Below are 72,089 nucleotides of genomic sequence, written 5' to 3'. Positions count from 1 at the left end.
AATCATGTTTTTAAAGAATGCTATTTAAAAACATGCACTGGATTTGTTAAAGCATGGCATACTGAAGTTACATGGCATAAACACTGAAACATGGCATGCATAATAAAATCTAAGCATGGAGCTATCTCATGGTATCAACTAGGAGAACTAAACTGAAACTGAAACTGAAACTAAAACTAAGCTAAAACTATATTCACATAACTAGATTACGAGTTTGAAAGCTATTATCATAATAAGTGAAAATAGTAATCATGCTGCTGTTTGGGGCCGACTACTATACTTGCTGTGCGCGCATCCCTAGCTAGACCCGGGTTTGCAAGTCCCGCATTTAGTAGGGTTTACTAGGTTATCTAAACCTAGGGACGACTGTGGGAGCCCAACCCAATGGATATCTAATCCTGTACAGTGCCACTAAAAATAAAATACTGAATATAGATACTAATGGTTTATTTTGCTGTTTCTAGGTTATCTGAACCTAGAGCTAGGTTATCCAAACCTAGAGGCGACTGTGGGAGCCCACCCATTGGACCGTAATCCCATGTAAGATGAAACTAGACTAATATACTGATTTAAATGCTACTAATGCATTTAACTGAGCTGTTAAAAATATCTGAGGTAGTATTTAGCTACAATAATCATTTTGTCGAACACTTGGTGTGCTCCAACTCTCCCCTCTAATAGGGAGACCACCTCTAGGCACCCGACAACGTCTAGAGCCTCCAACTGAAGGAGAACAACATGTCTGGCCCATCTAGAGGTGCTCAACTAGGTCCCTAATTTGCGAGGAGGGTTTAAACACACCCTGAGTGCCGAAAAAATCTGCATATAGCTAAACTAAAGGCATGCACTCAAACGAAAGCTACTTATACTGCAGGTGAGGGGTTTATTACCTCGTTCGCTAGTTTTCTTACGAATCTAGTCGCAAGTTTTCCTGTGGGGACGATCTTCTCGACGATCCTCTCGCGTCTACGTGTTCTTCTCGCAGAGGGGAACGTCCTCGTGTCGGAGTCGTCGCTGGAAAGTGCTCCTAGAGCCCTTAGGGAAGGAACCCTAGGTTTGCTTGGCTTGGGCGCCGAGAGGTGAGGAAGGGAGAGGGTCGGCGGGTGAGGGTTTGAGAGGAGGAAAAGTCACGATCAAAAATATAATCTCCTCACTTAATAATTTTCCTATTTATATTTAGGAATTAGTTTTCCCAACTTCAATATAAATTTAATTGAATCCCTTTCCTTTTAGCACGGCCCTGCTGGGTTCATCTGGTTATTAAGGCTAACTAAAAGTTATCGGATCCGAGAGGTCCCGGGTTCGATTCCCGCCTAAGCTATTTTGCGGTTCTAATTATTTTTGCTACTTCCGCTATTCTAAAAATTCCGGAAAAATATCTACAAATTTCAGAAAAATCATAGAATATTTCTAATGCAGTTTTGAGAATTTTCGGGCGTTACAGATTAATATCTGAGTTGTATTTAACGTCCAGACTTATGCTGATGCACTGAAATAAGCATCTTAAGTCCAGACAGTTGGCCTATGCCTCTCACCCCTTTCTATGTTTGTCAAACACAAGCAAGGTAAACCTAAAGTGTTGGTGAGATGCTCAAAAACTAGTCCTATGGGTACATGCTTTCTAAGGATTCAAAACTAGTCTAAGGCCAAAACTGTTTTTGAAAATCTAAAAATGGAAAGTTTTGAAAACAAACAAGTTTAACTTATAATTTGAAAGAATTATTTTTGTAAACAATTTTGAAATTTAAAATTCCTAGTCTATTGAGCACATCCCTAATTTTTGACGTAAGTTGCTAAACTCACTTTCAGGGAGTGGTTTTGTGAAAATGTCTGCTAAATTTGATTTGGACTCAATGTATTTGAGTTCAATATCACCTTTAGTAACATGATCCCTGATAAAGTGGTGCCTAATTTCAATATGTTTGGTTCTTGAATGATGCACAGGGTTCTTGGTTAAGTTAATTGAACTTATATTGTCAATTAATACTTTTACATTTGTGATATTTAAGTTGAAATCTTTTAGAGTATGCATCATCCATAATAATTGTGCAACACATTCGCCTATAGCTATGTATTCTGACTCAGTTGTAGATAGAGCAACACAATATTGCTTTCTACTAAACCAGCTAACAAGTGATGAACCTAGTAATTGGCATCCACCACTTGTGCTTTTGCGGTCTAATTTACATCCAACATAATCTGAGTCAGAATACCCTATTAGTTCAAAATTATTTGTCCTAGGATACCAGATTCCTACATTTGTTGTTCCTTTAAGATATCTAAAAATTCTTTTAACTTGTATCAAATGGGATTCCTTAGCACAAGTTTGGTATCTAGCACACATACTAACTGCAAATAAAATATCAGGTCGGCTTGCAGTAGGCTACCTATTGCACTCCTATAATGTTTTAAGTCAATTGGTTTTCCATTTGGGTCACTGTCTAAGATTGTGTTTACTACCATAGGTGTTTTTATTTCTTTTGTATTTTCCATTCCAAATTTTTTAAGTAAGTCTTTAGTGTATTTATGTTGATAAATATAATTTCCTTCATTTTTTTGTTTGATTTGTAATCCTAAGAAATAAGTTAATTTTCCTACTAAGCTCATTTCAAATTCTTTTTCCATTAGATTAATAAATTCTTCTAAAAATTCTAAATTTGTTGAACCAAATATTATATCATCTACGTATATTTGTGCAATAAATATGTCTGTATTTAAAGATTTAACAAACAAGGTTGGGCCAATTTGACCTTGGTTGAATCCTTTAGATGTTAAGTACGATGTTAGTCTTTCATACCATGCCCTGGGTGCTTGTTTAAGTCCATATAAAGCTTTCTTTAACTTAAAAACATAATCAGGGTGTTCTAGACTTTCAAACCCAGGAGGCTGACCTACATAAACTTCTTCTTTAATTAGTCCATTAAGAAAGGCAGACTTAACATCTATTTGGTATAGTTTAAATCCCTTGTGGGCTGCATAACTTAGTAACATTCTAATGGATTCTAATCTGGCTACTGGGGCATAGGTTTCATCATAGTCAAGTCCTTCAACCTGACTAAACCCTTTGGCAACTAGCCTAGCTTTATTTCTAGTAATTTCCCCAGTTTCACTTAATTTATTTCTGAATACCCATTTTGTTTCTATTATTTTCTTATTCTTAGGTGGTGGTACTAGGTCCCAAACTTCATTATGCTCAAATTGGGCTAGTTCCTCTTGCATAGCTATAATCCAGTCTGGGTCTAGTAAGGATTCATCCACAGTTTTGGGTTCAATTTTTGAAATTAAAGAAATTTGACTTAGGTTTCTAAAAGATGATCTGGTTTGAACTCTCAAGTCTGGGTCACCAATTATTTGATCAGTTGGGTGATTTGGGTTAACCCTTATTGTTCTAGTGGGTTGACTCTCTTGATGTTGTTCCTCTTCTTCATGACTTAGAGTCTGGTTGGTTTCTGGAACAAATTCAGGTGGTTGTGTAAGTTCTAAGTCTTGTTTAGTTTCTTCAAATTTTACATTAGTTGTTTCTTCAATTTTTAAGGTAACCTTATTGTAAATTCTATAGCCTCTACTATTTAGGGAATATCCTACAAAAATTCTATTTCCAATTTTAGAGGAGAATTTTCCTAAGTGTTCTCTTGTATTTAAGATAAAAACTGGGCACCCAAATACTTTAAAATATTTTATATTTGGTTGTTTATTATAAAACATTTCGAAGAATGTTTTGTTATGGGTTTTATTTATTGTTGTTCTGTTCTGTACATAGCAGGCTGTACTAAGGGCTTCTGCCCAAAAGTATTTAGGTAGGTTATACTCATTTAACATTGTTCTAGAAGCTTCAAGTAAGGTTCTATTTTTTCTTTCTACAATCCCATTTTGTTGGGGGGTTTTAGGGCATGAGAACTCATGATGGTAACCGTTTTCAAGACAAAAACTGTTAAAGTTGTGATTTTTAAATTCTCCCCCGTTGTCACTCCTAATTCTTTTAATTTTAATATCTTTTTGGTTTTCAATTTGTTTGCAAAAATTTGTAAAAATTTCAAAAGTTTCATCTTTATGTTTTAAGAATTTTACCCAAGTAAACCTAGAATAATCATCTATAATTACTAAACAATATAAGTTTCCATTTATAGATTTGACTCCATGGGAGTCAAAAAGGTCTAAATGTAGAAGTTCTAATATTGAGTTAGTTTGTGGCTGATTTGTTTGTTTGTGAGTGGATTTAGTTTGTTTGCCTTGTTGACAAGCATTACATATGGTTGAATCTAAGTTAGGTAATTTTGGTAAGCCTCTCACAAGTCCATTTAGTTTACTTATATTTCTGAAGTTGGTGTGAGACATCCGCCTATGCCATAACCAAGTTTCTTCTTTTTGTGTTAAATAACATTTAATGGAAGAAATGGTTAAGTTGATGGCATAGATGTTGTCTTTTCTAAAACCTTTTAGGCTTATGGTAGGATTATCTAGATGTTTGATTAAACACTCTGTGGATAGAAATTTAACCTTATACCTAGTATCACACAATTGACTTATACTCAGAAGATTATATTTAAAATTTTCAACAAGTAAAACATTTGTAATTATAAAGTCTAATTTTAATTCAATATTACCTATACCAATTACCTTGAGTTTGCCGTTGTTTCCAAAGGCAACTGTTCCTAAGCTTTTGTAAGTGAGTTGAGTGAACTTGGTGTGATCTCCAGTCATATGTTTGGAGCAACCACTGTCCAAAATCCACTTGGTTTCCTACAGTAAGTAGGATTTAAAGTTAGTCTTTTTGAGCAGACATTATTTAAGTTAAGTTTTAAAGATTTGAAATTAATTTTTAAGTTTAAAATTAAAATTTTGAAATTAATTTTTAAGTTTAAAATTAAAATTTTGAAATTAATTTTTAAGTTTAAAATTAAAATTTTGAAATTAATTTTTAATTTTAAAATTAAAATTAATTTTTAAGTTTAAAATTAAAATTTTGAAATTAATTTTTAAGTTTAAAATTAAAATTTTGAAATTAATTTTTAATTTTAAAATTAAAATTTTGAAACCTTATTCATCTCACCCGATCTATATTATCAATCAGGGAATCCTATGATTTTGTGAGATGAAATTAGATTTTTACTTATGGAGTTTTGGTTTAACTTGTGTTAGATTCAGATTTAGCTTTGGTCTCCACAAATAGGCATTATTCGGATAAACTTCTAAGCTTGGTGAGTCACATGGACGTCATTAGAATTAACCAACCTTTCGAGATTTTCCGAATAGTCCTATCCACAGAGCTTAGTACTAAATCTTGGTCTAACTGATTAGGATCCATTTAAGGGTAGCTTCGGTTAGTTCCACTTGGCCAAATGCACCAGATCGAAGCCATATCTTTCTAGACATGCGATGCCCAAGCTTCCCTAACGTACTATCATCCAAAAATTTCACCAGTACCATGATTCAAGTTTAAACTTGGTCTCTAATCCTAATTACCCTGCCGGGTTAATTTGTTTTGGGTTACCCTGTCGGGTAAGTTAGTTTTGGAGGTGCCAGCTATTCTGGAGCCTCCCCCTGAATTATTGGCCATTTTAAATTTTGGTTTTAGGTTTGTGTTGATTCTTTTTATAGTTATGGTTAACTTGGTGATAATTTTGTTGATTTTTAAAGTGTTTAGATTTTGAATTTGATTTAGGTTTGTATTTTGGATTTTGGTTTGGTTTATTCGATTTTATATAATGTATTTTTTCTTTAGGTATATAATATTGATTAAGTCCTACTTGCGTGGTCAGACACGCTTTTGGAACCCAAGCTTGATTAGTTGATTTGTATTGAGTTATTAATGACTTAAAAGTTTTATTTGAGTTTGACTTGTATCCGAGTCCGGTTTTATTATAACATGCTTTTTGATTGTTCAGGATTAAGTCAAGATTTTTTGATCTTGTTGTGAATTTTTCTAACATTTCTTTTAAATTGTTAATCTCATTTTTTAGTGATAAATTCTCCTCCTCAAGTGTTAGATCTTGAGTTGGATTTGAATTTTTGATTTGTTCTTTGAGGTTTTGATTTTCCTCAATAAGTGACTTGTTTTCATTTTCTATTTTAATTAATTTACTATTTAAACAGGAAATAATTTTAAAATTTTTTTTGTTTAAATTAAAATATACCTTATTCGGGCCTTCGGAAACGAGTACGGACTCGTGGCTTGTTTCGGGTTCAGACCTGTCTTCATCTTTCGACTCGTCTTCTGTTTCATCTTCGCGGGCCATCAGTGCGAGGTGGCTCTGATGTTTCTGCTCTTCTTCCTCCGATTCGTCCGAGGAGTCGTCCCACGTTGCTTTGAGTGCCTTCTTTTTGGTTGGCTTTGGTTTGTTGAACTTCAGTTTTGGGCATTCGTTCTTCTAGTGTCCCTTTTTATTGCAGCCGTAGCAAGTCACGTTCTTTTGTTCTGAGGGAGAACTGATCTTTTGAAGGTCCTTTTTGCTGAAGCTCCTTTTTCTCCTGGTGAACATTTTTCTTACCAAGTTCACCAGGTGTTCTTCGTCTTCAGAATCTTGGTCGAAATCTTCTTCAAATTCAGGCTTGCTTTTCTTTTCTTTGGTGGAACCTGCAAATAAAGCTATACCTTTCTCGGCTCAGCATTAGTTTGTTCATGTAATTCTAATTCACAGAAAAGCTCATCTAACTTTAACTTAGAAAGATTTTTAGAAATTTTGTAGGCATCCACTATTGATGCCCACAAACTATTACGTGGAAAAGCATTTAATGCGTACCTTATTAAGTCTCTATTTTCCATCTGGTGGCCTATCGCATGAAGCCCGTTGAGGATGTCCTTGATCCTCGCGTGGAGCTGATTCGCCGTTTCACCTTCCTGCATTTTTATATTAAAAATTTTATTTAAGAGCAAGTCTCGTTTGGTTACCTTGGCGTCGCTCGTTCCCTCGTGCAGCTCGATCAATTTGTCCCACAGCTCTTTAGCGTTTTTGTGTGGACCGACTCTGTTTAGTTCTTCTTGATTGCTTTATTTTCTGTTGACGCCTTCTTCTTCAAATCAGCTGTCCAGTCTTCAGGATCCAGTATATTCCCGGAAGTGTCTGCTGGAATTTTATAGGGTCTCTAACGCTCATCCACTGGTCAAAGTCTGTTTTGAGGTAAACCTCCATGCGCTTCTTCCAGTACGGAAAATCATCCCCGTTGAAGAGTGGAGGTCGTACTATGCTGAAGCCTTCTTGTTGGGACATCCTGTACACAGGTAAATAACTGAAAAAATATCCCAAGACTTGGTCTTGGATTAGTAGTGCGGGAAGAGAAAATAGTAGAAAAATCTAGATTGGTGTTGCACCAATTTAGATTTAATTGTAAAAAAAATATTAAAAAAATGATAAACCAGTTTGGAGTTTAAGTGTAAAACTGAAGATCGGAAAAAAAAGGAAAAAAAAATTTCACCCCCAGTCTGATTGGTGGTTGCACCAAATCAGAGTGGTACCTGCTCTGATACCACTTGTAGGACCGTTAGATTCGATAGAGGGGGGGTGAATATCGATTCGAAAAATAACGAGTATAAACACAGCGGAATAAAAATTGGACACAATGAATTTTACTTCGTTCGGAGCCTGTGACGACTCCTACTCGAAGGCCCGTGGTCCTTGACCACTTTCGTTGGGCAATCACTAACAATTCGAATATAATTACAAAATGAATACAGGGAATGCTAGTGAAACAAAGTAATACCGACAAAGAAATTAACTAAAAACCGAAGGAGCACTTTGTCGGAGCTTTGTTGGCGTCGCAGCAGAGTAGCAGGACCATCAGTAGAAGAGTTCTCAGATTGATGATTGATTATCTGAAGCTCCTGCCTGGGGCTTCTTTTATATGTTGCTCCGGGCGCCTGGATTCCTTCCGGGCGCCTGGAATGTGACGTAGCTGCTCAAACCGTGATGCTCCACGTGGCGACGACTTGGCTGGATATAATTTGCTTTCCGGGCGCCCGGATCCCTTCCGGGCGCCCGGACCACCTTGTTCCAGAAAACTCCCTTTTCCTGCAAAACAAAGTTAGTCCGAGGCAATATATATCCTGCAAGATAGATTGTTAGCACATTTTATAATAGTATGAATTAGCACAAATAGTATGACTTAGATTCCGTCTTTCCGATACCGGAATCTAGTCACGATCTCGACTTAGATATCCGAAGTGGATCTAAGCCGGATCGACGCCTAATGTTCCCTTCCCGGGAACGCGTCCTCGCAGTCACTCCCCTCCAGTGACTTACCTCACTTACCTGCCAGACGTCCGGTCAGCCCATCGACCCGTCTGGACTTCTCGCCAAGCGTCCGGTCAGCCCGTCGACCCGCTTGGACTTCTCGCCAAGCGTCCGGTCAGCCCGTCGACCCGCTTGGACTTCTCGTCAGCTATTCGGTCAGCCCGTCGACCTAGCTGGACTTCATGCAAGACATCCGGTCAGCCCATCGACCTGTCTGGACTTCTCCTGCACACTCGATCAAAGTGTCAGACAACAACAAAACTAACTTAACCTATTTGTCATTCATCAAAACCTAGGTTAGACCGTTAGTGCTACCCGCACCAACAGTCTTCAGGGGGAGCAGACCTAAAATATCCTTGTTCATATAGTTATCGCATGACCCCTGCCGCACCATAAGCTATGGAGGTCATGAGGCGGTCCCCAACCTGGACCCCAAATTCCCGGGAATGGAGGTAGGCTTTTCGACTCAGCCTGCAGCGTTCACTTTCACCCGCCCTATATATTTCAAGAGATATGGTGACTCTAGATGCAGTAGAGTGGGCTTGAGCTAGTTCAGTCTGTGTCGCACGCAATTCGGCTGCTTGAGATTCCAAAATTTTACTCTGCTCTTGTAATAGGGCTTCCTTGGATTGGAACTCCTTATTCAATTGATCCATGGTCTGTTTATGGAGACTCTCGGCTTGACTTTTCTCCTCACGAAGGTCTTGGAGTTCTTGGTCGGTTGCCCGCAGAGATTGGTGATGTTGAGCGTTGGCCCTCTTCAAGGCCCCTATTTCAGCCATTTGTGCGCAGTCGGAAGCTGCAGGATCATTTAGTTGCAATTCCAGCTCAGCTAACTTATCTGATAACACCTTATTACGGTGGCAATAGAGATGAAGCATTTGATTCATCATCATAGATTCAGCATGAGCCTGAGCCAAAAAAGTAAAGTGTTTGAGAAGAGCGGAAGGAGTTTTGTTGCACTAATGGGTGAAGTTCACCTGAACATATAACTTAGAGAACCGATCCATCTGAGCAGGTACAGATAGACTCTCCATCTGCTGAATGCTTTCCTCCCAACAGGTAGCTAGTTGACCCCTTAGTATAAGGCGGCTAGTGGGAGCATCCTGTTGGTGCCTTAGCCCTTGCTCAGAAGGTTTGGTGGAACAATACTGGTGATAAGAGGGGTCCTGCGACTGTGAAGCTTCTACCACTGGTTCGGGAGGATTAAGAGGGGTCGAATGAGATGGCCCCGGTTGTGATTCATCAAGCCGGGGATTAGCGGATAGACCCGCTGTATCGCCTTGTAATCTTGGAGGGGCATTGACAGGCAAAGAGGAAGAAGCATGTCGGGAGGAAGCTCTGAGAGGCACATCGGGAGTAGAAGTTGGGTTGGCAACGGTGGAAAGGTGGGAGGATCCCCGTCGCATAGTTGGAGCTTGCCCTCGTGAACAGTGGAAGGTGGAGGTGGAATGGAAGACCTGATGACTGGTTCTACGGACGGACCGTCAACACTTAGGTCTGGTCCAGTATACCTTCGGCGAAATCTGTGAACCAAGGGTTGGTCATCCGAGTCCGAATCTTCAAGGGAAGGTCAGGATCGCTGAGCCGAAGGAGATGCAACAGTTCTACTGGTAGGATCGACAGCGAGACGCGCCTGCCAGGATGCCCGGGAAGTCGCTCGGAAAGAAGGGCTTGCAGGGGGAATGGCCACTGACCCTGAAGGAGGTCGGGGGCCCGGTCGGACAGAGGGTTCAGAAACTGTTTGGGGGACGGACAGGGGAGTTGGTTGAGGAGCTGACCGAGGAATTGAAGCAGGAGGCGCTCCTAGCCGGGTAGGGACAGAATGTGGGAGAGGTCTTCTTTCCAATATGATTCTACCTCTCCGCATTATTTCCTGGTCGCTAAAGGGGAGAGGTTGGACGTCTGATGCACGGAGCAGGGTGTTGATTGCACGGGGAAAGCAATGTTGTAGTAACAACATCAAAAAACAGAGCGATGTAATTCAAGGGCAGACAAGACTCACCCAAGGAGCGAGGCAGCTCAGCAGAGGAGATGCGGCTCAGCCTGAAGAAGGGCAACACGTGCTCCGATAGCAGTCTCGTTAAGTCCAGCCGCCAACATTTCAGTTGAGCCAGAGCTTCCGTGAAGAGGGGGATCAGTGCTGAAATCCCCCATGTAGGGTGACATAGGGAGGATTCGCTGCCAGCGAGTAGGCCACTCCATAGCGGAAGGAAACTTAAGGAAAAAGTATTTATTTTTCCAAGTAGGTTCGGATGAGGGAATAGGACAAAAGAAGGTGGTCCAGGTACGGGCCTGGAAGCGAAACAAGCCCTCACTGTGTTGGCGAGGAGTGAAGAAATAATGGAATAGGCGGGCAGACCAGGAGAGTTCGCAAACTTCACACAGGACCACAAACCCACATAGGATTCTTATGGAATTGGGGGTTAATTGGCCCAGTGAGATTCGAAAATATCGACTTACGTCTGAGAATAAAGGGTGAATGGGAAAGCGTAGGCCAGCGACAAACTGCTCCTTGTAAAAGGTGACATATCCCGCTGGAGGAGAGGAAGCCTGGTAGAGAATGTTAGGCATTATGATGTGAAAGTCATCTGAGATTTCGTAAGTGAAACGAAGATCATCCAGATCCATGCCAGTGAAAGTAGAAATACCGGGAGGGGGCGTAAACGATGTTAGGAAAAGCCATAGGAGCGAGTCAGGTGCGAGGCAGAGGACAAGAAGGTGAAGCAGGAGGCAAGAGGATGCGAGAGGCTAGGAACAACACGGAGCGAATAGAAAGCAAGATTATAAGGAAAAAGCAGGCAAAAAAGTTCCATGGGGCAGAGGAGGTGGCCCATTTATAGCCGATATTCTCGAGGGTATCATGGTCAAACCATCATCCAACGGCTCACAATAAAAGCGTTTACCACAGAAAATGAAGCTACTATAGATGGCTCGATGTACGAGGGTCATTATAGAGTTGCCTCGGGAAAGCGCGCTTTTGTAGTACGAAGCGTTTGAGACCCTCGCACGTTTTCTCTATCGCTCCTTCCTTCGCTTGGGTTTGCCAAAGTTTGGGGAGCGAACCCTGTTAGGGAGCCAGCCCGGGATACTAAGTAATTAGAAGCCCGAAGCAGGGGCACCAGTCGGAATGGCATCATGGGCAAAACAGATATGGAATCGGGGAATAAAAAACATAAAGAATTCTCAAGATAGAGATAATGGCCGAGAGATTTCCTACGCTCAAGTAGTGTTAGATAACAGCAGACCGAAGGATTTCCTAAAGTTAAATAACTTCGAACGAAAGTAGATCTGGAATATATACACATTAAAAGTTTTACATCATGGCTGAGGGTGTGAAGGAGGTACATCACTCGGGGGATGTACAGGAAGAGCCAGAAAGTCATCATCAGCAAGGAAGGACGGGAAGACTTCATTAGGAATTTCTTCCATCAGGCGGGCCCTATCTAGAAAATCATCTGCTGGGGTAGAGCGAAGAAGGCCTTGTTCAAACAACTGGCATACAACACCCACACCCCCAGAGCAGAGCATCAAATCGATTAGATCGTCTATCTTCTTCCGGAAGGATGAAGACTTAACGTAGGAAATTCTATAGGCTCTGAGGCGATCATTTTCGCCTAACCTGTATTCCACCAGCTCTACCTTTACTTTGTCTGTAGCTGCCAGAGCCAACACATTCTCCTGCTTAAGGGTAGAAACCTCCGCCTAGACTTTGAGAAGATCCACCTAGAGAGACTTGATAGTAGCCTAGTCCAGATCCCGTTGAGCCTTGAGAGTCTTTTCCCGATCAATATTTGTAGCCAGATCTGTTCGGGCAACTCCCAGGTCTTTCTGTAAGGCTTTATTAGACTCCCGGAGCACCTTTAGATCCATAGAAAGAGTGGCCAGCTTTGACTCTTTTTCCTCCAGCTCGGTCGCCAATTGTCGACGACGCTGCCCCTCTGAGTTTAGTTTTGAATCCCTGGTCTTCAGGGCCGCTTGTAGCTCCTTTATCTTTTTAGAAGACGTCTGAGCTAGATTCCTCGTAGATTGAGCAGACGCTCCTACCGTGTGAAGACAGGAATCCAGAGGGTTGTCCGCAGTCAGAGGGTCGAGCGGATCGCGGGGAGTTAGGGGCAACTCAAATTCTTGAATCTGAGCCTTTAGTGACTCGCTTATCTGGAGGCGGAGAAAGAGGCCGCTCCTCCTCGATGGGCTCTAGAGCTACAGAGCCAGCTTCCGGGAGGATAACTTCCATAAGAAGTTGGCCGGAGGACTCTGCTGGCTCCTCTACTGTTTCCTGTGAGGGAGTGGTTGAGGGAAGGGCGAGGCCTCTTGAGATTTCTGCGCCCACGACCTTCAAAATGTTGCTGGACAACCTGGCTGATTCGGCCGAGTAAGCCCGAAACATAGCAGCTTCTGCAAATCAAGAAGGAAATACCTCAGTTAGCGAAGACTAGCAAAAGGAAAAGCAAAATCTTACCGAATAGAGCTCCTATATCTGAGGGGATCGGGCTGAGTCTAAAAAATTGCAAAAAACCTTCCCACAATATTACTGATAGGAGAAGGCGGACTCCCTTTATTTTCTCTAAAGCTGTATGGCAGACAGGTTGATGCCTATGTTCAGGCAATTCAAAAGGTGAGGGAAGGCTGGAAAACCAGTTGGTCGGCCAAGTCACCTCCTCGGGAAGACTGATGAAGAAGAAGCGGGACTTCTAACCCTTATTGGAGGAGGGCATATCAGGGAAGAATTTACACCCGACCCGAGATTGCACCATGAACACACCGGGCTCGGATCGCTTGAGAGAATAGAAATGATGGAAAAGTTGTGCAGTCAGAGGAATCTGGTATATCCTATAGAGGATGACCATGCCACAGATAGCACGAATAGCATTGGGAGCAAACTGCGAAAGTGGGATACCAAAGTATTGACTCAAGAAAGAGAAAAGTGGGTGAAGAGGAAAGCGAAGACCTCCCAAGAGTTGATCTTTGAAGAAAGTTACAAACCCTTGGGGAGGGGAAGAAGGATGCTCATTTAGCCTGGCAGCTCGTAGTTGGTAATCATCAGTAAGATGCAGATTAGCGCGGATTTGGGATAGGTCGCTGTTATCTAAATCCGAGATATAATACGAATACCAGGACATCTCATTACCTTCAGCCATAAGGAGGTCGGGGGGAAGGAAGAGGAAGAGAAGAAAAGCCTGCAAGCAATAGGAAGCCTTAGCAGAAAGAGCAAGAAGAAGTGGAAGAGTTGAAAGCAGCACAAATTGTGAGAAGATGATGACGGACAACATTTAGGGTTTATAAAGCCAAACCCCTAGGACACATTGAAAAGTGGAGGGAAGGTATAATAATTTGAGTCGTCGGATCTAGGGTCGCGTGCCAAAAGGCGCTGATAAGCTATAGTAGCGAGAAAGGTTCGTGGGACACGCATCACCCCCCTATGAAGGGTATTAAAATGTATTAATGATGGACGTGACAAGAAAATCATGAAAGAGATTTTCGTACAACATCATTCTGGCGCAGGAAGGCCATACATCAGAAGGAAAGACAATCATGCAGTTACCTCGGGAAAAACAAAAAAAGGCCATACGTTAGGGTTATGTGACCGCCTCGGGAAAGAGGGAGGAAAATAAAGAAAAGCACGAATTTGAATTTGGCACTCCATGAGATTTAAAATAAACAAATAACTGAGCTGATTAAAGTTTGTATGAGATATTTGCAGGAAATATCCCAAGTCGCGTACAATTGGCGAGACACCCAAGTTGAGGTACCCGGGCGGGAATTTTGGGGATAATCCCTAGGCCAGTCCTCAAATATCAAAGCAGATTCCTGGATCAGCCCCCAAATAACTTATTACCGACCTTCTAGGTCGGTGTCCCAGATTCTCGCCCCAGTGCGAGTTATGAGTATTCTCTCACGCCCAACGACCTTTACAGGTCGGTGTTCCAGACTCTCATCCCAATGCGAGTTATAAGTGAGCATGCTCTCACGCCCAACGACGTTTCCAGGTCGGTGGCCCAGAATCTCGCCCCAGTGCGAGTTATAAGTATGCATGCTCTCACGCCCAACGACCTTTCCAGGTCAGTATCCCAGACTCTCGCTCCAGTGCGAGTTATAAGTGAACACGCTTTCAGTCCCAACAACACATCCAGGTCGGTGTCCTAGACTCTCACCAAAGTATGAGTTATAAGTGAGTATGCTCTCACGCCCAACGACCTTTCAAGATCGGTGTCCCAGACTCTCTCCCCTGTGTGAGTTATAAATGAGCATGCTCTCACGCCCAACGACCTTCTAGGTCGGTGTCCCAGACCCTCGCCCCAGCATGAGTTATAAGTGAACATGCTCTCACACCCAACTACCTTCCAGGTCGGTGTCCCAGACTCTCGCCCCAGTGCGAGTTATAAGTGAGCATGCTCTCACGCCCAACGACCCTTCCAGGTCTGTGCCCTAAACCCTCGCCCCAGTGCGAGTTATAAGTGAGCATGCTCTCACGCCCAACGACCATTCCAAGTCGGTGTCCCAGACTCTCGCCCTAGTACGAGTTATAAGGGAGCATGCTCTCACGCCCTATGACCTTTCAGGTCGGTGTCCTAGACTCTCCCCCTAGTGCAAGTTATAAATGAGCATACTCTCACGCCCAACGACCTTCTAGGTCGGTGTCCTAGATTCTCGCCCCAGTGCGAGTTATAAGTGAGCATGCTCTCACGCCCAACGACCTTTCCAGGTCGGTGTCCCAAACTCTCACCCCAGTGCCAGTTATAAGTGAGCATGCTCTCACGTTCAACGACCTTTCTAGGTCAGTGTTCCAGACTCTCGCCCTAGTGCGAATTATAAGTGAGCATGCTCTCACGCCCAACGACCCTTCCAGGTCGGTGTCCCAAGCTCTCGTCCCAGTGCGAGTTATAAGTGAGAATGCTCTCACGCCCAACCACCTTTCCAGGTCGGTGTACCAGACTCTCGCCCCAGTGTGAGTTATAAATGAGCATGCTCTTATGCCCAACGACCCTTCCAGGTCGGTGTCCCAGACACTCACCCCAGTGCGAGTTATAAGTGAGCATGCTCTCACGCCCAATGACCTTTCCAGGTTAGTGTCCCAGACTCTCGCCCCAGTGTGAGTTATAAATGAGCATGCTCTAACGCACAACGACCTTCCAGGTCGGTGTCCCAGACTATCGCCCCAGTGCGAATTATAAGTGAACATTCTCTCACGCCCAACTACCTTCGAGGTCGGTGTCCCAGACTCTCGACCCAGTGCGAGTTATAAGTGAGCAAGTTCTCACGCCCAACGACCTTTCCAGGTCGGTGTCCCAGTCTCTCGCCCAGTGCAAGTTATAAGTGAGCATGCTCTCGCGCCCAACGGCCTTTCAGGTCGGTGTCCCAGACTCTCGCCCCAGTGCGAGTTATAAGTGAGGATTCTCTCACGCCCAACGACCTTTCCAGGTTGGTGTTCCAGACTCTCGCCCCAATGCGAGTTATAAGTGAGTATGCTCTCACGTCCAATGACCTTTCCAGGTTGGTGTCCCAGACTCTCGCCCCAGTGTGAGTTATAAGTGTGCATGCTCTCAAGCCCAACAACCTTTCCAGGTCGGTGTCCCAGACTCTCGCTCTAGTGCGAGTTATAAGTGAGTATGCTCTCACGCCCAACGACCCTTCTAGGTCGGTGTCCCAGACTCTCGCCAAAGTGCGAGTTATAAGTGAGCATGCTATCACGCCCAACGAACTTTCCAGGTCGGTGTCCCAGTCTCTTGCCCCAGTGTGAGTTATAAATGAGCATGCTCTCATGTCCAACGACTTTCCAGGTCGGTGTCCCAGACTCTCGCCCCAGTGCGAGTTATAAGTGAACATGCTCTCACGCCCAACTACCTTCCAGGTCGGTGTCCCAGAATCTCGCCCCAGTGCGAGTTATATGTGAGCATGCGCTCACACCCAACGACCTTTCCAGGTCTGTGTCTCAAACTCTCGCCCGGTGCAAGTCATAAGTGAGCATGCTCTCACGCCCAACGACCTTCCAGGTCAGTGTCCCAGACTCTCGTCCCAGTGCGAGTTATAAGTGAGCATGCTCTCACGCCCAACGACCCTTCCAGGCCGATGCCCCAAACTCTCATCCCAGTGCGAGTTATAAGTGGGCATGCTCTCACGCCCAACGACCCTTTCAGGTCGGTGCCCCAAACTCTCGCCCCTGTGCGAGTTATAAGTGAGCATGCTCTCACGCCCAACGACCTTTCCAGGTCAGTGTCCCAGACTCTCGCCCTAGTGCGAGTTATAAGTGAGCATGCTCTCACGCCTAATGACCTTCCAGGTCGGTGTCCTAGACTCTCGCCTTAGTGCGAGTTATAAATAAGCATGCTCTCACGCACAACGACCTTTCCAGGTCGGTGTCCCAGACTCTAGCCCAGTGCGAGTTATAAGTAAGCATACTCTCACGCCCAACGACCTTTCTAGGTCAGTGTCCCAGACTCTCGTCCTAGTGCGAGTTATAAGTGAACATGCTCTAACGCCCAATGACCCTTCCAGGTTGGTGTTCCAGACTCTCGCCTCAGTGCGAGTTATAAGTGAGCATGCTCTCACACCCAACGACCTTTCCAGGTCGGTGTCCCAGACTCTCGCCCCAGTGTGAGATATAAATGAGCATGTTCTCACGCCCAACGACCTTTACAGGTCGGCGACCCAGACTCTCGCCCAAGTGTGAGTTATAAATAAGCATGATCTCACGCCCAACGACCTTTCCAGGTCGGTGTCCCAGACACTCGCCCCAGTGTGAGTTATAAATGAGCATGCTCTCACGCCCTACGACCTTCCTGATCGGTGTCCCAGACTCTCGCCCCGGTGCGAGTTATAAGTGAACATGCTCTCACGCCCAACTACCTTCTAGGTCGGTGTCCCAGACTCTCGCCCCAGTGCGAGTTATAAGTGAGCATACTCTCACGCCCAACACCTTTCTAGGTCAGTGTCCCAGACTCTCGTCCAGTTCAAGTTATAATTGAGCATGCTCTCACGCACAACAACCTTCCAGGTCAGTGTCCCAGACTCTCGCCCCTGTGCGAGTTATAAGTGACCATACTATTACGCCCAACGACCTTTCTAGGTCGGTGTCCCAGACTCTAGATCCAGTACGAGTTATAAGTGAGCATGCTCTCAGGCCCAACGATCATTCCAAGTCGGTGTCCTAGACTCTCGCCAAAGTGCGAGTTATAAGTGAGCATGCTATCACGTCCAACGAAGTTTCCAAATCGGTGTCTGAAACTCTCGCCCCAGTGTGAGTTATAAATGAGCATGCTCTCACGCCCAACGACCTTCCAGGTCGGTGTCTTAGACTCTCGCCCCAGTGTGAGTTATAAGTAAACATGCTCTCACGCCCAACTACCTTCGAGGTCGGTATCCCCGACTATCGACCCAGTGCGAGTTATAAGTGAGCATGCTGTCACGCCCAACGACCTTTCCAGGTCGGTGTCCCAGTCTCTCGCCCAGTGCAAGTTATAAGTGAGCATGCTCTCGCGCCCAACGACCTTCCAGGTCAGTGTCCCAGACTCTCGCCCCAGTGTGAGTTATAAGTGAGCATTCTCTCACGCCCAACAACCTTTCCAGGTCGGTATTCCAGACTCTCACCCCAATGCGAGTTATAAGTGAGTATGCTCTCACGTCCAACGACCTTTCCAGGTCGGTGTCCCAGACTCTCGCCCAGTGCGAGTTATAAGTGTGCATGCTCTCACGCCCAATGACCTTTCCAGATCGGTGTCCCAGACTCTCGCTCAAGTGCGAGTTATGAGTGAGTATGTTCTCACGCCCAACGACCCTTCCGGGTCGGTGTCCCAGACTCTCGCCAAAGTGCGAGTTATAAGTGAGTATGCTATCATGCCCAACGAACTTTCCAGGTCGGTGTCCCAGACTCTCACCCCAGTGTGAGTTATAAATGAGCATGCTCTCACGTCCAACGACTTTCCAGGTCGATGTCCCAGACTCTCGCCCCAGTGCGAGTTAGAAGTGAACATGCTCTGACGCCCAACTACCTTCCAGGTCGGTGTCCCAGACTCTCGCCCCAGTGCGAGTTATATGTGAGCATGCTCTCACGCCCAACGACCTTTCCAGGTCGGTGTCCCAAACTCTCGCCCGGTGCAAGTCATAAGTGAGGATGCTCTCACGTCCAACGACCTTCCAAGTCAGTGTCCCAGATTCTCGCCCCAGTGCGAGTTATAAGTGAGCATGCTCTCACTCCCAACGACCCTTCCAGGCCGATGCCCCAAACTCTCGCCTAGTGCGAGTTATAAGTGAGCATGCTCTCACGCCCAACGACCCTTCCAAGTCGGTGCCTCAAACTCTCGCCCTAGTTCGAGTTATAAGTGAGTATGCTCTCACGCTTAATGACCTTCAAGTCGGTGTCCTAGACTCTCGCCCTTGTGCGAGTTATAAATGAGCAAGCTCTCATTCCCAACGACCTTTCCAGGTCGGTGTCCCAGACTCTCGCCGAGTGTGAGTTATAAGTGAGCATACTCTCACGCCCAACGACCTTTCTAGGTCGGTGTCCCAGACTCTCGCCATAGTGCGAGTTATAAGTGAGCATGCTCTCACGCCCAATGACCCTTCCAGGTTGGTGTCCCAGACTCTCGCCCCAGTGCGAGTTATAAGTGAGCATGCTCTCACGCCCAACGACCTTTCCAGGTCGGTGACCCAGACTCTCGCCCAAGTGTGAGTTATAAATGAGCATGCTCTCACGCCCAACGACCTTTCCAGATCGGTGTCCCAAACTCTCGCCCCAGTGTGAGTTATAAATGAGCATGCTCTCATGCCCTACGACCTTCCAGGTCGGTGTCCCAGACTCTCGCCCCAGTGCGAGTTATAAGTGAACATGCTCTCACGCCCAATTACCTTCTAGGTCGGTGCCCCAGACTCTCGCCCCAGTACGAGTTATAAGTGAGCATACTCTCACGCCCAACACCTTTCTAGGTCGGTGTCCCAGACTCTCGCCCAGTTCAAGTTATAAGTGAGCATGCTCTCACGCCCAACGACCTTCCAGGTCGGTGTCCCAGACTCTCGCCCCTGTGCGAGTTATAAGTGAGCATGCTCTTACGCCTAATGACTTTTCCAGGTCGGTGTCCCAGACTCTAGATCCAGTGCGAGTTATAAGTGAGCACGCTTTCAGGCCCAACAACCCTTCCAGGTCAATGTCCTAGACTCTCGCCAAAGTGCGAGTTATAAGTGAGCATGCTCTCACGCCCAACGACCTTTCCAAGTCGGTGTCCCAAACTCTCGCCCAAGTGTGAGTTATAAATGAGCATGCTCTCACGCCCAACGACCTTCAAGGTCGGTGTCCCAGACCCTCGTCCCAGTGCCTGTTTTATGTGAACATGCTCTCACGCCCAACGACCTTCCAGGTCGGTGTCCCAGTCTCTCGCCCCAGTGCGAGTTATAAGTGAGCATGCTCTCACGCTCAACGACCCTTCCAGGTCGGTATCCCAGACTCTCGTCCCAGTGCGAGTTATAAGTGAGCATGCTCTCACAACCAACGACCTTTCCAGGTCGGTGTCCCAGACTCTGGCCCAGTGCGAGTTATAAGTGAGCATTCTCTCATGCCCAATGACCTTTCTAGGTTGGTGTCCCAGACTCTCACCCCAGTGAGAGTTATAAGTGAGCATGCTCTCACACCCAACGACCCTTCCAGGTCGGTGTCCTAGACTCTCGCCCAGTGCGAGTTATAAGTGAGCATTCTCTCATGCCCATCGACCTTTCCAGGTCGGTGTCGCAGACTCTCGCCCTAGTGCGAGTTATAAGTGAGCATGCTCTCACGCCCAACGACCTCTCCAGGTCGGTGTCCCAGACTCTCGCCCTAGTGCGAGTCATAAGTGAGCATGCTCTCACAGCCAATGACCTTCTAGGTCGGTGTCCCAGACTCTGGCCCAGTGCGAGTTATAAGTGAGCATGCCCTCACGCCCAACGACCTTTTAGGTCGATGTCCCAGATTCTCGCCCCAGTGTGAGTTATAAGTGAGCATGCTCTCACGCCCAACCACCTCTCCAGGTTTGTGCCCCATGTCCCAGTGCGAGTTATAAGTCAGCATGCTCTCACGTCCAACGACCTTTTAGGTCGGTGTCCCAGACTCTCGCCCTAGTGCGAGTTATAAGTGAGCATGCCCTCACGCCCAATGACCTTCCTGGTCGGTGTCCCAGACTCTCGCCCCAGTGCGAGTTATAAGTGAGCATGTTCTCAAGCTCAACAACCCTCCCGGTCGGTATCCCCTACATTTACCTTAAAATGAGTTACAAGAAGACATACTCTCGTGCTCGACGGGTCTGTAAGCCATATTTCCACTACTTCCACTTCAAATCTGAGAACAAGCAAGCATGTCCGCATGAGCCACGTCTTCCCAACCCTTGTGGTAAGAAAAAGATGTGGTGAGTAAATTATCCTTTCTAGAAAATTTTCTTTGAGAATTGGCGTCTATAGAACATAATAGTAGAAGAAGAAGCAAGGGAGTACAAGTCCACACAAGCGGATAAGGCAGAGAACATTGTTTATTTACTAAGGATAGAGAATCTTCTGTCAAGGGTTCGCATTAGTACAAGATTGAGGTGCCTGGTTCCTCTTCTCTAGATGAGCTCTCGCTTGAGCCAATTCCTCCTTGATGCATTAGATGCTACCTTGTAGATGGGCAATTGTTTCGTCTTTTATTCGGGTTTCTTCTTGCAAGAGGGCTACAGTATCCTTATGCCTCAGCTTTAGGTAGGTAATAAAATGAGTTTGAGTCCTCAGATCTGAACAGGACTTATGCTTCAGAGCCACCTCATCCCTTGCCCTAGATTTAGCCGCCAGCCAGGGTTCTTCCATTTCTCAACGGAAAGAGGATTGAAGGTCCCTACTCTGCGTCATCTCAAGGAAAGCCTCGTCTTTTTGAGTTAACAGCTGGGCCAAATGAGCAAGCTGGTGATGCAAAGAGGATATCTCATCGGATGCCATGAGAGGAATGGAAGGTAGCTTGAAGAGAGTTAAGGAGGGAATATGGTCGACCCTCTTTTAAAGAAGGGAAGGTGAAGAGGGAGCCTCGGAGCATGGGATGAAGTTTGGGAAAGCATGTGGCATTCATGGGGTGGCGGCATGACTAGGCATTGGAAAATGGACGCGCATATAGTAAAGTCCCGCTTGCCATTTATGGAGGGTGATAAACTCTAAGTGGGATATTGGGAACAGTGTCAGCAACTAAGGAGACACAAAGGCCAGGTCAGGAAAGAACGGGACTTGAGTCTAGTCAGTTGGACTAGAGCTTCCTTCGACTAGACTTGAGGAGGAGGCTTGTGATACGGTGCATGAGAGGGGGGTCGAATAGCTGACATGGTCAAAAGTCAAGCCCACGAGGCGGTCAGAAGTCCAACCCCGTGGAGGTCAGAAGTCAAGCCTTCATGGTAGTCGTCAAAAGTCCAGCCCCCATGGAGGTCAGCGGTCAAGCCTACGCGGCAGTCAGAGGATAAGGTTACATAGTGGATAGGACCGAGCCTCTGTAGTAGTTAGGGGTCGGGACCAAAGCGTACAGGTCAGGATATGCAAACCAAGGATTACAGGGCAGGACTTATAGACTTGCGGATCAGGATACAAGGACCAAAGTGTACAGGTCGGGATATGCAAACCAAGGATTACAAGGCAGAACTTATAGACTCGCGGAACAAGATACAAGGACCAAAGTGTACAGGTCAGGATATGTAAACCAAGGATTACAGGGCAGGACTTATGACTTGCGGCGCAGGATACATGGACCAAAACGCATAGGTCGGGATATGCAAACTAAGGATTACAGGGTAGGACTTATGACTTGCGGCGCAGGATACATGGACCAAAGCGTACAAGTCGGGACATGCAAACCAAGGATTACAGGGCAGGACTTATAGACTTGCGGCACAGGACACACAGACCAAGGCGTACAGGTCGGGATATGCAAACAAAGGATTACAGGTCAGGACTTATAGACTTGCGGCACAGGATACACGGACCAAAGCGTACAGGTCGGGATATGCAAACTAAGGATTACAGGGCAGGACTTATAGACTTGCAGCACAGGAGACACGGACCAAAGCGTACAGGTCGGGATATGCAAACCAAGGATTACAGGGCAGGAATTATAGACTCGCGGCACAGGATATGCAGACCAAAGAAATACAGGTCGAGATATGTGGACTAGGGCTTATAGGCCGGGATCTACAGGACAAGATACACAGAACAGGATACACAGACTAAAGACGTACAAGTCAGGATATGTGGACGAAGGCTTATAGGTCAGGGGAAGATACGGAACAGGGCCGTGCATACGAGATGAGACTTAAGGAATGATAAGCAAAGGCCTCGATTGGCAGGGCGGTAGGCGCAGGTCGGGATCTACCGGACAAGATACGTAGAATATGATACACGGACCAAAGACGTACAGGTCAGGATATGTGGGCGAAGGTTTACAGGTCAGGGTAAGATACGGAACAGGACCGTGCATACAGGACGAAACTTAAGGAACAATAAGCAAAAATCTCGATTGGCAGGGCGATAGGCGTAGATATGGATCTACTGAGATAGACCGAATAGCAAATGCAGGGCGGGACGTACAGATCTGGATTTGTGGGACAACAAACACAAGTCGGGGAATGCGCCAGGGAATGCAGGTCTGGGCTTACAGGTCAAGATTTACAGGTATGAAGACCCAGTCTAAGGTTAACAGACCAGAGCGGATAGGCACTACACGACAATCAAGCCAGAGAATCGTAACAACCCATTATAGAATAATCACCACATGTCAGGGAATATGCTAACGAAGACCCAGTCTATGGCTCGTTACCCCCTGATCCCTCCTCAAACCTATAGGAAGATGCTACGTGTCATTCACCGCCAGACAAATCCTGACACCCGACATTCCCTGACACTAGTCAGACTTCAGAAGCACCTACTGCTATATAAAATGGGAGGCTTTGTCTCTACGCATGTACGCTCACTCGTCTTTTCATTCTCGTCTTTTACTTTTTGTCCTTTCACTATGCTTCTGGGGAAAAAGTATCTGACTTGGGCGTCGGAGGGCCTGACCCGGGGACTTTTTCACTGGTTTTTGGTCTCTAACGTAGAGGCGGCTTGTCTGAGTGTGTGCAGAACCCTCGCGTCGGCGTCCCCGTCATCACCCCCCGTCATCCGCCCGTGGGAGCCTTTCTAGGAGGTACCAGGTCACTCAGGCATCTCAACGACTTTCCGTTAACACCGACGACAGAACGGCCAACCTCTGTCCGACTTAGCTTCCGGACGGGATCACCCCTCATTCTATTTGGTTGGTGGTGTAACTGCTCTGTAAAAAGATGGTTCAACATGCCCAGGAAAGGGCCAGTTGGTGCAAGAACAATGGCCATTATAATCACATAAAGTTCATAGACGCAGATTTCTGTACATGAAAACATCATGTTACTTTCAAAAACCAGGAAAGGGCATTAGAATACAAAAACATTCAAGGTCCAAATAAGTTAAAATTATTTAGGCAACAAGTAGTGTTCTTAAACCCTGAAATAAATAGTATATAAATGATAAACAAGGTAACAATTTGCTTCAGTATTTCATGTGATGAATGACAACCTTCAAGTATGGCAGAACAACACAGACACCTTCGGAACTTCCATCTGAGGAAAACAAAAAACAGTTCAAGTTTTGCTCCCACTACCACAACAATCTCGTAGGTTTAGATATCATAGATGAGCTTCTGGAACTTTAGCATGTGGTCGGCCTGCAAGGAGATGGCTAATGAGAGGCTACCATCCCCAGTGGGGCTTGGCAGGACAAATGACAGACCCTCATAAGGGATGCCACCTGGACCCATGAAAATTGGGCGACCCCAACCGAAGTCGGCATCATGGATTGGTAGACGCACCCAACTAGTGATCCCGATGTTTGGACAACTGAATGTGCGAGCACCCCTGACCAGAGCCCCCAAATCTGGCTGCATCTCTAGGTAGTCCAATGCTGATTGCAAGTAGCTGGCATCCATCCTCGACAAAGTCTCCAGAATTGTCTTGGCTGCTGGGGAAGGACCACCCTCCGAAGAGGCCACCTCCCCCGCTGGTGCAATGGGTGTTGCTGAGAATATCACATTCCCAAAGTAGCCTTGTGGAAGTGGTGGTTGCATTCTCTGCCGACCATCAGTTGCAATGTACATCTTGGTCATCTGGTCTGGTTGGAGGTCACGCGCTATGCATGTACACCTCCATACATGAGCAGCAAGGAGGACATATGTGCTGTAGTTACCACCTGGGGGAGCTTTAGCTTTGAGGAGGTCAACCTGTTCTCGGGTGAGCTTGAAGATGTTGACAGCGGTGGTGGAGCTTGAGCTTTTGGCTGAGTTAATGGTTGGGGGCATGGTGTTTGAAGGGAGAGAGTCCTTCATGGAAGGAGGAGGCAGGTATTCAATGTGAGTAAAAGAGGGGTTGGGTGGGTCACGAGCACGGAGGAGGGTTCGATCGATGAATGGTTGGATAGTGATGCCAATGCCACGGGCAACATCAGACCAAGAGTTGAGGAAGTAAAGGCCAGAGAAGCCATCAGCTGCATAATGTTGCAGACCAACACCCAAAGCTGCACCACCGCACTTGAAGTGTGTAACCTGCATAAACAATATATAGACACATAAGTCATGATTATCGATACAAATTAATGGAATTATAAGTTGGCAAATTAATCATTAAAAAGTAAATAAACACAAACACAAAGTACTATGACATAAATTCAGGCTAAGGTCAATTTTTGAGTTTTTCTAGCTCCATTAACCAAGTTTCATACATATACTTACAGCTTACATCTTCCACAATTAAATATTCTATTTCATTTCAGAAAAAATAAAAAATTGAGAAACACCCAAAAACTTGGAAAAAATTTTGAGAAAAAAAAAATCAAATTAAACGAACACAAAACACTTCTTGGTAACTTTAATCCCTTTCAATTGTGTCAAGTGCTGCATAAAACATGTCTAGACTTTGTTTCACCGCCTAGGTGCAAGGATATGCTGTAACATGAGATAAGTTTGTTTTCAAAACTTTAAAATTGATACTTCGATTACTCTTCTTATGTTAATTGTCTATCTTTAAACTTCTTTCCTTTACATGTTATATGTTGTTGATGTTTATGTAGCTTTCTGATGTTATAATCCTATGTCTGGACAAGCTGCTAATCTACCAAGTGATAACATAGATTAGTCCCTTAAACTAACTACTAAAAATGTGAATCCAAGGTGAAATAAATGGTGTAAAAAACATTCAAAGTGAAATAGAAATGAATATAAATTATAAAAAGTGAAAACTTCAAACCTAGCCTTTTATTAGAATACTCAACCGACCACATCAAATTGTGGTAGCATGATGTCACCAATAGTTAGTTTCTATTTGCATGATGACACTATATCATTGTATACTACCGGTGATGGCTTTAGCTCATATAAGCATTATTACACTAGTCAAGTGATTCACTTCTAAATGGATTTATCGATGATAAATTTAATGATGATATATTTATTGGTGATCATTAACAGATGATAATTAAAAGTGTATTATTTTGAGATAAAACGGGTAATAAATAAAAAGAATAGTTGTTGACTTTAATTGATGATAAATAAGAGAAATGCAAATAATAATGGACTATCTATATTAAAATGAAAGATCATAAATGAGATCTTTAAAAAATATAATGAAAATTTTCATTGATCTTTTTTTCTCTTGATCTATTAATTAATATTAAATTTATGTAAAACTTTCTTATTTACCTATTCACGATTTGCACTCACTTTCTAGACTTCTTGGACCTCCAAATGCAAGTGTCATTCGGGCAGTTAAGGTATATTGTTTACTTTTGAGGTATGCATTTTAGTTAGATTTGATGTTGTATTTTGTTTTAAGGCTATCATAGATCATGTGTGGCAAGCGAAGTTTGTATCCAGACATACCTACATCACTTAGCTATGCATAGCAACTATCAAAAGTAAAATTTCCTGTACATGCGAAAGCAAAGGAATAAAGTATTAAATATTGTAATTAGTAATCTTGGTCTTAGCACTTAGTAATGGAGGTCGGTAGCATGGGAAAGAAAAAGAAGTAAATAAGTATGGGGAAAAGGAGTAGAGTAAATGAGTTCTCTAGATGATTCTTGAAAAGTCTATTTAAGGGGATTCAATCTTCAAGTGATTGTAAGCCAAAATAAAAGGCATTTGAGAAAAAGTAAATGAAGATTATATAGTTCGTATTATTCTCGAAAGAAATCTTGTTCAAATATTCTTACCAGTGATGCGGAAACCACCACTGTCCAATTAACCCCAACAAATTTTGGTATCAGAGCATAGCAGATCATGGCTACATCTTCCAGCAGCATGTTTTTTACCTATTCGCCAAGCCAAAATCCGATCTTTGATGGAGAGCACTATGATTATTGGAGTTCTCAAATGGAGACAATCTTTCTCTCACAAGATTTGTGGAGTATCATAAACGAAGACGACAACTCATCAAGCGATGAAGGAGAAGCCACGACATCTGAAGAAAAAGGGAAGGCGGTAAAGGAAATCATGATAGAGATGGCGGCGAAGGAGAACGTGATGAAGGATGCGATGGCGTTGCGGATCTTGCAGCAATCCGTAAGCAAGACAATTTACCCAAGGCTTTATGGTCTTAAAAAGGCGAAAGAAGCATGGAGTGTCTTGAAGAAGGAGTTTCAAGGCTCGGAGAAAGTTATTTCCATCAAGTTGCAAGGATTATGGAGGGATTTTGACAACTTGGCTATGAAAGAGTCTGAAACAATAAAAGATTTCTTCTCAAAAGTTGTTGAAATTATGAATCAAATCAAGTGTTGCGGTGATGAAGTTCCCGATAAGAAGGTTGTAGAGAAAGTACTAAGAAGCTTACCACAGAAGTTTGAGCACGTAGTTGCTGTGATTGAAGAAACAAAGAATCTGAGAGAACTTTCTGTGTATGAGCTGATGGGTTCTCTTGAGGCACATGAAAGAAGAGTAAGTAAGTACTCAACTCCTGTTGAACAAGCTTTTCAAACAAAATTAAATATTTCAGAAAAGAAGCAAGAGCAGAAGGATCGTGCTGAGAATAATAGAGAGTCCTATGGACGTGGAGGCCGTTCTCGAGGAAGAGGCAGAGGACGTGCAGGAAGCCAGTTCCGCAGAGATGACCAATTCTGGAACAGATCTGGGAATATAAAAGGTAATTGCTATGTTTGTAAGAAAGCTGGACATGAGTCAAAAGACTGTCATTTCAGGTGTAGGAGATGAAAGATTCCCAATCATTCAGAAAGGGATTGCTATTACAAAAATAAGCAGCAGCAACAACAAAGTTCGCAAAGTACGGTAAATTTTTCAAAAGAAAATGAATCGAAGCAAGTATTCTACTCTTGTTTCAATACAGTAGAAGATATGAATGAAGTGTGGTTTTTGGATAGTGGCTGTAGCAATCATGTGACAGGAAATAAGGAACATTTTGTGGAGATCGACAATAGCTACAACTCTCTGTTGGAGCTTGGAGACAGCAAAAAATTGAAGATTGAAGGAAAAGGAGTCGTTGCCATAAAAGCCGCAAATGGTGAAGAAAAGCAAATTAATGATGTGGTTTATTCTCCAGGTATCACTCAAAATCTTTTGAGCATAGGACAAATGATGAAGAAAGGTTATAAGATTACCTTTGCCGATGGTCAATGTGAGATCGTTGACAAGAATGAGAAAAGGATCGCTGTAGTAAAGATGACAACGAATAACCTATTTCCATTGAAGATGAATTCGTGTATTAATGTTGCATTGAAGAGTGAAATTACTGATGAAGCTCAGTTATGGCATCTACGATATGGGCACTTAAATCACAAGGGTCTAATGTTGTTGGAAGAGAAGAATATGGTTACTGGTCTTCCAAGAATCCAACCTACAAAAACAGGATTCTGTGAAGGATGCGTGTATGGAAAACAACATCGTTTTCCTTTTCCGAAAACCTCTTGGAGGGCAAAAGCCCCTCTTGAGTTGGTGCATGCTGACATATGTGGTCCAACGCAAACTCCGACAATTGGTAACAAGAGATATTTTCTTTTATTTGTCGATGATTATACTCGTATGATTTGGGTATATTTTCTTGAAAAGAAATCGGAGGCTTTCCCTATTTTTATGAGTTTCAAAGCAAGTGCAGAGAAACAAAGCGGATTTCAAATAAAGACGTTGAGGACAGACCGCGGAGGAGAATTTATCTACAAACCGTTTCTTGATTATTGCAAGCAGCAGGGCATACATCGACAACTTACTGTGAAGTATACACCTCAGCAGAATGGCGTTGCTGAGAGGAAGAATAGGACTATTGTGGAGATGGCTCGAAGTATGCTTAAAGGCAAGGGTCTTCCAAATCATTATGGGCCGAAGCTGTGAACACGACAACTTACATCCTCAACCGATCCCCGACAAAAGCCGTTCAAAACATGACGCCTTATGAAGCATGGTATAAGAGGAAGCCTGTAGTTGATCACTTGAAAGTCTTCGGATGTGTAGCATATGCACTCTCAACAAAGCAGAAGGAGAAGTTTGATGAGAAGAGTGAGAAGTTGGTCTTTATTGGTTACAGCAATGAATCAAAAGGTTATCGTTTGATTGATCCAAAAACTAATAAGCTTGTGATTTCACGTGATGTTATTTTTAATGAGAATGCAGCATGGAAGTGGGAGAACGAGACTTCTCAGTCTCATCCAACATTTTCTTATCTAGAAGCACCAGTGGTAGTGCCTTCCTTAAATCCCACCAATTCAACAGCAGCTGGTTCCTCAGGAACAAATTCTGAGAATGAAATTTCTGAAGATGAAACGCCACCAAAGAGGTATCGCTCCTTGACTGATATTTATGAGCAAGCTAACCTTGCACTTGCTACTTTTGAGCCACAGAATTTTGAAGAGGCAACAAAGGAAGAGCAGTGGAGAAATGCAATGAAAGAAGAGATGTTGAGCATTGAAAGGAATGATACGTGGTCCTTGGTAAATCTTCCCAAAGGAAAAGAAGCAATAGGCTTAAAGTGGGTATTCAAAACAAAGTTCAATGAAGATGGAGGTGTGCAAAAGCACAAAGCTCGTCTCGTAGCAAAGGGTTACTCACAACAGCCCGACGTTGATTTTACAGAAACATTCGCTCCTGTAGCCAGAATGGAAACTATTCGAAGTGTGCTAGCACTTGCTGCACAAATGGAACTTGAAGTGTTCCAACTCGATGTGAAGTCGGTCTTTCTCAATGGAGTACTAGAAGAAGAGGTTTATGCTCAACAACCACAAGGGTTCGTTGTTAAAGGAGAAGAAAGCAAAGTTTATAGACTGCACAAAGCTCTTTATGGATTGAAGCAAGCGCCGAGAGCATGGAATTTCAGGATTGATTCATATTTGCAAAAGAATGAGTTTGCAAAAAGTTCAGTAGAACCGTCTCTCTATGTGAAGAAATGTGATGCTGATTTTCTAGTAGCATGTCTCTACGTGGATGATCTCATCTACACTAGTACCAGCAAAGCGTTATTGGAAGAATTCAAAAAGGCGATGATGGATGAATTCGAGATGACGGATCTTGGATTAATGAAATATTTTCTTGGTTTTCAGGTGAGGCAAAGCAAAGGAGAAATTTTTATTTCTCAAGAAAAGTACGTTGATGATATATTAAAGAAATTTCACATGGAGAAGGCCAAAGTTGTAGCAACTCCTATGGCTCTTAATGAGAAACTGCAACAATATGATGGTGCTGAGAAGTTTGACTCGAAGATTTATAGAAGCCTCATTGGGTCATTGATTTATCTGACCCACACAAGGATGGACATTGTTCAGAGTGTGAGTTTGTTATCGAGGTTCATGAGCAATCCTACCAAGACTCATTTTGCAGCAGCGAAGCGAGTCTTACGTTATCTTCAAGGTACAAAGAATATTGGATTGAAATATACAAAGGAAGAAAATAGTAACCTTGTGGGATATGTTGATAGTGATTGGGCAGGAAGCATTGATGATCGAAGAAGTACTACAGGATATTTATTTTGTCTTGGCACAAAACCCATCTCTTGGAGTTCGAAGAAACAATCTACTGTAGCATTATCATCTGCCGAAGCAGAATATATTGCAGCAAATGAAGCTATTCGTGAAGCAGTATGGTTAAGAAAGTTATTAATAGAATTACAGCAGAAGGTTGTTCATCCAACAACAGTTTTCTGTGATAATCAATCAGTCATTGCTATGACAAAGAACCCGGTGTTTCATGCAAGGTCAAAGCACATTGAATTGTGTCACCATTTTATCAGAGAAATGGTATTAAAGAAGGAGATCGCTTTGGAGTTTATCCCGACACAGGATCAGCCCGCTGATGTTCTTACAAAGCCCGTAAACTTGGAGAAACTCATCTTGTTTAAAGACTTTCTCAAGATTACAAATTAAGAGGGGGTATTAAATACTGTAATTAGTAATCTTGGTCTTAGCACTTAGTAATGGAGGTCGGTAGCATGGGAAAGAAAAAGAAGTAAATAAGTATGGGGAAAAGGAGTAGAGTAAATGAGTTCTCTAGATGATTCTTGAAAAGTCTATTTAAGGGGATTCAATCTTCAAGTGATTGTAAGCCAAAATAAAAGGCATTTGAGAAAAAGTAAATGAAGATTATATAGTTCGTATTATTCTCGAAAGAAATCTTGTTCAAATATTCTTACCAGTGATGCGGAAACCACCACTGTCCAATTAACCCCAACATAAAGAGCGTTGTTTCCCTTGTAATGCAACAAACGACCAATGCCCTTATTCATCAATTGAACAAGTAAATTAAATTTTTCTAGCACATAAAACCAGACAAATCCTTAACTTAGTAAGTTTAAAAAAAAAATTGTCACTAAGAGAAAAGTTCTAGGCCCAGAGGACTAGGTTTCAGATAAATTAAATATATACAGAAATAATTCTGACACCTGAAAAGGGAAAACCTACTTCGCCTATCAAAAAATAAATCCCATTAATAATCAACTCTAAATAGAAACAAAATAGATCAGCTCATACTTGGTAAGCATGAACATCGATTTCCTAAATAGCATGTGTTTGGTACCACTAGTGCACAGTGAAGGCATAGGTATATTTTATGAGTTTCATCAACGATTACTCACGAAAACTTTCTCAATGTTAAAATTATGAAAAACTGAAGTACAGAACAGACGGGAAGAAAGATCAAATACCTTAGGTTGGAAAATGGTACTAAATACACAGATTCAAAGTTCTAAGAATTTTATGAGCAACATAGAATCAAGAGACACCTCGCAAGACAAAACAACAAAACGGTGTAGCGGAAAAGATGAATAGGATATAATCGAGAAAGCTCGATGTCTTAAGTTGAATGCAGGGCTTGCGAAGAACTTCTGAGCAGAGGCAGTAAGTATGGCGTGCTTCTTGATCAATTGATCACTAAGGGCAGCACTAGATGACAAAGTAGCAAAGAAGGTAAGGGTTATTAGAAAGAGCTACAAGGCTTCAAGTTTTGAGATCCGAAGGCAAATAAGGTGATGATTAGCAGAGAAATGGTATTTGATAAAAGAGTCATGTTACAACGTACTCAGGGAGAAGAGAAACAAATACCGAAAAACAACAATAGCGTGAATGTTGTAAAGGTGGAGTTAGAAACCCATGATTCTAATGGTGATAGCTCAAAGGACATGGAGCAATAGATTATAGCTGGAGACAAGACCAAACGTACAATCAAGCCACCATTGAGGTATGGTTTTGAGGACTTGGTTTCTTATGCACTCATCACTAGCAGCGGAGATCATACTACTTTTTAGGAGGCAGTACATAGCTCAGAAAAGGACAAGTGGATGGGTGCCATGGTGGAGGAGATAGAGGTCATTGCATAAGAAATCAAACATGAAATCTGGTGGAGTTTCTTGAAGGGAAGAGGGTTATAAGATGCAAGTGGGTGTACAAGAAGAAAGAAGCCTATTTAGAAAAGGAGGAGAAATTTAAGGCACAGCTAGTCGCGAAGGGTTACTCAGGATTGACTATTATGAGATATTTTCTTCGGTGGTTATACATACATCTATCAGGGTGGTGTTGTCCTTGGTAGCACATAATGATTTGCAGTTGGAGCAAATAGATGTGAAGACGGTATTTCTTGATGGTGATTTGGGGGAGCAGATTTACATGTTCCAACTACAAGGTTTTAGTCAGCCTGGGGAAGAGCACTTGGTCAGTAAATTGAAGAAGTCATTTTATGGGTTAAAGCAATATCCATGACAGTGGTACACAATATGTGAGTATGACTGCTACATTTACATGAGGAATCTTGATGATGATTCACTCATTTTCTTGTTATTATATGTGGATGACATGCTGACGCGAAGAGGATGAAGGAGGTCATTAAATTAAAGAACCTACTAAATAAGGAATTTAACATGAAGGATTTGGGTGCAGCCAAGAAGATTCTTAGTGCAGAGATACATAGAGACAGAGTCTCTAGAAGATTATGGCTATCTCAGCAAAGCTATGTTGAGAAGGTATTTAACATATTCAACATGGGTAATGCTAAGTTTGTAAGTACACCTCTAGCACATCATTTCAAATTATCTCTTACAGAATGACCAAGGATGGATAAAGAGATCCAAGACATGTCAAAGGTTCCTATGCAGTACAGTTGGTTGTCTAATATATGCCATGGTTTGCACAAGACCTGATTTGGCACAAGCTGTTAGTATGGTGAACAAATTTCTTTCAAATCCTGGTCGACAACATTGGGATATGGTCAAGTGAATTTTTAGAAACTTGAGGAATACTATAGATTATGGGATCGAGTTCAGTAGACAACAAGGTAATTCTTCAGTTTTGTTGGAAGTCCACAATACAACTTATAGTTGCATTGTCCACTACCGAGTTAGAGTACATGACAATAACTAGTGCATGCAATGAAGCATTGTGGCTTAAAAGGTTGGTCAGAGAACTGGGTGTTCAACAAGGTGGAGTCAAGTCATATAGTGATAGCCATAGTATTATCTATATGGTGAAAATCAACTATATCATGCGAAGAGCAAGCACATTAATGTGAGGTTTCGCAAGATCAGGGAGCTGATTTCTTCAAGGGAAATACTACTTGAGAAGGTCCACACTTCTGAAAACGTTGCAAATATGTTGGCAAAGCAGTTACCACATAGAAGTTCAAGCATTGCTTGAACTTGATCCATTTCTCTAGTTGCTAGAGGGAGGCCGCTTAGACTTAGTGTTCCAGGTGGAGTTCACTCGTGGTTCTCCAAAGGGGTGGATACTCTCCAAGGTGAAAATTATAGGGATGATTCATATCTGGTGATCAAGTGGCATGACCATGCCACCGAAAATGACCTGGTCGTGTCCGAATCTGACGACATGGGCATGCCTAGGGGCACGGAATGGGTGTGCCCCATTCTAGAAAGGTAGCACGCCTGGCACAAGCATACATTCAAGAACGACTAGTCATGCCCATTTTGGAAAGTCGGCATGCCCAAGCATGAGTGTGCCCCATTCTGGAAAGTCGGCATGCCCGTGTCCCATGCCGAAGACATTGAGTTAAGAGGTTTTTAGGTTTTACTTGGTATTTATTTTTATCTCAAATACCATGTAGATAGGGATGTATAAATAGGATCATTGCAACCCTAATGCTCTGTTTACTCGGAGGTGTGGATTGTGGAAGGAAAGAAATAAATCCCTATAGGGAGGGAAAAGAAAGGACAAAGGAAAGAAAAGATGGGAAAAGAATCTCTAGCGATGGAAGACAAAATGAAAGAAACATAAGGAAGGTTTGTTGGATTGTATACTAAAAGCCTAGCTTTTTGTATAAACATATATTTAGAAATAAGAATCACATTGGTCAAAAACCTACATTTATATGCTAAGTATAGTTGTTCAATTAATTTATATTGTAGATAACATGGTGTGTGGTGTTACACACAGAAGATCATGTTATCAATTCTTATAAATTATAAACAATAACTCACGACTAAGATGGAAAGGAACAAACCATTGAAATAGTCGTAGTGTAATTAGGTATTAGTTTATCTTGACTAATAAATTACAGTAGTACACTCTGAGTGTATTGAGCAGGACCATTTAAGGTAAGTTCTTTTTATACTGACTTAATAAAAGAATAAGACCTTAGTTATTATGGAAGTGTGTGCTCTTAATACTAATATAATAACAAGCACATATATTTAGTATTTATTTCTTTGACTTATCAAAGGGTGAGATTTAGCTCGATAAATCAATAAGCTCAATAAGTTGGGAAATGATATAACTTATAATGTGTGTTGTTGATTATAGAAGGAATCTGTGTCCTAGTTATCTAGGTTGAGAATGTCCCTAAGAGGAGCTCATAAGGATTGTCATGTTAAACCTTGCAAGTGGACTTAGTCCGACATGACAATGAAGTTGAGTGGTATTACTCTTGGAGCTAGATATTAATTAAGTGAGTTGTCAGTAACTTACTTAATTAGTGGACATTCGTTATCTTAAACACAGGGAGACTAATACACTCATGATAAGAAGGAGCACATAATGTAATTTGGGATTGGTGCGGTAGTACAATAATAACTCTCTAGTGGAATGAGTTATTATTGATGAACTTGAGTTGTGTGTTCGGGGCGAACACGGGATACTCAAGCTCGTCGGAAGGCCAAAACCAATTTCTCCTCTAGGTCCCTGTCGTAGCCTCATTAAAGCCTCAAGTCCATCCAATGAAAGCCCTTCTTGGTGTCCAAGAATGGGCCGACCCATGGCTTGGTGACCAAGCCATAGGGGTCGGCCATAACCTTCTCAAAGGGGTTGGCCCTTTGCTTGGTGTCCAAGCAAAGAGGGGTCGGCCATAATAAATTCAAATAGGAGGGGTGTTTTGAATTTTTAAAATCTTCTCTTTGTAGAAAACTACAAGTTTTAAAAGAGAGATTTTAAAATATAAAACTTTCCTTATTTGAATTAGGCCACATGGTTTAAAAGAAATTTTAAAAGTTTTAAAACTTTCCTTTTTAAACCATCCTCATGGTTTTAAGAAAAAGGAAGAGAAGTTTTAAATTTGAAAATTTTCTATATTAAAAAAGGAAATTTATAGAAGAGATGTTTTAAATTTTAAAATAGGTTTTAATTTTTAAAACTTTTCTTTTTTAACATCCACAAAAGGAAAGAGAGCTTTTAAAATTTTATAAGAGGATTTTTTTCTTTTATAAAATTTTATAAAAATTATTTCTCTTGCTGATGATGTGGTCGACCACCCTTGCTTGGTGTCCAAGCAAGGGGCCGGCCATTAAAAGCATCTAATCATCTATGATTTAAATCAATAAATCAATGATTTAGTGATTGATTCAATCAAGAGGAAAGAAAAGGAAAAATAAAAGGGAAAAAGGAAAAACAAGAGGAAGATTTTAATTTTTGTAAAAAGTCTTTCATTATTTGCCTTGGGCAAATAATATAAAAGAAGGGGAGGGGAGGCCCCGTGAGATATCAATTCTTATTCCCTTAGTGGAACTCCTCATTGTGGCCGGCCCTCTCTCCCTCTCCTTTCCCCTTGCTCTCTTTTGGTTCTTGGTGGTGGTGGTGGCCGAATACTAGAAGGAGAAGAAGGCTTTTGGGTGGTGTTCATCTTGGGGGATCGTCGCCCACACGACGTCCAAGAGGAGGCGAGGAATACGACAGAAGATCTCGAGATTATTAGCATACAAAGAGAAGGTATAACTAGTAATTTTCTTCCGCATCATGCTATTTATTTTTCTTTGTAAGAATTCCAAACACAAGAGGCATTAGATTCTAGTTTTTCGAATTTGTTATTCGAGTTTGTGTTTTTTTTTGTTTTTCGAATTTATGATTCGATTGTTCTTTTTGGTTAAACTTAGAGTTATATAAGGAAATTAAATATTAGCTTTCCTTAAAGGTTTTGTCTAGGCGGTGGTGGATGCTCCCATACCCAAGAAGGTCATGTGCCTCGCCATGCAGTCCTGAAAGCCTATTTTGGAAATTAATATTTAATGGAATCTATAACGTAGGTGGATTTGGATCAATAGTGTTAAGTTCCGCTTACGATCCAAGTCTTAACCATTAAGAATAGATAAGTTAAATTTGGAATCAATAATGTTAAGTTCCGTTTGCGATTCCTAATTTAACTTCTAAAGAACACAATAGGTTATTAGGAAAGGTTCGACACTTGTACAAAATTTTTATACAATGGAGCTGGTACAATCTTCCTAGGACTAACCAACAATTAGTATCAGAGCTAGGGTTTACCTCTATGTGTTTGATTTTCAAATAAATTATGCACATGTCATACATAATTTAGGCAGGATAATAGTAGGATGTGCTAACTCTTTGGTTGCAGGCTCCAACTTTTATGGCTTATAGATGTTGTGTGTGATTGGACCCTTGGACATGTCAAGGAAATTATTTTTGTGTGTGCATGATTGTATGTAACTAATACAGTAGGAGTTGTATTAGCCCTAGGATTTTAGAATTTTCTTTTCGATCTAGATTACATGTACATTCTTTCGTGGAATATAGGATCGATATATGTAAAATTCTATTTTTATCGCGGATCGTATCCTTACGAGGCGTGGTGCTATTGGAGGACCAAAGGCGCAGCGGAATAAGAAGAAAGATAGATGCGACGACTCGACTCGATGGCGGTAGCTAAAGATGACATCAACTAGGGTTGGAGTACGCGGAGGACAGTGATAGAAAAGGCCATAATAGTTGAAAAATTAATTTCCATATTTATTGCTTTTATTTACTGTGATGTGTGTGTGCATGTGATGTATGCTAGCATAGGTTAAAATTTCTCACTTTAAATAACTAAGTGGGAGAGGGATTTTTAAATAAATTCCACGGTCTCCATTACTAGTTCGTAAGAGATGCAACAAGCTTGCGTGTTGGCTCTGAATGCCTCCCTCCACAATGGATGGATTTGTTGCGGATCACTAGATTAAACTTCCTTCATGGATGGTTATAGGAAATTATTTAGGAGTGTGTGATCTTCTCCAACTGAAGGGGCACAATTCTATTTAATGGACTAAGTATCAAGAAATGGTATACACTTAGACGCATTCAATAGTATCCTCCCCAATGGAGTCACTGCTATTGTTTTGCGTGACCAAAGGAATACCAACTATTAATTTATCATAAAGCTAGGTAAACCCCCCTCTTACAAATGTTTGAATTTATATACGTCCACACTAACGTGGCATACAAAATTCACGGTGTTTGAGGTAATTTTATTTGTCATAAAGTTAGGTTGACAAAATAAAATGGGTAATACCTCCTCTTACAAACAATTGAATTTGTATACGTCCACACTAACGTGGCATACAAAATTCATGGTGTTTGAGGTAATTTAAGGTTGACAAGATAATTAATGGGTAAGACCCTCCTCATACGAATGCTTGAATTTGTATACGTCCACACTAACGTGGCATGCATAATTCCCGGTGTTTGAGGTGTTGGTGAATTTAAATAATATTATTTGAGAAATTAATCTTATTTTAAATTCAAAGTTTTGACCAAATATTTAATCAAAGTAAGACCAACTATTAATTTTATTTGTCATAAAGTTAGGTTGACAAGATAATAAAATTAATGGATAAAATCTTCTCTTTGATTTTGTATACGTCCACACTATCATGGCATACAAAATTCACGAGGATTTTAAGGTGTTAGGTCTTGACCAAATAATTTTATGATTCTTAGGATTTCATGTGTTTGTCAATTCTCTAATTGTTATACTATAGAATAGACTTAGTAGTCCTAATTATAATGATTGGAAATAGGACTTGGACATTAAGGTAGACTGTCCTCTTAGAACTGAGAATAATATAGATGTATTTTATTCATTAGTTGATACATGATTAGTGGTGTTATCTACCGGTACCTGGTGTGTAGATACAGGAGCCACTGATCATGTCTGCAATTCATTGCAGGAGTTCCAGGAAACCCGACAACTATATGAAGGGAAAATACCGTCTACATGGGCACTGCTGTAAAAGTAGTAGCTGTTGCAGTGGGAGAAGTTTATCCTTTGATAGGAATAAAATATGGATTTTCAGAAATTGTCTTTACGTACTAAGTTTAGAAAGAACCTGATTTCAATTTCTAAACTATTAAAGAATAGATATTGTGTCTATTTTGATAACAAAGTTGTTATCGAGAAAATAGGAAAGATATCTATTCTGGTACGTTAATTGACAATTTATAAATCCAATAACTCCCACGATGCAATAAATAGAAATTAATAACACATCTTCTAACTTTAAGAGAAAGCAACCTTCGGAAATGAATCAATCACATCTTTGGCAGTCTAAGGCTAGGTTACCTTGAGTAGGATTCAAAGGATAATAACCAATGAACTCTTGGGTTAATTGGTAGTGGAAATCTTTCCAACCTGTGGGTCTTACTTGGAAGGAAAAATAACCAAGAAGCTTTTAAATCTAAGGGGTATAGAGTCGAAGATGTGTTGGAATTGGTTCATTCTGATTTGTGTGGTCCTATGACTATCCAGACAAGAGGTAGTTTCGAATATTTCGTCTATTTTATATACAACTATTTGAGATACAGATACATTTACTTGATGCGCCGCAAGTCTAAGTGCTTTGATTAGTTCAAAGAGTACGAGGCTGATGTGGAGAAACGTCAAAGTAAAAGTATTAAGACACTACGGTGAGATCGTAGTGACGAGCACTTCTTAGGATAGTTTAGGAGTCGCTTATCAGAAGTCAGGATTCAATCCCAACTAACTGCACCTGGTACACCCCAATAGAATGGTGTAGTAGAACGTAGGAATTGGACTCTTATAGAAATAGTTAGATCAATGATGAGTTATTCAGTATTACCAAAATTCGTTTTAAGGATATACATTGGAAACGGAAGTGAACATAGTACCTTCTAAGTCAGAACTCTCTACTCCCATAGAATTACATAATGGGCGTAAGCCTAGTCTGAAACATATTCAGATTTGGGGTAGTCTAGCATATGAGAGACACTGATAAGTTGGATAGGAGTTCACTTGTTTGTGGGTTATTCTAGAGAAATGAAAGGAAGTTTATAGTCCTTAGAATCAGAAGGTCATTGTTAGTACCAATGCCTGATTTTAGAAGAGGACTATACTATGAACCACAAGCACATGAGTAAAAATTATTCTTAAAGAAATTAAAGGACATGTCTAATCTAGTACCAACTGTACAAGATGAAATATCACAAGAAATTGTAACACGTATCACAAATGATATACAATTGCAGAAAGCGTCTCGTCATAGTGGGAGGGTTGTTAGGCAACTAAAAAGATTCATGTTTTGGGAGAGTCTTTAGACTTGATCCCTGGTGGACATGAACCTAATCCCTGGACATATGATGAAGCGCTCCAAGATAAAGATGCAGCGTCTTTGCAAAGAGCAATGAATACAGAATTAGAATATATGTATTCTAATAGAGTATGAGAGCTTATAAAATCACCAAATGGTGTAAAAGTCATTGGGTAAAAATAAGTCTACAATAGGAAAAGAGGGATAGACGGGAAGGTAGAAACTTTCAAAGCAAGACTTGTTGAAAAAGGAAACTTTTTTCATCGGTATGCTTAAGTCTATCCGGATTCTTTTATCTATTGTTACTCATATGGACTATGAGATTTGGCAAGTGGATGTCAAGACAACTTTCCTTAATGGAAGTCTTGAAGAAAATATCCATATAAAGCAACCAGAAGATTCCATTGCAAAGGGCAAAGAGCATCTTGTGTGCAGCTCAAACAGTCTATGGACTGAAGCAAAGCTTCAAGGTCTTGGAACATCCGGTTTAATAAAGTAATCCAGACCTATGGATTTATTTAATAACCAGATGAGTCTTGTGTATACAAGAAGTGTGATGGAAACGTGGTGGTATTTCTTGTACTATACGTAGATAACAATTTTAGTAGTTGGAAACAATATCAAAGTGTTGTCGCAAGTAAGGGTATGGTTGTCCAAACAAATTCGATATAAAGGACTTGGGAGAATGCACATATTCTTGGGATCGAAGTAATAAGGGATCACAAGAAAAGAATGTTGTGCTTATCTCGAGCTTCATAAATCGATACAATCCTAGTTCATTATAGCATACAAGACTTCAAGAAAGGTATTCTACCTTTTAGGCATGGAGTATCTTTATCTAAAAAGATGTCTCTGAAGATATCAAAGGAGATATAGGACGTAAAGGCAGTTCCTTATGTTTCGGCTGTCGAAAGCCTAATGATGCTATGTTGAGAACGAGACCAGATATCTGTTTTGCTCAGGGCATAGTTAGCAGATATCGAAGTAACTCAGGACCGGGACACTAGACTGTCGTAAAGCGTATATTAAAAAGTACCTTAGTGCGACTAGAGATTATATGCTAGTTTACGAAGCAGACGATTTGCTCCCAGTGGGTTACATTGATTCAGATTTCCAATCAGATAGGGACAATAGTAAGTCGACCTCGGAGTTTTGTGTTTACTTTAGGAAGTGAAGCCATAATTATGGAGGAGTGTTAAGCGTAGGTGTTTTTCCGGACTCCACCATAGAAGCTGAGTATGTGACAGCCTGTAAGGCAGCCATAGAAGATGAATGCTTAGAAACTTCATGATGGACTTAGAAATGATTTCTGGTTTGCCCAAAATTATTATAATAATAGTGGTACAGTAGCAAACTCGAAGAAACCATAAGTCCATAAGGCAAATAAACACAATAGAGCGCAAGTACCACCCAATACGAGATATCGTATAACGAGAAAAAGTTGTTGTCGCCTAGATTGCATCAGATGATGACCTGGATCTTTTCACTAAGGCTCTTAAGGCAAGAGCTTTTGATGGACATGTTGAAGGTTTGGGAATCAGATGTATGACAGGATATATGACAGCATAGTCTTTTAGTATAAGTGGGAGATTGTTGGAATGTATAATAAAAGTCTAGTTTTTTGTATAAACATATATTTAGAAATAAGAATCACATTGCTCAAAAACTTACATTTATATGCTAAGTGTAGTTGCTCAATTAATTTATATTGTAGATAACATGGTGTGTGGTGTCACACACAGAAGATCATGTTATCAATTCCTTATAAATTATAAACAGTAGCTCATGACTAAGATAGAAAGGAATAAATCATTAAAATAGTCGTAGTGTAATTAGGTATTAGTTTATCTTGACTAATAAATTACACTAGTACACTCCGAGTGTATTGAGCAGAATCATTTAAGGCAAGTTCTTTTTATACTGACTTAATAAAAGAACAAGACCTTAGTTATTATGGAAGTGTGTGCTCTTAATACTAATATAATAACAAGTACATATATTTAGTATTTATTTCTTTGACTTATCAATGGGTGATATTTAGCTCGATAAATCAATAAGCTCGATAAGTTGGGAAATGATATTACTTATAGTGTGTCTTGTTGATTATAGAAGGAATCTGTGTCCTAGTTATCTAGGTTGAGAATGTCCCTAAGAGGAGCTCATAAGGATTGTCATGTTAAACCCTGCGGTGGACTTAGTCCGACATGACAATGAAGTTGAGTGGTACTACTCTTGGAGCTAGATATTAATTAAGTGAGTTGTCAGTAACTTACTTAATTAGTGGACATTCGTTATCTTAAACACAGAGAGACTAACACACTCATGATAAGAAGGAGTCCATAATGTAATTTGGGATTGGTGCGGTAGTACAATAATAACTCTCTAGTGGAATGAGTTATTATTGATGAACTTGAGTTGTGTGTTCGGGGCGAACACGGGATAATCAAGCTCGTCGGAAGGCCAAAACCAATTTCTTCTCTAGGTCCCTGTCGTAGCCTCATTAAAGCCTCAAGTCCATCCAATGTAAGCCCTTCTTGGTGTCCAATAAGGGGTCGGCCCATGGCTTGGTGACCAAGCCATAAGGGTTGGCCATAACCTTCTCAAAGGGGTTGGCCCTTTGCTTGGTGTCCAAGTAAAGAGGGGTCGACCATAATAAATTCAAATAGGAGGGGTGTTTTGAATTTTTAAAATCTTCTTTTTTAAGAAAACTACAAGTTTTAAAAGAGAGATTTTAAAATATAAAACTTTCCTTATTTGAATTAGGCCACATGGTTTAAAAGAAAGTTTAAAAGTTTTAAAACTTTCCTTTTTTTAATCATCCTCATGGTTTTAAGAAAAAAGGAAGAGAAGTTTTAAATTTAAAAATTTTCTATTTTAAAAAAGAAAATTTATAGATGAGATGTTTTAAATTTTAAAATTTGGTTTTAATTTTTAAAACTTTCCTTTTTTAACATCCACAAAAAGAAAGAGAGCTTGTAAAATTTTATAAAAGGATTTCTTTTTTTTATAAAATTTTATAAAATTTATTCTCTTGATGATGATATGGTTGGCCACCCTTGCTTGGTGTCTAAGCAAGGGGTCGGCCATTAAAAGCATCTAATCATCTATGATTCAAATCAATAAATCAATGATTTAGTGATTGATTCAATCAAGAGGAAAGAAAAGGAAAAATAAAAGAGGAAAAGGAAAAACAGGAGGAAGATTTTAATTTTTGTAAAAAGTCTTTCCTTATTTTCCTTGGGCAAATAATATAAAAGAAGGGGAGGGGAGGCCTCATGAGATATCAATTTTTATTCCCTTAGTGGAACTCCTCATTGTGGTCGGCCCTCTCTCCCTCTCCTTTCCCCTTGCTCTCTTTTGGTTCTTGGTGGTGGTGGTGGCCGAATACTAAAAGGAGAAGAAGGCTTTTGGTGGTATTCATCTTGGGGGATCGTCGCCCACACGACGTCCAAGAGGAGGCGAGGAATACGGTAGAAGATCTCGAGGTTTTTAGCATACAAAGAGAATGTATCACTAGTAATTTTCTTCCGCATCATGCTAGTTATTTTTCTTTGTGAGAATTTCAAACACAAGAGACATTAGATTCTAGTTTTTCGAATTTATTATTCGAGTCTGTGTTTTTTTTTGTTTTTCAAATTTGTGATTCGATTGTTCTTTTTGGTTAAATCTAGAGTTATATAAGGAAATTAAATATTAACTTTCCTTGAAAGGCTTTGTCTAGGCGGTGGTGGATGCTCTCATACCCAAGAAGACCATGTGCCTCGCCATGCAGTCCTGGAAGCCAATTTGGAAATTAATATTTAATGGAATTTATAACGTAGGTGGATTTGGATCAATAGTGTTAAGTTCCGCTTGCGATCCAAGTCTAAACCATTAAGAACAGATAAGTTAAATTTGGAATCAATAATGTTAAGTTCCGTTTGCGATTCCTAATTTAACTTCTAAAGAACCCAATAGGTTATTAGGAAAGGTTCGACACTTGTACAAAATTTTTGTATAGTGGAACCGGTACAATCTTCCTAGGACTAACCAACAAGGTCATGGTGTGGAATAGCGCCGACCTTTGCATTTTCTACCGCTGCAGCTTCCTCGGTTACTAGGACACTCTTTGTCAGTTCTACCGTGATTGTGATGTCAACGGCAGCGTCGACTTCATTTTCGGCAATGCTGCCACCATCTTCCAGAATTGCAACCTCTACACGTGCCTCCCTCTCCACGATCAATCTAATGTCGTCACAACACAAGGCTGCACCATGCCGAACAGTCCACAGGGATCACCATCCACAACTGCACGGTGCGCGGCACCCCCGTGGAAAGCCTACATGTGCACGGTGGTCATGCATTCCTTCATAAACGATGCGGTGGATCCTATGGAGTGGCTAGAGTGGAGTGGTGCCTTTGCGCTCTGCACGCTCTACTACGACGAGTTCCAGAAACTATGGTGCCGGTGCTAGCAACATCGAGTGGGTAAAGTGGCCCAACTTCAGCCTCATGAACTCCATGGATGCCTACAACTTCACTCTCATTAACTTCACTTCCACCAACACATGGATGTCTTCTACATCAATTCCTTACAACAATGACTTCTTATAGAACATTCGATTCCTACAATTGATTAAGAAATTGGATTGCTAATTATGAGAAATTAAGAATCTTGGCATCGTCATTGACCACCTAATACAGTAAATCCTTAAATTGCTCTCCGCCTTTGGTTTTTTCTAAACAAATTCTCTAATTGATGAAACGTACCAATTTGCACAGAGGCAAATAAAGAGCAAATAAAACTTGAGTCAATCGACGAAGGCCGCAACCATGTCTGTATTCCAGGAGTTTGGGTTTGTGTTGGAGTGACGGACAACCAAAAAGGCTCAAAAGAGGATGAAACGCATCATGATCGCCGGTGCCATCGCCTCCGTGGTGCTTATCATGCTATGGTCATAGAGGCCAACGCGTGAAGTGATGTTATAGTTGGGTTAATTTAGTTCTATTCATATCCTTTACAATAAATGTTTTTCAATTTCAACTGTGTCAATCCAAATTCAACTCTAAATTTAATCAAGATATATTTGTGCATACATGGAGAGAGCAATTTCAATATTAAATATCTTGTGAACAATATTTAATATGAATGTTAGAAATTTATGAAATGAATCTTAGTAGAATGTCGCAAAGAACAGATGCGCTCATTCATGCACAATATTTATTTTGGTATAAGAAGGTATAATCTTAGCCGAGATACTTATTATATTTTAGAATTACTATAGGTTTGTATTTAGAGTTAAAGAAGCTTTCTTCAAGTGTAGGAGGACTAAAAAATAAACTCTTAAAGTAGAATGAGGCACACGGATTGCAACACGATGTTACAATATTGCACTGAAATCATCCTATGTGAGACTAAAATGCAACATGAATAATACATTGAATAATGGTTAACATACGACTAAATTTTAAGAAATAACTTTGAAGGATAGATTTAATTTTTTTTTCTAAAAAAAAAATAAAGCTAGCTACAAAGTATCAACAGGAAATTTAGGAGGATATTAGCAACGGAGACTATAACAAAAATTGGATCATAAGGTGTCACAAAAAAATAACAACTTGAAGGTAAATTAAAAGAATTCAGCAGAATGCGGTAAGTACCTGGACGACCAACAGCGGGAAGGCGGAGATGTCTTCGGTATAGTCTACCTTTGGGATGAGCTGCTTCAGCTCCATGGTGGGTGCGAAGTCGCCGAAGTCATCCACCGTCGCCTCGGCATCCGCCTCCACAAACAGAACCCCCTCGCCGTTGCAATCGATCTCAATCCGTCCGTCCTCATCACGGGCCAACCGCCCAGCCATGGGGTAGAAGGGCACCAGCGCTCGGGCCAACGCGTCGCGCATCATCTCCGCGTCAAAGAAGTTCGCCGATCCAACCGGACGGTAGAAGTACACGACCGGCGTGTGCAACCGCGGCACCACCAGATCCAGGTTGGAGTTCCACAGCCTTCGCTGCGGCGTCGGCTCCGCCGGTCTCACCATCGTCGATCGCCGCACGTTGATCATCACCATGGCTACAATCAAGATTTCTCTTCACGCGCCTTCTACGAATACCCAAAAGGGAGACCGGATCGTCATGTCAGTCAGAACCGTTCAGTGATCACCACCAAGAACATACACATCAACACGCAAACTAATCTCCCTTTACTTTATCCACAAGAAGCACAATTCCTCGATTCCGACGCAAGATCCGGAGACGAATGCCGACGAAAAACCAATTTTTTATCTTTGATAAAAAATAAAATTAAGCTAAATTTTGCCAAAAAAAAGAACGAATACAAAGGGCGGGAAACATATATAAACCTACAGGACCATCGTCCAATCAGCAAAAGAGAATGGTAGAACAAAATCTCACTTCCGCAGCCTAGAATTTACAATAATTTATCAAAGGACCCACGTAAAAGACGTTTGCTATTTTGACATTTATCAAAAAAACACATCATTTTAAGTGGATTTTCTATTTTATCCTTTTGACAAATCTGATTTTTTTTTCTTTTTACTATCGTTTCTCACTCTCTCTTCTATGTAAGTTTTTCAAAATCTTTGGTCTACTACTAGGAATGTCAAAAATAATAATGGAGATCTTATTTGAACTCATTGCAATTTTAAAAATCTACAGGACCTGAAATTGCTGCAATCTGAGGCATCTAGGTCGATTAATGAGTTTCGGTCAAAATCCACTGATGAACCTAGAGAGCTCTGATTGCACCCATTTCAGTTTCTGTAGATTTCTGATATTGCAAGGAGTTTAAATATGCTACCTATTATTTATTTCAACTTCTAAAAGATGTTAAAAATATAATAAGAAAGAATCAGCAAAACAAGCCCCAAACATTTTAGGTTTTTCAAAACCTCTGGTTCACCACTAGAAATGCCGAAAATAACAATGGAGAACATATTTGAACTTCTTGCAATAAGAAAAATCCACAAGAACTGAAATGGGTGCAATCAGAGCTCTCTAGATCCATCAGTGAGTTTTGAGTTTTGACCGAAACTCACTGATCGACCTAGAGACCTCAGATTGCAATCATTTCAGATCCTGTGGATTTCTAAAATTTTAGGAGTACAAATATGCTTTCCATTATTATTTTCAACATTCCTAGTGGTAGACCAGAGGTTTTGAAAAATCTAAATATCTCTTTATTTCTTTTTTTTTTGTCTTTTTTCTTTTTTTTTTTGTTATTAGGTCTGATATGAAGAGATATCAGGCCCACGTATCTCTTCATATCAGGCCCAATGTGGACCTGATATGTGAGATATCAGGTCTAATAACAGAAAAAAGGGAAAAAAAAAGAGATTTATATATTAGGTCTGATATGATTCTAATGTTATTAAAAAATCAATGAAACTCTAAACGTTGTGGGCTTGATATCCTATGTTATGCATGCACTTATGGAAAAAAAAAAAAAGAGGAAATAGAAGAGCGGATAGGAAAAATTAGATTAGTTGCATGTATAAAAAAAAATAAATAGAATAGAGAGTGAGAAACAATAGAAAAAAGAAAAAAAGTCAAATTTGTCATAAAGATAAAATAGTAAATCCACTTAAAATGATGTGTTCTTTGATAAATGTTAAAGTAGTATATGTCTTTTGATAAATTTAAAACTTTACGTATGTCCGTTGATAAATTGCCGTAAATTTAAGCTGAAACCCCATTCGTTCCTTGGGGAAAAAAACAAATCTTATGCTAAGAACAGACGATACGACCTGAAAAAGCAAACAGTAGATCCATTCTCCCTAAAACAAGAAGAAGAAGAACAAAAAAATTTCCAAACCAACACGATTAAAGGGCAAAAATCACCTGTGCCCTGCAGAAGGTGAGGAGGAAGATAAAGCTAAAGCGGATCAATTCAAACAGCTCAACGAAGCGAGGTGAGTTTCAGAGCGGATCAAGGGACCCTTAAATACCAAAAAAAAAAAAAAAATACAGAAAATTTTTGGTTCGGCATGCTTTAAAATTAGTCAAAACATTCTAAAGTCTTAGTTTATTTATAATAAACTTTTACAACTTTGTAATTTTAAACATGCTTCTATTACATAAACGTGTTTAGAAACCATTTATATTTGATATGAGAAAATCATTTAATATGTGGTGATTATTTTTACTTCTAAAATAAAATCAATTTAAAATTTATTGTTTTAAAAGCCTGCAGAATATTAAATTAGAATTATGAAAAAAATTAATATTTCTATTCCACTAAGTGCTATAACATTTCAGAAATTTTTAAAAAGAAACTTATTTTGCAGTTTGCCAAAATATATATATATATATTTTAGTAAATGATTGAACGACACCAATAACTTTTTTTTTTTTTTTTTTTTTTGAAAAGGTTCTAAAATCCAAACTGTACAAATACATGTCTACAAAGGCCAGCTATGTACTTCGATTTTGTAAAACATTCTCACAACAAGGGATATAATTCTCTCAAAACGGCATTGAAAAAATAAATTATAAACAATTCTAGAATTATACATTCGATTTATTTTATTTGGTTGACTTCTTTATCTACTCTTCTTAGATTCCTAATAATTTTGTCCCAATTATTTTCTGTGATGCAATGAGGTTATCAACCCGTCTCATGATCAATATGAAAGAGATAAATCATGAATAGTTACTAGCCTTTAGAATAGTTACTGGTGCATGAGAGAGACATTTACCTCGGTTATGTCGGTCCCTTAATTTTATCATGTGGTAAAAGATAATTTGCTCACCTTAACGCCCCCACCAACTCATTCCTAGGCTAATATTGAGGAGGTAAATCACGGGTGGCTATTAGCCATTAGTACAAGTGGCAAGGCATTGGGGGGGCATGCTCGGACAAGTCGAGTTTCGACCCTAAGACCTCATGTGGCAATACTCCATACCTTAACCACCATACCGTCATGATTTAGTGTATGGTGGATATGGTCGTTGATCCTGTACGAGAGTCGAGACGATGGATGCTGGAAGATGTGGTGCTCTTGTTGACCATGTGCGGACTCCAAGTAAGGCGAACCTGCAACCACAGCAGTGTCAGTGCCGAGCCAGGGAGGAGCTCCCCGACGATGGCCCTCCGACGCTCAAATCAATCACCGGCGATGTGGAAGTAAGGAAGCAAAGAGGCGGAGCAACAGAAGCATAGTAACAATAGAAACAGTAATCTTGCCTACCTCCGTTGAAGCTTGGGACTCCTTATATAGGGCTCTAGGGGTGTGCATGCACGTTTCTCAAGGCGTGCATGCTTCTCAAAGTTCCCTGAAAAGACACATAAAAAAAGTGTTCATGACACCATTCCTTAACGACCCGAGCATATCTTTGACGGGACAATGGGAGCTTCCGTCGTACAATCCTCTGCCTGACCATACTGCCAACCATGCCATCTGTCGGTGGCACGGGCTCCCAAAAGGATAACACCTGATCCTCCTTTTGTCCGTTATCAAGTCAAGCAGGAGAGCCGCTCGGCCTACCATCAGTCATCCGGGCGATCTTGCCCTTGGGCTGAGTGGAGTGGTCGCTCGGCCAACCTTCTACTGTTCGAGCTCCGCTGTTGCGCTGAGCAGAGGAGTCGTGTCTGAATGTGGCCTGCTCGGTCATGCTTCCATTTTTCCGGTTCCAGGGTTCACTGTTCGCTAGAGCGGGTTGGCTACTCGGCGTGTACTTTGCCGATACATAGTTCTCTGAGCGTCGGAAGCCTGGTACACCACTGAGCTGTGATAACACCATATTGATATCAGCTCGGATCTTCTTCATCCCGGTCGGACGGTGGTACAAGGTCATTGACCACCCTGACTTTGACCTCCATTGTGGTGAGGACCCTCTGCCGGGTGGGGGCCCCTCCCTATCACCGCATCACATGTCTCCCCCTCAAGTCTAGTCGAAGGAGGCTGTAAGTCCGATTGACTGGACAAGTAGTCTGGAGATCTGTTGGCCAATCAGCCATGATGCTGGTGGGACTCTGATTGGTCTCCCGACGAGTGTTGGTCGGCCATGGGACTGATCCTTGGGGCCGCTCGACGCTTTGAATGTTTGTACTTCAAGATTTCTCCTTTTGCGTTGTCGAGTGAGCGTGATCAACGCTGATGTCACCCGAATCTCCTCGGGATTTGTGTAAATCGCCTCCATTAAGGTCGAGAACGCGTCCATGCCTGGCAATGACACCCATTAAATGCTAACCAGTGAGGGAATGCCACGTGTCACCGTCGCAGTCGCTGCATGCCCGAAGTGACAGGCTCTGATGTGACCTCTAGCAGTTTGAATTCTATGGTTGGATCTACGTCTCAGGCTTTACGCCCTATATCCGACGACCTTGCTTGGCCGAGCCAAAGGTTTATAACCTCGGAGAACCCCCTTCACCCCCACCTTTGCGTTCTACTCACGTGTTACCGGTGATTCCTATGCGATCAGTGCTCCGGCTGTTAGTATTATCCCTAGTACCAATTATGAGATGATTGTAAAGGGCTCAATTTGTATCATATTTCGTTATTAATAAAAGGCAAAGTTGGTTATTATATTTATTTCAGTTTAGTGCCGATTGAATAAGTATAATAATGTCCTTGGGTAATAGGTTCTTACCTACAACATATCTTTTAGTTGAATTGATAGTGAGATATATAGATATATATAGAACACTACTCTAAACTATTTCTAGTCAAGCATTAATATACAAGGACAATATTAATGTATTGAGACTAGCATGTAGGTCAACGGATGACTTAATCTCACAAGTCATGGATATGAGATATCAAGTTAATACATTGGTATATATTAGAGAATATATACTGAATGACCCGCCCTGAGAATATTTCATGGATCGTTATATGAGTGTCATAAATATTCTCATGTGACTATTGGTATGAATAGTCCTTAGACCTGAAGTCACTACGATTCCCTACATAATGAGTTGTGTACTTTGATATCGGGAAACGTCACCTGTAACAAGGTGAACAATAAAGTTAATCACTGGGTATGCAATGAATTATGTGGAGGGATGTGAGTGATGTAGATGAGATCTATCCCTTCCATATGAGGGAAGTGATATCTATGGGCCCCTTGATTAGTATGACACAAGAAAGCATGACCATGTGCAAATGAGTCAATATGAGATATTGAGCTTATTTGATTGAGTGTGTCTACTTAGAGATCAAGAAACACTAAGGTTGATAAGAGGATGACACGGTCTATGCCTCATTGATCAATCTAGATATCAAGGATAGAGGGACCAAGTCATACAAGATAATAGCCACGGACAGGTTAGGTCGGATCTTGACCTTCTCGTCACTTAGGTAACAATGATGCCTTGCTAGATGTCACTCATTGCTTATGTATCTAAATATTGATTTGGGTACATTACCAATGTTACGAGAACCTATTGGGTCACACACAAAGAACAAGTAGATTTGGAGATGAGTTCATATGATGAATTATTGGATTAAGTCTAATCCGAATTGGACTTATTGAGTTAGACTCAATTGGATCTAATTGTTAGATTAAGTCCAATTCAAATTAGACTCAAGGAGTCAATTTGAATTAATGAAATAGTGATTCACTGAATTTGAATTGCATGAGGATTAATTGAGTAAGACTCGATTAAATTAGACTTGAGTTAGACTCAAGTGAATTAAACTTGAGTTAGACTCAAGTGAGGAGACTTGAGTTAGACTCAAGTGAGATTTAATGAAGATATTCAGTGAATTTTGAAATTCAATGAATCATTTCATTCAATTTTTGAAATTGAATTTGAAATGAGGAGTTACAAGTTTGGTCCTTAATGGAGTATAAATGCTCATTAAGGCTATTAATGCTAATTAAATATTTTCATTGGATGAAAATACTTAAGCTTTTTGTTCTTCATTTTGGGATAGATCTTCATTCTCATTGCTCCTCTCCTCTCTTGGCCGAAATCCACTTTCAAGGATGCTAGCACAACCTTTCTCCTTTTTGTGAGTTTGTGGGACAAATGAACGCCTGTTCGTGTGGATACCATAGAGGCGTGAACGTGAGATCGTGCTGTGATCCCAGCTGTCGGGAGTCCGTGAGCATGCTACAAAGGTATAATCTCTCATACTATATTAGAAACTTAGTATATGTAGGAATTTCTCTTTCCCTTCACATGGATCTTCTGGAGAAATTAGTATTTTCCGCTGCGCATTTGCGTGTTTAGCACATCTAGTTCCTTGCACCGGCGACCTCCCGTCTTCTTCCGTGACAACTTTTCCTCCCCTTTCCGTAAGCTTTCTTCAGTCTTTTGCAATTCTTTTGGATCCTCACATTTTTCTGGTGTCCATTGTGTTTTCTGTCCACCTTTCTCTCTATCAAACTTTCTATTTCCTTATTTTCCGGCGATGGCCAGCTCTTCACAACCGTCAGCCTCCGCTCCTGGGATCTGGTATACTACCATGGAGACCCGATTCGACGCGAGCGACGCTGAGAGCCTTAGGAATGCCTTTGACATTCCTTCTGATCATGAGACCATTTTGGCCTCTCCATCCGATCGACTGAATGACCCGCCGATCGAAACCATATGCTTGTTCCGAGACTAGTTTATGGCCGGTCTATGATTCCCTATCCACCCCTTCATCATCGAAGTTTGTAATTATTTCCCTATTCGCCTTTCGTAACTCATACCAAATTCTTTTCGGTTGCTGTGCGGCGTCATCGTGTTGTTCCGGCTGCACGACATCCACTTGACCCCTCGTGTCTTCCACTACTTCTATTATCCCAAGCAATTCGAGCTAGGAACCTTTCTTTTTCAGTCTTAGGTCAGGTTAGTATTTTTTGACAAGATACCAACTTCCAACAAACACTGGAAGGAGTATTTCTTCTTCTTGCGTCTCCCCAAGCGGCCTAGCTTCCGAACACGCTGGCAGGTCGGACTCCCACCCCAACCCGATCTAAAGAAGTATAAGAGTCGGTCGAACTATCTTCACGTAGTGACCATGATGGCCGGTCAGAAATATGACATCCATAAGCTCTTGCTAGAAGGTGTCATGTACATTTTTGGCCTGAGTCCAATCCGCACCCGGCTCCCGAGTGGCTTAGGTAAGGAACTTTTTGAATCTCTTCCTTTGAGTCTAACTGATTTCTTTTTTTCTTTTGCAGCCGAAGTCATGATGCGAGCACGGGTGGCCGGCTACAACAAGCTCAAGGACGCCGAGATCGAGGTAGCAGCTTCAAAGGAATTAGCAAGCCGCGGCCTTGCGCCGGTCGATTCCCATGAGCACACGCTCATTGAGAGTCAGGAGACGCCCATTGTGGGCGAAGGCACCGCGGTCCAAACACCCAGCATGGAAGTAGCTGACAACCCACTTCCAACACTTGAAGTGCAGCCCGCCGCTCTGACAGAAGGCTCTGAGTCTTCTGGTGATGGCGAGCCTCTTGCTAGGTGCAAGAGGCGCCAAGAGAATAGGTCATCCCGTTCCGCCACCTCGGCTATGGATGTCACTGAGTGGGTTGGTACCTCATCTCCCGTGGCCATCCATGCACCAACGGAGGCCACTTCGTCCGATCGGATTCCATCTCTTGCCGACCTGCCGCTGGAGACCATCACTGTGCCGTCGGTTTCATTTCTGCCGCCGCCCCGACGGAGGGTTTTGCGGTACGGGATCCTTCCTGCGCCCGCGGCCACACCTTCCGGTCCAGCGGCCTCCTCTCAGTCGGACCTGAGTGGCCAACGATCTATGACAGCGATCCTCAACCTTCCGATGGAGGATTACCTCAAGCAGAGCGCCCAGTCGCAGACCCCCGAGCACAAGATTCTCATCTGCGGGCCGCTCGTCGGAATTTAGGAGGAAGCCCGGGCACAAGCAGCGATGATGTCCCCGAGGGCACTCGGCAACAGTCACTTGCAAATGTCCACCGAGGTGTGTATTTCACTACAAATTTACTCTTTACCTTCGATCGACACTAACATTTTCTCGTTCGTCTACAGTATTGGGTGGAAAGCGTAGCCATGTGTCAGCAGCTCACTTTTGTGGAGGATGAGCTGAAGAAGCTCAATATTTGGGGCGGCACATCTTCCTCCCAAGGGCCATCAATCGCCGAGTTAAAGGTCGATCTGGAGAAGGCCCAAAAGCTCCTTGAGGCCAAGCGGAAGAAGTCTAGCGACCAGGCAATCAGGCTGGGCCAGCTCGAGACGCAGGTGAAAACTTATGACAAGAAGATCGAGCTGGCCACGACGAGGATGAACCGAGTTATCTCTGATCTAGAGCTAAAGAATCAAGAGGCTCGGCAACTCACCCAGAAGCTGAAGGAAGTCGAAGACTACCTGATTACCGAGCGAGATTGCCGCTGACGGGAGAGGCCCCTCTTAAGAGGAAACTCAAAGATGCTGTGGATGCCTTGGAGGCCTCCCGCTCGGCTCTATTGACTTACCAAGAAGCCGAGCTGAGCAGATTCGAAGCGCTGAAGCATGCCTACCTCCGGTCGAACCAATTCACTGACAAGGTCGTCCACCGGATAATCCGAGTCTTTGAGCTGGCCATTGACGAGACACTTCAGCAGCTCAAGGCGGATGACCACCTCCCCAGTGTGCTGACAGATAGTGTCATCAACCATAGCAAGCTGAACGACTCGCTACCTGATGATGTTTTCTATTATATAGAGTGAGGCTGACCGTCTGTCTTGTAAACAATTTTGAAGTCTGAATGTATGCTTGCTGATCGGTGGTTCTTCTTTTTTGTGCAATGAATAGTTTGCCCGCTCGGCGGGGCTTTCTTTCTATAATTTTTCTTATTTGCATGTCTGGCTCCGATCCTCCCGTTTGGCTAAAATCATTGTTTGCCTTTACGACTTATACCTTGATGAATTTAAGGTCGCCGCTCGACCATTGACGAATGTAATAAGGTTTATACCTTCTCCTAGGTTTAAGGTCGTCGCTCGATCATTGATGGAGACATGAGTTTAACGTTGCCGCTCGACGATTTGATGAAGTCATGGGTTTAAGGTCGCCACTCGGCCGTTGGTGGAGACACAGGTTTAACGTCGCCGCTCGATGATTTGACAAAGTCATGGGTTTAATGTCGTCGTTCGACCATCAGTGGAGACATGGGTTTAACGTCGCCGATCGACGATTTGACAAAGTCATGGGTTTAAGGTTGTCGCTTGACCGTCAATGGAGATAGGGGTTTAACGTCGTCGCTCGACGATTTGACGAAGTCATGGGTTTAAGGTCGCCGCTCGACCGTTGGTGGAGACAGGGATTTAACGTCGCTGCTCGACGATTTGACGAAGTTATGGGTTTAAGATCGCCACTCGACCGTCGGTGGAGACAGGGGTTTAACGTCACCACTCGACGATTTGACGAAGTCATGAGTTTAAGGTCGTCACTCGACCGTCGATCGAGACAGGAGTTTAACGTCGTCGCTCGACGATTTGGTGCTGAGCCCGCATTTAATGTCGCCGCTCATTGATTTGGTTTGTCGTTCGGCACAGGGCTTGCAAATTCATAGTTGTCATTTATTTCTACCCTGTAGTCAAGGAGCACAAGGGTATATACATTGACTATTACATTGGCACACCTCTCACTTGGCTCGATAAGGTTGAAGATGGTTTGCGCTCCATGGCCGCTCCAGTCATCGTCCGCTTTCATCCTCTAAGTAATAGGTGCTCGAGCAGAGCTTCTCCACGACTTTGAAGGGTCCGGCCCATGGGGCTTTCGATTTGGTGACGTCGCCGACCGGCTTCACTTTCTTCCATACCAAGTCACCGACCTGGAACGACCTTGGGATCACCCTCAGATTGTAGTTCTGCTTCATCCTCTGGCGGTATGCCATCAGCCGGATAGTGGCTTTGGCACGTGATTCGTCCACCAAGTCCAGCTCCAAAAGCCTCCGCTCGGCATTATCTTCGTTGTAATGCTGTATCCGATCGGACTCAACTCCGACTTCGACAGGACGACTGGTCCCTTCTTTGGGAGTCATGCGGATTGCCCACAACATGCTGGGGAGTTCATCCACCCAACTCCCTCCCACGTGATCGTGCCGAGCACGCAGGATTCGAAGAATTTCGCAGTTTGTGACTTCTGCTTGCCCGTTGCTCTTAGGGTAAGCCACTGAAGTGAAGGCCTGCTGGATGTCATATCCCTCGCACCATTCCTTGAGCCTCTGACCGGTGAATTGCCTTCCATTATTGGAGACGAGCCAACGCGGGATGCCGAACCAGCAGATGATGTGCTGCCAGATAAACTTTATAACCAATTGTTCAGTTATTCTTGCCAACGGCTCGGCTTCCACCCATTTAGACAAGTAATCCACTGCTATGAGCAAGAACCTCTGCTGACCAGCCGCCATGGGGAATGACTCCACAATGTCCATGCTCCACTGGTTGAACAGGTAAGAGACCATGGACGCTTTTATTTCCTTGGTCGGTCGATGTGAGATGCTATGATACTTTTGGCAAGATAGACAAGAAGCCACCGTCCGAGCGGCATCCTCCTGGAGGGTCGGCCAGAAATATCCGGCCAGTAGAATCTTCCTTGCCAATGAGCAGCCACCCGGGTGTCCTCTGCAGGATCCTTGATGGACCTCTTAGAGAATGGAGTCAGCATCTTCTGGGCCTACACAATTAAGCAGGGGCCTAGAGAAGACCTTCTTATAGAGCTGATCTCCGATCAAAGTGAACCGACCAGCCCTCCTCCTCAGCAAACGAGCCTCTCTTGATCGGACGGTGTGGCTCCCAATCATAAAAATTCCATTAATATCATCCTCCAATCATTCGGGAAGGTGAGCCCCTCCATCCTGTCAATATGAGCCACTAAAGCTACCTGTTCAATCGGCCACGATATGACGATCGACGATAGCGAGCTGGCTAGTTTGGCCAGCTCATCTGCAGCCTGGTTCTCCGATCGGGGGATCTTCTATATGACGACCTCCCGAAAGTCGGCTCTTAATTTTTCGAATGCCTCGACATAGAGCTTGAGTCGCGCGTTACTTATCTCGAGCGTCTTGTTCAGCTGCTGAGCGGCCAATTGAGAGTCTGATTGGATGAGGACCTTGAGGGTTCTGACGTGCCAGGCGGCTTGTAGGCCGGCTATAAGCACCTTGTATTCGGCTTCATTATTTGTTTCCCTGTAATCCACCCGAATGGACAGCTACATCCTCTCCTCTTGTGGGGAGATGAGCAAGATACTGATTCTGCTCCCCTGCCGAGTGGACGAGCCATCCACATATATCTTCCAAACAGCTTCCAGCTTAGGATTTTGTACTTCAGTGATGAAATCCGCTAAGGACCGCGCCTTGATGGCCATTCGGGGTTGATACTGGATGTCAATCTCACTGAGCTATGTCGTCCATTTGATTAGTCATCTGGACGCCTCTGGGTTGAGGAGGACTCTTCCCAGGGGACTATTGGTCATTACAATGATGGAGTAGGCAAGGAAGTACGGACTGAACCTCCGAGCGGCAAGTACCAAGCGTAAAGTAACTTCTCGAGACCGGTGTTGCGGGATTCAATGTCTTTTAATATATGACTTAGGAAATACACTGGTTGTTCTTCACCGTTCTACCTAACTAGCGCCGAGCCGACCACATTCTTGGTTGAGGACAGATAAATTCAGAGGATTAGAATCAATGCGGTCGGCTTAACATTTTAAAAATGTTAAGTATCGTTTCCAATCTAAGTTTAACTTCTGAAGGATAATTTGCATTAATAATGTTAAGCATCGTTTTCAATCCAAATTTAACTTCAGTAGAGCACAAGGGTAGCTAGGATAGTTCTATGTTTGTATAAATTTTTGTACAGGGGAACTAGGACGGTATTCCGAGTAGCAACCAACAATTGGTATCAGAGCTAGGTTATAACCTCTGTGTGTTTAGTTTTTAGTTTAATTATGCACATGTCATACATATTTTAGGCATGATAATAGTACGATGTGTTGGTATGGGAAGCATTCAACGATCAAACCTTAGTTTTGATAATGGCAAAAGGAATTCAAAGTTAAGTTTAATTGTTATCTAATGTGCTTGAATGAGTTTGCAGGAAAGTCCTAATTACGATTAGGCAAGTGGAAAACCCTAAGGGCGGTAACCTTAGGTCCTAGGGGCTGGTAACCCTAGGTGGAGGGAAAACCTTAGGGGGTGGAAATCCTAGGTCCTAGGGGGTGGTAACCCTAGGTGGAGGAAAAATCCTATGGGGTGGTAACCCTAGGTCCCAGGGGGTGGTAATCCTAGGTGGAGGAGAAATCCTAAGGGGGGGGGGGGGTAACCTTAGGACATAGGGGGAACTCTAGGCGTCAGGTATGCTCTCCTGAGTGGAGTAGGTGAGGACGCATTCCCCACGGAGGGAACTCTAGGCGTCGGTTCGACCTAGGGTTTTCGGTCAGAAATTTGAAGTCAAAATCAGACAGTCCGGAGACTGTCAAAGTATTTTGTTTATCATAATTATATGTGCTAACTTTGTTTTGTAGGATTTGTTTGTATTTTTTGGACTAACATGTCTTGCAGGTATGAAAGAACAAGGTTTTCCCTCTGATGAACAGTGTCTGAGGCGCCTCCATGGAGCTTAGCGCCTCGGGTGCAAAGGAGCTGAAGTCTGCACACAACAGAGCTGGAGGTGCCTCAAAGGATATAGAGGCGCCTCAGACTGCTTGGAGGCGCCTTGGATTGGCCATGGAGGCGCCTTCAAGTGGATCACAGACGAAGAATTCAGCATTCATCCATGTGGCTGACTTGACAGGTTTGAGGCACCTTGGAAGGGCTTTGAGGCGCCTCAAGTAGGATATTTAAGGAGGGTTCGAGCAGCAGTTGTTTTCATCTATTAACAAGCAACCTTTCTGCATATAGTTGCTAACGAGAAAGTTCCGACAAAGCTATAGCAAGTTCCCGACGACCCGACACTCCAATTTCGTCAATTTTCTTATCGTTAGTATATTTTATTACTGTTAATTATGCACTTAATTGTAATCCTTTATTGTATCAAATTTGCGATATTATTGTTGTTGCCCATCGAAAGCGATCAACGATCGCGGGCCTTGGAGTAGGAGTCGCCCTAGGCTCCGAACCAAGTAACTCCTTGTGTCTTTCTGTATTGCATTTAATTTTCCGCTGTGTTACTCGTTGTTTTGTGAATCTGAAACGCGTGATAGCCACGAGCGCTATTCACCCCCCTCTAGCGCGATCTCAATCCAACAATTGGTATCAGAGCGGGGTAGCTTCGATTTGATGCAACCACCAATCAAGCTCTTTTTCGTGGTATTTTCAGTTTTTCAACGTCAATCGGAATCAGTACTGTTGCCGTCTTCAAATCTAGTTTTTTTCGGAATCGGATTTTCTGCTCGAGGTTGGTGCAACACCACCCGAGTTCATTTTTTTATATATATCCCGCACTACTAATCCAGGATCAAGTCCTGGGGCATTCCTGTGTTCATTTTTTTTGTGCTAGTAACCAAATGACCCTTCAAGAAGGCTATAGTGTCGTCGCCCACCGCTCTTCACCTGAGACGACTTCGGGTACTGGAAGTGCCGGATGGAAGCATATCTCCAGACTCACTTTGAAGTCTGGATGATCGTCAAAATTGGGCTTCAACTACCAACTGACAGCGCCGGCAAGCCACTACCATACGAGGACTGGGACGCAACTCTTATTAAAAAGGTAGAAGCGAACGCCAAGGCGAGTTGCACCCTCCAGTGTAGCCTATCGAAGGAGGAGTTGAACCGCATCGGCCCTTTCTCCAGCGCTAAGGAATTGTGGGAGAATATGATCGAGCTTCATGAAGGAACGTCCGACACCAAGGTAAGTAAAAGGGATTTAATACTCAATAAACTATATAATATTAAAATGCAGGAAAACGAGACGGCTAGCCAACTCCACGCCCGGATACAAGACCTACTGAACGGGCTTCATGCAATCGAATAGAAAGTGGAGAACCGCAACATATTGAGGTATGCCTTAAACACCTTTCCGAGGAACACCTTGTGGGCATCCATGGTAGATGCTTACAAGGTCTCTAAGGATCTTTCGTTAATTAAACTAGATGAATTATTTACAGAATTTGAGTTACATGAACAGATTAACTCACGTCCGGTCGTGAAAGGGATTGCTTTGGTTGCAGGTACAAGCAGAACCCGGGAAACTAAAACAAAGCGAAGAACGGAATCGGAATCAGAAGAAGAACCAGATTCGAACGACGAAGATGATGAGCTCACGACCGAACTCGTCAACCTAGTAAGGAAACTCTATAAAAAAAAAGGGGCTTCAACAAGAAGGACGTCAAAAAGGTAATCTAGTCCAAGGAGGCCCAACCAAAGGTGAAGTTCGAGGTGACGTGCTATGGGTGTAACCAAAAGGGGCACATCAAGGCCAACTGCCCAAACCAGAAAGATGCAAAAAAGGCAAGAAGGAAGAAGGCCCTGAAGACAACTTGGGACGAGTCGTCCTCAAAGGAGTCCGACGACGAAGAACTCGAGTAGACGAGTTTTCTCGCAATGACGGCCCGGGACCAGATCAATGAATTTTGAAGCGAAGACGAATCGGAGGCTGAGTCCGAGAGAAGCCATGGATCCGCATCCGTTTCTGAAGGGTCAAACCCCTCTGTAAGTACAAATCGTCTATATAATTTAATAAATTACTTAATGCGCAAATTAGCTAAGTCTAATGTTTGGATCAAGTCGCTTCTAAAGGAGGTAACATTCCTTAAAGAAGTGACTAATACCGAATCCTTACTTGACCCTGTTCAGGCTGGAACCTCAACTCAAGTTCAAAAAATTGAGGAAGAGAATTCCAGCCTGAAAAGTCAAGTCAAGGATTTGAAGACTACATTGGAACGGTTTACACTGGGTTACAAGAATCTTGACTTGATTCTTGGAAAACAGAAAGTCATATACAATCGATCCGGACTAGGATATAAAGCTAAAAAGAAATACCGGTCTTATTTATCGCTTATTAATAGACCGAATAGTAAGATAGTCCAAGCATGGGTACCTAAGTCCAACTTGGTCAATCAAGTTGGACTTAGTCAATATTGGGTTCCCAAGGATCAAGTACATTACCTTGATAGACCATATCGAGGCTATGATCCAGGGGGAGCCAATAGAAAAACTATCTTAATAAATAAATAGAATTATTTGATGATTGTTTATTTACTTTCTTGTTAATATGCATGGTTATATTAAGATAGATTAAGGACCTAGGCATAACTTACACTTGTTCAGTTAAACCTAGGAGTTTCAAAGAGAAAATTAAATATGACATTTCTTTGAGCGGTTCTGTCTAAGAAGTGGTGATGATCTCATACCCAAGAAGACCTAGTACCTCGCCACGACCTGGGAACCAATCCTTGAAATACATATTTAATTAACAAATTGGAAAACCTAAGTTTAACTCAAATGTAAATTAATTTTTTGAAATAATTTAAATCAAAGATAACTATCTCATAAAACTACATAAGGTTCCCTGATTGATAACTTAGAATTGGGTGAGATGGATTTAGGTTGAACTTAGTTCAATTTAATAATTTAATTAACTTATTTAAAAATCTTTTAAAATTTATTTAAAATTCTTTTAAAAATTTATTTAACAATCTTTTAAAAACTTATTTAAAATTTCAAAAAATTATTTAAAAATCTTTCAAAAACTTATTTAAAAATCTTTTAAAAATTTATTTGAAAATATTTTTAAAAAACTTATTTAAAAATCTTTTAAAAATTTATTTAAAAATATTTTAAAACTTATTTAAAAATCTTTTTAAAAACTTATTTAAAAATCTTTTAAAAATTAATTTAAAAATCTTTTAAAAAATTATTTGAAAATATTTTAAAAATTTATTTAAAAATCTTTAAAAACTTATTTAAAAATCTTTTAAAAACTTATTTAAAAATCTTTTAAAAACTTATTTAAAAATCTTTTAAAAACTTATTTACAAAATCTTTTAAAAACTTATTTACAAAATCTTTTAAAACTTATTTAAAAATCTTTTAAAACTTATTTAAAAAAAAACTTTTAAAAACTTATTTAAAATATCTTTTAAAAACTTATTTAAAAATCTTTTAAAACTTATTTTTAAAAACATCTTTTAAAAACTTATTTAAAAATCTTTTAAAACTTATTTAAAACTTTTAAAACTTATTTAAAAATCTTTTAAAAACATATTTTAAAAACTTATTTTAAAAAAAAACTTTTAAAAACTTATTTAAAAAATCTTTTAAAAACTTATTTAAAAATCTTTTTTAAAAATCTTAAAAAAAAAAGAGGGCGCCGAACGAAGGCGCCTCTGTTATAGTAGTGGCGTCCTCAAGGATAGGCAGGAAAATTCCCGCCGAAAACCACTAAGGTGCCTCGTGCCCTCAACGCGATATTGAAGGCGCCTTCAACGAACTTGAAGGCGCCCTCAATGCCGACATATGTAGCGAACAGAGAGTTCGCTGCAATTCACTTTCTCGCCGAACAACGACAATCTAAGGCGCCTTTAACCCTAGATTTCATCCTTCTACCACCATTAAAACCTCAGGATGCCTCCTAGGTATAATCTTAACTTATCTATTGTTCATATATATTATTTTTGTCCATTTCTTTGCTGTATGGACTGCTTGAATCAAAATAGGAAACGCCAAAACATTGATCCTGCTCCCGCTAGCATACCTTCCACAGATCCTAGGTTCCCCTCAGAGCGACATAGGATTGAGTTCACCAGACATAAGTTTACCCCTATTAAACCTAGGTACTTGAGTAGGTCATTTTTTGCCTAGTTTTGTCAGCCTACAGTCCAGATGATAGAGCACTATCAGCTTGGTAAACTGGTTTATTGTAGTAGTGCAGTAAATCAGGACCTATGTGCTCAGTTCTTCAACAACCTTGAGAAGGTTGATGACCTGACCTACTCCACCAGAGTTGGTGGACAGGATATCCAGTTTACCCCTTCGTTGATTTGCACTAGTCTAGAGCTTAGGTCATCTGCATGTCCCTTTTTGTGTTACCCGACTAGGGATTTGTCATTTGGTGACCCCTATTCCCACATCACATTAGACACCATCTACATGTATTTCTTTGGGGAGGAGAGACCAGAGGTCCTGACTGAGTTCAGATCACTCTCCCTTAGGATTCAGGACTATGTTATGTACAAAGTCTTGACAACATGTATTTTGCCGATCACATCTCAGGATATCCCGAAGATGCGACCTTCACATTCTTTTTTCCTGTATGCATTATGCCAGCGCTTAGACATTGATATAGCATTATATATGTTCCATAACATCATTTATGCATCTAGTTTAGTCATGTCCCTTGAGATCCACATGGCCTACTGTCACATTTTGACATCTATCTTCTCGACCCTTGGAATTGATACCAACTAGGGGACAATTGTCCCTCTGAGACCTTATGATGAGTTAGGGCAGCGTAATCTTATATTAGCCCTCATTGATGTCACCACTGAGGGGATCCTAGCTTGGAGAGGTAGACCACAGCCAGCCGCTGCTCCGATAGAGCCCGAGGCAGATGACGAATTTGTTGCCTTCTTTGCTCCAGCCGAGGGAGAGGACTGGTTAGAGTTTACAGCCGAGGATATTGATGGACAACCCTCCACTTCGGCAGGGCCCTCGACCTCGACACGGCCATCCACCTCCTTATCGATCGAGGATCGACTTACTTGTCTCGAGATTTAGTCCGCACAGACACGACGGATTATCCTGGACGAATTTCGCATACTTCACGCAAAGATAACCTCTGGCTTTTCCTCCCTTCGTCAGGGGCAGCCTGCACCCGAGCAGCCCCGACCTGACGATCTTCCAGCTGACGACCCTTCTACCTGATTCTATCTTTCCTTGTATTGTATATTGGACCTGGACATCTCACTAGAACTTTATTTGCTTAGATATTTGATTAGTTGTACGTACTCTTTCAAAATTACTTTTATGCTTAATAGTTTAGTACTTAGTTGTTGCTATGATTTTCAGGATCTTCTTTACTCCAAAATTCTAGGAAAAATAATAATTTTTTTAAAAAATCCCAATTTCTTAGATTTTCAAAATTTGGACTTAACCTAGGCTTAACCATAGAAATCATGTTCCCCTAGTTTTTGGCCAGAGCATCTCACAAGCACACTAGGCTTACCTTATTTGTGTTTGAAAAACTTAGAATGGGCTGAGATGCATAGGCTATAGTCTAGAGTTCAGAATACTTATTTCTGTGCATCATAGTAAGTTTGGATAATAAATACCAAAATTATAGTAATCAAGTTAAGTTATCCAGACTTAGTCAAATATAACTAGATCACTAGCTTAGCTTGACTAACCAAGTGAAAGTTGTTGCCCTCTAAGTAATCAGCTAGTAACTAATGGTTAGACATGTTGCCAAGGAATTTTAAGTATTAACCTTTCAGTTACTCATTGTGGTAAAAGGTGAATACGCTCGCCCCCAGCGCCCCCGCCAACCCGTCCCAGGGCCAACACGGAGGAGGTAAATCACGGACGGCTACTAGCCTTTGGAATAGTGACTAGCACATAAGGGAGATATTTACCTCGGCTTTGGCGAGATTCGAACCCTAGACCTCATTGTGGTAACACCTCATACGCTAGCCACTAGACACATCCGAGAGGACAACCTTTCAGTTACTCATGCTTAGACTTTAGGAACACTTTTTGAAAATGACCTTAGTTAAAATTTTACAAGTTTTTCAAGTTAAGCATTTTTCAAAATAAGTTTAAAATTTAGTTAAGTATTATTCTCAAAAAGGAAAAACAAATTTTTTTTTTCCAAATTTTGACTAAGTCTCTATATTTCAAACTTAGCATCTAAAGCAATTTCAAAAAATTTTATGCTAAGTGTCTTTCAAAATGCTTATTAAGTTTAGCTAAGTAGTTTTTCTAATTTTGACTAAGTTACTTTTCAAAGTCAAAAAATTCACTTAGCTAAAAGTTTTACAAGAAAATTAAGTGTTTAATCCTCTACTTAAAAGCTTTTATGTTTCTTAAATTTTTTCATCCTCTCTTTAAAATCTAAGTGTTTATCTAACACTCTTGTTTTGAAAAATAAGATAAAAATTACTCTCAAAACTAACTAAGGCAATTTATCATTTTTCTTATGCTCCCTTAATTGTTTTGATATATAGCAAAGGGGGAGAGTATAGATCAATTCAAATTCAATTCAAAGAAAATTAAAGAAAGGTTGAAATTTTTTAGATTTAAGGGGAGCTTTTATTAAGGGGGAGTCCATTAAGGGGGAGCTTTATTTGTGCTTATCATATTTATGCCTGTGCTAAAACTCTCTTTATTATCTTTTTGCTTAACTTTGAATTCCAGTTGCCATAATCAAAAAGGGGGAGATTGTTGGTGCGAGAAGCATTTGACGATCAAACCTTAGTTTTGATAATGACAAAAGGGATTCAAAGTTAAGTTTAATTGTTATCTAATGTGCTTAAATGAGTTTGCAGAAAAGTCCTAACTACAGTTAGGCAGGTGGAAAACCCTAAGGGCGGTAACCTTAGGTCCTAGGGGGTGGTAACCTTAGGTGGAAGAAAAACCTTAGGGGGTGGTAACCCTAGGGGTAACCCTAGTTGGAGGAAAACCCCTAGGGGGTGGTAACCCTAGGTCCTAGGGGATGGTAACCCTAGGTGGAGGAGAAATCATAAGGGGGGGTAACCTTAGGTCCTAGGGGGAACTCTAGGCATCAGGTATGCTCTCCTGAGTGGAGTAGGTGAGGACGCATTCCCTGCGGAGGGAACTCTAGGCGTCGGTTCGACCTAGGGTTTCCGGTCGAAAATCCGAAGTCAGAACCGGACAGTCCGGAGATTGTCAAAGTATTTTATTTATCATAACTATATGTGCTAACTTTGTTTTGTAGGATATATTTGTGTTTTTTGGACTAACATGCCTTGCAGGTATGAGAGAACAAAGTTTTCCCTCGGATGAACAGTGTCCGAGGTGCCTCCATGGAGCTTGGAGGCACCTCGGGTGCAAAGGAGCTGAAGTCTGCGCACAACAGAGCTGGAGGCGCCTCAAAGGATATGGAGGCGCCTCAGACTGCTTGGAGGTGCCTTGGATTGGCCATGGAGGTGCCTTCAAGTGGATCACAGACGAAGAATTCAGCATTCATCCACGCGGCTAGCTCGGCAGGTTTAAGGCACCTTGGAAGGGCTTTGAGGCACCTCAAGCAGGCTATTTAAGGAGGGTTCGAGCAGCAGTTGTTTTCATCTATTAACAAGCAACCTTTCTGCATCCAGCTGCTAACGAGAATGTTCCGACAAAGCAATAGCAAGTTCTCGACAACCCGACACTCCGATTTCATCAATTTTCTTGTCGTTAGTATATTTTATTACTATTAATTGTGCACTTAATTATAATCCTTTATTGTATCAAATTTGCGATATTATAGTTATTGTCCACCAAAACCGATCAACGATCACGGGCCTTGGAGTAGGAGTGACTCTAGGCTCCGAACCAAGTAACTCCTTGTGTCTTTCTGTATTGCATTTATTTTTCATCTAGCGCGATCTCGATTCAACAGGATGTGTAAATAGATTAACTCTGTGGTTGCAGGCTCCAACTATTATGACCTATTGTGATTGTGTGTGACTGGACCCTCGGACATGTTGAGGGCATTTTATGTGTGTGCATGATTGTACTTATTAAATACAGTAGGAGATGTATTAGTTTTAGGATTTTACATTTTGTTCGATCTAGACTTTATGTGCATTCCTTTGTGGAATATAGGATCAATATATATAAAAATTTATTTTTATCGTGGATCGTATCCTTACGAGGCGTGGTGCTATTTGAGGACCAGAGGCGGAATAGAAAAGGAAGTTCGATGGACGTGACGACATGAGCCTTAGGGCTGGCGACTAGTTTTGGCGACTGCTAGGGCTGGCAGCACACGGAGGACAGTGATGGAAGAGACCATAATAGTTGGAAAATTATTTTTCCATATTTATTGCTTTTATTTGCTGTAATGTGTGTGTGTGCATGTTAAAATCCTCATCTTAAATAACTAAGTGGGAGAGGGATTTATAAATAAATTACACGGTCTCCATTACTGGTTTTTAAGTGATGCAAACAAACTTGCGCGTTGACTCTGACTGCCTTCCTCCATATCGGATGAGTTTGTTTGCGGATCACTAGATCAAACTTCCTTTATGGATGATTATAAGAAATTATTTATATAACGACCCGGCCCTCTTGGCCCATTTGGCGGCCCATTTGGCGACCCTCGGGTCGTCGGCCCTATTTGGCGACCTCTCATGTCATCGAGTTTATGAATCCTGGTAACCAAGTGAGATTATCTCACTTGGTTACCAGGATTCATAAACTCTAATACTTAAGCCTGGAGGTTTAGAGTTCGAATCCTGGGGAGGCAAAAATCCACTGCCAGGGGTGGAAAGTCCTAGTGAGTGACGGCACAGCCAAGGGTCGTCGGTCGACGACATGAGAGGTCGCCAAATGGGCCGATGACATAAGGGCCGACGGTCGACGACCCGAGGGTCGCCAAATGGGCCGCCAAATGGGCCAAGAGGGCCGGGTCGTTATAATAAAAAGGCTACTCTCTAAGTGTATGCAGTTTCCTTTTAAAGAATGCAGATCTTTCTTTCTTTGATTTACTTCTGCTGTAGCATGCCTAAAGATTTCAGATTTGTTAAGTATAGTATGTAGATTTTAATAAGCAGATTTTTATAAGTATATCATGCAGATTTTTAAAGTATCAGTTTAACATGAGCAGTAATGATTCCTATCTTTAGTCTTTTGCTATTGGACTAATATGAGAAGTTATAAGCTAAGAAAGACCAAGACTTTAACTTGATCTCAATTTCAGAAGTTTAAGATCAAAAGCACACACAAGGTGTTTAATATCAAAAGCGCACACAAGGTGTTTGCTTAAATGCAAAGTAAGGGCAAGTATAAAGAAGTTAGTAAGAAAGTATTTTACTTTTTAATGGCATGTACCGGACACAAGTTCCAAGGGATGGGCTCCAAGTTGCCCCTAGACATAAGGTCTAGAAGTGTCTTAATGGTTTTGGGATTAGCCACCTCAATTCTCATTAAGAAAGGGATGGGCTCCAAGTTGCCCCTAGGCATAAGTCCTAGAAGTATCTTAGTAGTTTCGGGATTAGCTACCTCGATTCTTATTAAGAATGCGCGCAAAGTGGTACAATGCCGGGCCCAAAAGAAAACAACTTGCTGGAATTTATGGGCAGTAGGAAGATGCATAAGGAGACAACACTGAAATGCTACAGAACTGAAAACAGGAAGCAGAAATTGCTACTGAAATGCTGGAAATTCAGTAAGCACAGAACCTAGAGAAGGAAAACAACCTTACATGCTTAACTTAAATCATTCATCTTCTTCCTATAAGACTCACGGTAGAAAACTAAAGAACCCAAATAAAAACCTTTACAACATGCTTTGAATTCAAAATGAACAAAGAACACAATTTCTTGAGCTTAACATGCTATGCTCATGAAAAGAAAAGGGCAACTTGCTGTGCAGCCCAAGTACTAAGTCTAGGGTTCATGCTAGGCCTCGGAAGCAAGGAAAAATCAAAACGGAAAACCCGAAACAACTCCTACTGCAGGTGAGAAGCAACTCACCTTGGATTTCTTGGACTTACAGCCGAGATCGGCTTCTAGGGCTTGCAGAGACTTGAAATTCTTCGATCTCTTCGTGTCTGCATGCTCCCCTCGACGAGCCGGTCACGAATGTGTGAAGAGCTCTCGAAGAAAGGTGCTCGTCGGCCGCCGGATCGAAGCCCTAACGCCGCTGCGTTTTCGCCCGAGGAGAGGAACAGCGCCGTCGGGAGAGAAAGGTGAGGAAAAATTAGGTCTCGGGTAAAACTCAAGTTCTCCTTTTAATACCTAAACATTTCCATTATTAACTACTATATAAATATATTCGCTCTATATATGTTTAACGAAACAATTACAGCACAGCTGGTTGGCTGTTGCTTGGCTCATACTTGAAGCCGCGGGTTCGAATCCTGTCGCACCCCCTTTTTATTCCTAATTCCCTAACTTCTGCTTAAATATACTTCGTTACATATATAGTTAACGAAACACTCGCAGCCCAGTTGGTTGCGTCGTGTCCGGTTGGGTCAGTCCGACCCGAGGTCGTGGGTTCGAGCTTCGATTTTGACAAATTTTTTTGTCAACTTCCTTTCGTCTTGTAAAAATATCAAACGACCTTCAAAAATTACGTAAAAATACTCTAAAAATTCTTAAAAATCTCTAGAATATTTTAAAAGCATTTCCAAATATTTTTATGGACTTTTAAAACTTGAAATAGGGAAAATTGGGTCGTTACAATTCCCCATACCTTATAAAAAGTTCGTCCTCGAACTTAGAATAGCTCTGGATATTTCTGTCTCATGTTGTCCTCCCGCTCCCAAGTGACTTCCTCGTGCTTCTGGTTCTGCCAGACGACCTTCACTAGTGGTACTTCTTTGCTTCTTAGTCTCTTGACTGCTCTGTCCACTATCTGTGTAGGTCTACTCTCATAACTAAGATCCTCTTGGATCTGCACTGACTGAGGCTCAATCGCTTGGCTAGGGTCGTGGAGGCACTTCTTTAACATGAAGACATGAAACACATTGTGTATTGCTGACATGTTTTGTGGTAAATCCAGCTTGTAAGCTACTTTCCCAATCCTTTCTGTGATCAGGTAAGGTCCTACATAACGAGGACTTAATTTGCCCTTCTTGCCAAATCTCATCACTCCCTTCATAGGAGCGACCTTGAGGAAAACTGAATCTCCTACTTGGAATTCCAATGGCCTACGGCGTGTGTCAGCATAACTCTTCTGTCTGCTCTGGGCAGTCTCAATTCTCTGTCTGATTTTCTGGATCGCCTGAGTGATCTCATCATTCATCTCAGTCTAAATGTCCAGCTCTACTTCCATTTCTTTTGTGATCTGCACTTCCTGTCATACAGTGCCTCGTAAGGTGCCATCTTGATAGTGGCCTGATAACTATTGTTGTAGGCAAATTCAGCTAAGCACAGATACTTGCACCCACTTCCCTTGAAATCTAGTACACGAGCCCTGAGCATATCTTCTAAGATCTGATTTACTCGCTCTATCTGTCCATCAGTCTGAGGATGGAAGGCTGTGCTGAACTTGAGTTTGGTGCCTAGTGTCTTATGAACACACTCCCAAAGGTGAGAGGTGAAACATCCATCTCTATCAGAAACAATAGATTTCGGAACTCGATGAAGTCTGATCACTTCCTTAACGTATATTTGTGTCAATTGCTCTATAGAGTGGGACACCTTGATGGCTCGAAAATGGGCAGACTTAGTCGATCTGTCCACTACTACCCATATTGCGTCATATCCATTCGTAGTTCTTGGAAGACCTTTTATGAAGTCCACGGATATGTCTTCCCACTTCCACTCTGGTATTGGAAGAGGTTGTAACATTCCTCCTGGTCTCTGGTGCTCTGCTTTGACTCACTGGCATGTCAGGCAGGCACTGACATATTTCGCAACATCTCTTTTGAGTCCAGACCACCAGAACCTCTGTTCATTAAGTCCATGAAGACCGCTGGTGCCTTAGTCACACCAAAAGGCATGACTACAAACTCGTAGTGTCCATATCTGGTCCTGAAAGTCGTTCTGGGTATATCCCTTTCTTTAACTTTCAACTGATGGTACCTAGAGCGCAGGTCTATCTTTGAGAACGTTGTTGCCCCTCTCAACTGATCAAATAAGTCGTCGATCCTGGGGAGGGGGTACTTGTCCTTAACTGTTACTTTGCTTAGCGCTCTAAAATCTATGCACATCCGCATAGATCCGTCTTTCTCCTTAACGAACAACTCTGGAGCTCCCTGAGGTGAATGACTAGGGCGGATGAAACCCTTGTCAAGTAGCTCCTGAAATTGTTCTTGTAACTCTTTTAGCTCTGCTAGAGACATTCGGTACGAAGCTTTTAAAATTGGACCAGTACCAGGAACCAATTCAATTTCAAACTCCACTTCTCTGTTGGGAGGTAGTCCAGGTAGCTCTTCTGGAAATACCTATGGATACTCACAGACTACCTGAACATCTTCCTGCTTGGGTCTTTCTTGTTATCTTTGTCCTTCTAGTTCTGATTACTTGACTGGGATCTCTGTTTCCCCACTGTCTTGTCTTCTATCTTGACTGGCTTGTGTTGCGTTTGTTGTACCTTGATGTTGTTCAGATAGTGCTCACTAATGCCCTGCTGACCAGCTCTTTACCAATCTATGGTCGGTGAGTTTCACTACTCACATTAGGTGTTATTTCTGGTCTCAGCATTAGGAGCATCAGTCTGACTCGTTCTTTCACTGTATTTACTAATTATAGGCAAAGGTGAGCTAGCCAGTTAAATCTTTTAATCGCTTCTTCTACTGGTAGGTCACCTTGTCTGAATTCTATAAGCTTCTCATACTGTTTATTGGTGATCCGTTGACGGAATACTTCTTCGTAAAACTCTGTCTCGAGGTCAACCCAGCTCATCTGGTTGATTGCTCTCTTACTCTTAATTCGCTCCCATCACATATAAGCATCTCCAGATAGGTAGAAAGAGGCACACTTAATGGTATCAACCTTCTCGACTTCTGGTCAGCCAAGAAACTCCATTGTGCTCTCAAATGTCTTGAACCAAGCCTGGACATTCCAGGGCTCAGCTTTATGGTTTCAGTTTCAGCCACTGGATGAGGTATGTTTCTTGTCTTCTAGGTGTTGTGACGACTTCAAGGGCAACTGATAGGACTTCAGTCACCACTGTGGTCTCCACATTGATGGTTGGGGGAGTGGGAGGAGCTGGCTGCTGATTTGCCATCAGGTTGACAATCACTTGTTGCTGCTCTACTACTTGTCTCTGGAGTTGGGCAACAACTTCAGAGAGATTAGGCTCAGTTAATCTAAGCTTTTCGTTCTCCTGATCTTGGTTCTCAGTACGAACGGTACGGGAACGTTCTCTTCTTGCCATCAAGTCAGGCAGAGGAAAAGAAAACTTAAAATTATCACTATACTTTCTAGATATATCTTACTTATACATGATTCTTGACTTTCAACACCTATGAGTAGGTACTTCTAAACGTTCCTTTATCCTTTCGAAACATACATATTTGTATATGAAGAAGGAAAAATAGCAAAAACTCTTATCTACTTAAGCACTTATAAGCAATCACTCTATACTGCAAATAATAATAAAGGAAAGCAATAAAGAAAGAAGTTAAATACTTTCTTACTTGGAGACGGCAAGGATGATGCTGATGTGTGTGTGATGCTGGAGAATGGAACACTGCTCTGATACCAACTGTAACGACCACCCTTCTTACTACTACTACTACTCTCTAAGAGTGACCGTTACTTATCTACTAACTCTACTTAACCGGTTTATTAAAAAAATCACATGGAAAACCCTACCGAAAAATTTCGGCAGAATCTCCCCTGTACCGGTGACCAAATCAGCAATACAAATAAATAATAAACCATCAGCCACATGCGGCTGGTATAAATACTTCACAACCACGCAGTAATAATGTCACAATAACTAAAAGGAAACTATTCTAGCAATAGTAAACAAATAGAACTCCAACGATAAGACATACCAAGCTACAAGTGCGGAATAGACTCAATTACAATCTCAACTTCATCATAGCATTAAAAGAGAACTAAAATAACTAAACAGA

The 72,089-nt window shown here is 41.8% G+C and overlaps 1 protein-coding gene across 1 annotated transcript; it reads right to left on the bottom strand.

The window, feature by feature from the left end:
* Window positions 1-23,666: 23,666 nt before the first annotated feature.
* On the bottom strand, window positions 23,667-47,366 carry LOC122056268 (hydroxycinnamoyltransferase-like). The gene is made up of 3 exons (XM_042618142.1): window positions 47,346-47,366; window positions 45,146-45,588; window positions 23,667-24,810 (listed from the first exon to the last, which is right to left on the bottom strand). Exons 2-3 carry the CDS (start codon window positions 45,554-45,556, stop codon window positions 23,893-23,895), a joined length of 1,329 nt encoding a protein of 442 aa, XP_042474076.1. The 5' UTR covers window positions 45,557-45,588; window positions 47,346-47,366; the 3' UTR covers window positions 23,667-23,892.
* Between the last annotated feature and the right edge of the window lie 24,723 nt (window positions 47,367-72,089).

This window comes from Zingiber officinale, chromosome 3B (assembly GCF_018446385.1).
Source record: "Zingiber officinale cultivar Zhangliang chromosome 3B, Zo_v1.1, whole genome shotgun sequence".
NCBI classification, from domain to species: domain Eukaryota; kingdom Viridiplantae; phylum Streptophyta; class Magnoliopsida; order Zingiberales; family Zingiberaceae; genus Zingiber; species Zingiber officinale.
This window is presented reverse-complemented; position numbering and strand designations above follow the sequence as displayed.

Excerpts from the sequence above, each read along its gene's own strand:
- LOC122056268 (XM_042618142.1), bottom strand. The coding sequence starts at position 45,556 with ATGGTGATGATCAACGTGCGGCGATCGACGATGGTGAGACCGGCGGAG. Across the intron at positions 24,811-45,145 it reads TCCCGCTGTTGGTCGTCCAG|GTTACACACTTCAAGTGCGG; the intron begins GTACTTACCGCA and ends TTGTTTATGCAG.